General features: G+C 35.0%; 7 protein-coding genes across 17 annotated transcripts; 4 read left to right on the forward strand and 3 right to left on the reverse strand.

Annotated features, from left to right (window-relative positions):
• The first annotated feature begins 4,876 nt into the window (after positions 1 to 4,876).
• On the forward strand, positions 4,877 to 10,806 carry LOC107811473 (abietadienol/abietadienal oxidase). Its single transcript, XM_016636404.2, has 9 exons — positions 4,877 to 5,151; positions 5,524 to 5,848; positions 6,572 to 6,721; positions 7,240 to 7,479; positions 7,882 to 7,983; positions 8,095 to 8,173; positions 8,686 to 8,807; positions 8,940 to 9,067; positions 10,527 to 10,806. The coding sequence occupies exons 1-9, from the start codon at positions 4,943 to 4,945 to the stop codon at positions 10,612 to 10,614; spliced, it is 1,443 nt and encodes a 480-aa protein (XP_016491890.2). The 5' UTR covers positions 4,877 to 4,942; the 3' UTR covers positions 10,615 to 10,806.
• Positions 10,807 to 11,369: 563 nt separating this feature from the next.
• On the forward strand, positions 11,370 to 13,960 carry LOC107811475 (uncharacterized). Of its 5 annotated transcripts, XR_012710895.1 has the most exons (6): positions 11,371 to 11,579; positions 11,661 to 11,731; positions 12,760 to 12,808; positions 12,928 to 13,032; positions 13,275 to 13,351; positions 13,433 to 13,786. XR_012710895.1 is itself a non-coding variant. In XM_075255775.1 (5 exons), exons 1-5 carry the CDS (start codon positions 11,531 to 11,533, stop codon positions 13,286 to 13,288), a joined length of 288 nt encoding a protein of 95 aa, XP_075111876.1. In that variant the 5' UTR covers positions 11,370 to 11,530; the 3' UTR covers positions 13,289 to 13,786. The 5 variants fall into 5 exon arrangements, 2 of the variants coding, with proteins under 2 accessions (XP_075111876.1, XP_075111875.1); XM_075255775.1 differs by having other exon boundaries at positions 11,370 to 11,579; positions 13,275 to 13,786; XR_012710894.1 differs by adding an exon at positions 13,839 to 13,960 and having other exon boundaries at positions 11,374 to 11,579; positions 12,928 to 13,752.
• A 192-nt stretch (positions 13,961 to 14,152) lies between these two features.
• On the reverse strand, positions 14,153 to 21,940 carry LOC107811474 (mitogen-activated protein kinase kinase 3-like). 6 transcript variants are annotated; one of them, XM_016636406.2, is made up of 10 exons: positions 21,719 to 21,938; positions 20,940 to 21,086; positions 20,612 to 20,866; positions 19,824 to 20,042; positions 19,599 to 19,736; positions 19,316 to 19,483; positions 17,839 to 17,952; positions 15,459 to 15,566; positions 15,159 to 15,250; positions 14,153 to 14,738 (listed from the first exon to the last, which is right to left on the reverse strand). In XM_016636406.2, exons 2-10 carry the CDS (start codon positions 21,039 to 21,041, stop codon positions 14,378 to 14,380), a joined length of 1,557 nt encoding a protein of 518 aa, XP_016491892.1. In that variant the 5' UTR covers positions 21,042 to 21,086; positions 21,719 to 21,938; the 3' UTR covers positions 14,153 to 14,377. The 6 variants fall into 6 exon arrangements, with proteins under 6 accessions (XP_016491892.1, XP_016491891.1, XP_075110454.1 ...); XM_016636405.2 differs by having other exon boundaries at positions 21,608 to 21,938; XM_075254353.1 differs by lacking the exon at positions 17,839 to 17,952 and having other exon boundaries at positions 21,608 to 21,940.
• A 3,906-nt stretch (positions 21,941 to 25,846) lies between these two features.
• On the reverse strand, positions 25,847 to 31,552 carry LOC107811478 (uncharacterized). 2 transcript variants are annotated; one of them, XM_075255776.1, is made up of 7 exons: positions 31,358 to 31,552; positions 31,068 to 31,209; positions 29,146 to 29,178; positions 28,288 to 28,762; positions 27,684 to 27,856; positions 26,833 to 26,956; positions 25,847 to 26,716 (listed from the first exon to the last, which is right to left on the reverse strand). In XM_075255776.1, the coding sequence occupies exons 1-6, from the start codon at positions 31,398 to 31,400 to the stop codon at positions 26,845 to 26,847; spliced, it is 978 nt and encodes a 325-aa protein (XP_075111877.1). In that variant the 5' UTR covers positions 31,401 to 31,552; the 3' UTR covers positions 25,847 to 26,716; positions 26,833 to 26,844. The 2 variants fall into 2 exon arrangements, with proteins under 2 accessions (XP_075111877.1, XP_016491899.2); XM_016636413.2 differs by lacking the exon at positions 29,146 to 29,178 and having other exon boundaries at positions 31,358 to 31,549.
• A 3,095-nt stretch (positions 31,553 to 34,647) lies between these two features.
• On the forward strand, positions 34,648 to 38,546 carry LOC107811471 (leucine-rich repeat receptor-like protein kinase PXC1). The gene is made up of 3 exons (XM_016636402.2): positions 34,648 to 35,897; positions 36,638 to 37,027; positions 37,712 to 38,546. Exons 1-3 carry the CDS (start codon positions 35,042 to 35,044, stop codon positions 38,353 to 38,355), a joined length of 1,890 nt encoding a protein of 629 aa, XP_016491888.2. The 5' UTR covers positions 34,648 to 35,041; the 3' UTR covers positions 38,356 to 38,546.
• A 675-nt stretch (positions 38,547 to 39,221) lies between these two features.
• LOC107811477 (putative aquaporin TIP3-2) lies at positions 39,222 to 41,304 on the forward strand. Its single transcript, XM_016636412.2, has 3 exons — positions 39,222 to 39,810; positions 40,363 to 40,613; positions 40,697 to 41,304. The coding sequence occupies exons 1-3, from the start codon at positions 39,672 to 39,674 to the stop codon at positions 41,087 to 41,089; spliced, it is 783 nt and encodes a 260-aa protein (XP_016491898.1). The 5' UTR covers positions 39,222 to 39,671; the 3' UTR covers positions 41,090 to 41,304.
• Positions 41,305 to 41,819: 515 nt separating this feature from the next.
• LOC107811476 (uncharacterized) lies at positions 41,820 to 48,759 on the reverse strand. The gene is made up of 7 exons (XM_016636411.2): positions 48,461 to 48,759; positions 47,506 to 47,958; positions 46,902 to 47,021; positions 46,758 to 46,811; positions 45,725 to 45,888; positions 43,003 to 43,179; positions 41,820 to 42,203 (listed from the first exon to the last, which is right to left on the reverse strand). Exons 2-7 carry the CDS (start codon positions 47,905 to 47,907, stop codon positions 41,993 to 41,995), a joined length of 1,128 nt encoding a protein of 375 aa, XP_016491897.1. The 5' UTR covers positions 47,908 to 47,958; positions 48,461 to 48,759; the 3' UTR covers positions 41,820 to 41,992.
• Positions 48,760 to 56,941: the final 8,182 nt, after the last annotated feature.

The raw sequence follows: 56,941 nt of genomic DNA on the forward strand, positions 1-56,941 counted from the left end.
ACAATCCAAATATATAGTAAGATCAGTAAAATTTAGACTCGGAAGAATCTCATTCTTTACTAATCTTTCTAACCTTTCTTTGGATATATGACCCAAACGTCTATGCCACAAGTAAGCAGAACTTTCATCTAGTGAACTACGTTTAATTTCAACATTATGTTGAATAGTTAGAAGGGATTCAAAAAAACCAATATCGAGTTTCAATTTATATAAATCATCACTAAGAAAACCAGAACCATAAAAAATAGCATTCTTATATAAATTGAAACATCCATTTTCAAACTTTAAATCAAATCTAGAAACATCAAGTCTCGAAAGAGAAATCAAATTCCTAGAAATCGAAGGTACATAAAGAGTCTGTAATAGATCAAGGTGACGTCCAGTCTCCATGATCAAACGATAAGTCCCTATGCCTTCAATTGGAGCCTTCATACGATTTCCCATGAACAAGAAATCCTTATTTGGATTTGTAGTTTGGATCGTAAGGAATCCCTGCAACGTAGTAGATACATGAGCAGTTGCACCAGAATCAAGCCACCAAGTATTATTAGGAACTTCTACTAAATTTGATTCGAAACATACAAAAGCACTAATTGTACCTTTCTTTTCGAACCAAGCTTTACGTTTCAGACAATCTTTCTGATAGTGTCCTTTCTTGTTACAAAAACGACACGTATCTGCCTTATGTTCCTTGTTAGCATCCTGTTAAGCTTTAGCAGATGCTTTCTTCTTCTTGAACTTGTTGGCCTTCACTTTAAGTCCTTTACCAGCTCCTTGACCCATGAGGTTAATTGAATGACTCCCTTGTTTCTTCAGTCTTAACTCCTCCTGAGTAAGCATATCGGACAATTAACTAACATTTCACTTATCTTTAATAGTGTTATAGTTAATTTGAAAAGGTCCATACTCAGGAGGTAACGAATTTAGAATAAATTGAACCAAGAAGGAGTCATCCACTTTCATCCCCGAGGTCTGAAGTCTTGCTGCAATGTTAGTCATCTCGATGATATGGTTTTGCATACTACGCAACCCATCAAACTTCATAGTCATGAGTTCAGCCATTAGTGTACCAGCAAGAGACTTATCTGCAGAACGAAAACGTTCTTCCACAAACTTCAGGTATTCCCTGGCACTTTCTGTTTGTGGAATAGTACTCTTAGCGTTGTTGGCAATATTTATTCGCATAAACATAAGGCTTAGCCTGTTAGAGCGTTCTCATGCTTTATAGAAAGACTTCTCATCCACAATGCTCGAATTAGTAATGTTAGCGGGCTTATCATTCAGCAGAGCCAAGTCAAGATCCATCACACCTAAGTGGAATTGGACTTGTTCACGCCATTCAGAGAAGTTCAATCCATTGAACACAGTAACAGACAAAGCAAGCGAATGAAAAGGAATAGCTGCAAAATAGATAACACACACTCACAATTCAATATGGATTCAATAAAACAGTTAAAACATATCACAATTCTCCTTTGGTTAAATACTACGACACACTATCACAATTTAAATTTCATTTAGTCTTAATAGGTAATTAAGTATTTTTAACCAAATATATATGCCATCTTTGGACAGACAATATATATTTGACTAAGAATATTATTTCCCTCATCATATTCACTATTCATAAAATAATTGATGCACCTTTGGGTAAATCCTTAAGTTCTAGCAATAACAAAAATTAATTTATCCACTATTTCTTAAATTATTTTATTAATTTTATGAATAAACTATAATTTTATGTATGCATATTTCTAAAACATACTAGTTTGACCACTTTGGCGACTAACAAATTATATAAACATAAATGCATACATAAAATAAATATCAGAATATTTTATGCATGTGAATATTTAAAACAATCTAGTTTGATCACTTTGTTGACTAACAAACTATATAAGCATTAATCACATACATAAAATAAATAATAAATGGCTTCACCAACTTAATAGCCAAAACAAATTATTCATGGCCCAAGAAAATTAATTATGTCATACTGGAAGGACCTAAAATCACTCTCCGCAATTATTAATTAGCTCCTTACTAGGATTGGCGAAACTAAATTTATTGGGCAAAAGTTAGTGGGTTTAAACTGAATCGTGACATTAGGGCATCATTAACAATATTCATGTTTCATCAAATTCTTGCACATTAACGCAACTTCTGACACCAAAGTTGTTCTATACTGGAAAAATATTTTCAAGCCACTTTTGAAGAATAATAACACACATCAAGTTTTAACCAATTAAAACAGTGAACAACACTGGATAATATTGGTTTGGACTTTTGTTATTCGGAAAGAGATCATCAACGACAATTACAGTTAAGACTTAGAAGAACTTGCAGTTGTTTGTCTTTTGATTTATTTATTATTTTATCATCTATCAACCAAGATTTAGAATCCAGCAATCATGATTGAAAGTTTAAAATAAAGAAAAAAAATTTCTAATTGCCGAAGATAGCACATGATTTCTGAAGCGGTTCACAAATATGTAAAATTTGTTTACGAAGATTATCCCTTCAAAATCTAGGCTTGCACGTAGGGAGTTGTGGGTGCTTAAGCACCCATTAATTTTGACCATATTAATAAATTTATATAGGCAACCTTATAAATATTTAGATAAATATTAAGCGAGCACCCATAAGTAAATTCATTTTTTCTTTTCTTTTGAAGTTTTTATCGGCGAGCACCCATAACTTTAAAATCATGGATCCGCCACTGCATGTAAGCATAAACTTAATTTATTCCAGGATCTTGAACATGATAATCTTATACAAAATCGTTATAGAAAACATACCTGAAGCGGAATCCATTATCTTGAAGCGGAAGCGTTAATCGGTAATCGGTTTTTCCAAGTCTTATTAAAGTCTATAAAACTATAAAACTACGAAGGGTTTTGAACAATTAAAGTCACATTAACTTTCAACAACATAATAAAACAATAAGTTTGACAATAGTTAAAACGATTAATAACAAATACTACTACATCTGTGTACAAAAGTGCCAGAAATCTAGGCTTCTAGTGTTGCTTTTCTGTCCCTAGGACGTTGACTATTATAGTGGTTCATAAATTTTTTATCTCAAAGTCATCGCCTCATCTTTTGCCAAGAAAGATTCAACAAGTTCCTTTTTCTATTAGCATATGTCGGGCTTGTTCCTAACAAAGTAAAAACAACTCTCATCAAACATTTAATGGCAAAGCCAGTGATCCAAAGCATTGTCATCCATTTTAAATATTTATGGGGCTCGACATAGACTTGACTAGTCCAAACCTCGAGCCTTTAAAAACAACCAAAGGTCACAATACTTGGAAGGGAAGAGATAAAATTAAAGAAAGTTAGTCAAAAGAATGGGTCTTAGCTCTTAAGATTGGCTGAACAAAATTAAACAAATCAGATTAGACAACTCAAATTGGAGCATATTATCTAACTTTTCTCCAACTTAAAAGCTTTCTCACCTGGTCTTTGAAAATCTTCATTTTTATCGACTCATGTTAAAAGAATATTTTGTGTCTATACAATTATATCCAATGTGCGGTGTAACGGTCAATGAAGTGGTAAAAATCGTAGAAAAGACCAAATTTTAGATTACAGCCAAGCAAAAAAACGCTATATGTTTTTATCTCATTCGCCTACGCTTTAGCAGCCAAAGTTACTGAGATCTAATGAAAAGTAGCAAGCACCTAACATAGTAATTGAGGTGCACAAATTGGTTCGTACACCATATTTTTTAAAAGTACTTGCAGAATCAAATTATTTAAAGTTTAAGTGCGTGCTTGCATTAAGTATGTATTGAATAGAAAAATATATAACTTATTGAAACGATTAAATTATACACTATTAAATATTTTTTACATGCAATAGAAAAACATTACAAAAAATCTACTACTCCTTCCGTTTCAATTTATATAAAATTATTTGACTAGGCACGAAGTTTAAAAAAAAAGACTTTTGAAATTTGTGATCCTAAACAAGCCAAAAAGGGGTCAGAGTATTTGTGTGGTTATAAAAGCTTCTCGTTAGGGATAGAATTGTAAATTTAAACTAAATTGTTACCAAATTTAAAAAGAAATCATTCTTTTTGGAACGGACCAAAAAGAAAATACACCATTTTGAATCTTTGTTACAAAGGTACATTTTGGAGCATCAGACTGCCCCGCTGTTCGTGTCCTCATCCTCCTGCCCTAAAAGGAAAAAATCTATTAGATCAGAGAGAGGAAAGACTTTATGCTTAAATTAATTTCTTTTATTACCAATATATGTTAGTATTCCCAATACCAAAAAAATGATATATTAAGCGACAGTTCTGAGATCTGCAGGCTACAAAAATGGAAAATTTTCAGACTAAACTATGATAAATATATAGATACATGACAATAAATCACAGCTAACTTGAGTCCAAATTATTAAACTCTGCTTGAAAAATAACAAGGGGAAAAAACAAAGCAAATCCCAGTTGAAAAGAGATCTAGGCGGATTATCATTTTAATTTAAGAAATAAAATAAAATCCGAAGCTAAGATTATAACTGAAAGAATGGTATCATATCTAACAGCAAAAGAATGTGAAAAATAGATTCTTTAATAACAGAACTAACTATGAGTTGACAAAACATAAGAAAAATAATTTAATTTTGTCATTCTCCAAACAATTATGTAATGTGAAATTCATTACTTAAAGCTGCAAATAATACTTACAGACGTGGGACTACAAATCTTGGGTCAACGAACGCTTATTTGCCCTTCACACCACCCTCTTTTGTTTGTTTCTGGCTTCATTTTCCCATTAATTATTTAATTAATATTATATTAATAATATATTAAAGGAGAGAATTTTCTGTTAGACTTAAGCTAATAATTATGTATGTCAACTTCCATTCAACTCTTCCTTATCATTAGCAGATGGTTCTTTCTCTTACACTGTCTCATTCCTTCTGTTAATCTATGGAAATTTATTCAGACTTTTGGGTGTTAATAATCTGCACTCTGTTTTTTCTTGTCTTCATCAAATACAAGAAGGGAAAATCTAAAAAAGGAAATGCAAAGTTCCCTCCAGGTAGAAGAGGCTGGCCAATTATTGGTGACAGCTTTAACTGGTACAATGCTGTTGCCAGTTCTCATCCCCCTTGTTTTGTTGAAAAACAAGTTCAAAAGTAAGTCATAAAAAAACCCTTCTTTTTCTTGAATTCTTGGATTTCTTCGAACCAAGCCGGCGTTTGAATATAGATTTGGTTGAAAGTTGAACATAAAAGTTTTTGAAGGTCGGTGAAAAAATAGGTTTTGAAAGTCGAAGTTGTGTATGGACATGTATTTGAAGTTTTGCGAGCTGAATAAAAATTTTCACCTAAAAACTAGCACAAACTAGTTTTTGGAACTCGTAATTTATTCTTTAAAATTTTTCAAAAACTTATCAAATTTCATGAACAAATAATATTTTCAAACTTTTTTTTAAAAAAAATAAATAAAATTTATGTCCAAACGGGAGCCAAATCCTCAGTTCTTATATAAATCTTATGTATTCACAGGTATGGGAAAATATTCTCATGTAGTTTACATGGTAAATGGGCTGTAGTATCAGTAGACCCTGCTTTTAACAGATTTGTAATGCAAAATGAAGGGAAGCTATTTAAATCAAGTTATCCAAAATCATTCAGAGATTTAGTTGGGAAAAATGGGGTGATCACAGCACAAGGAGAACAGCAAAGAAAACTTCACTCTATTGCCTCTAATATGATGAGACTGGACAAGCTTAAGTTCCATTTCTTGCAGGATATACAAAGGGTTATTCAACAAACCTTGAATAATTTTCAAGATAATGAGGTTATTCTTCTCCAAGATGTTTGCAGAAAGGTATGTTAATTTTTTTTTGGTTTCGCACCCGGTGTCTGGCACCATATTGGGGTCCTAACTAATTTGGAGTTGCCTTGTAAGCAGAGGCGAACATATGTTGTATCGTGGGGTCACCGGCACCCGAAAAGTTCGGAAAAAATGTCATCTATACATGTATATATCTTTAAAAATAGTACTAATACTCTCTCCGGTCTACTTTAATTGATTTTTTGGATGTTTTCACGTATATTAAGGATCCACCTTTTAGCATTAATTAATAGGAGTAATGAACTTGACTATATTAACCTTAATTTGTTCATTGGAACTATAACAAACTCCAAGGGCGGCTTTCGAAAAAAAGAAGTTAATTCCTTCTTGATGTCTGGAAAAATCAAATATTGTGGATCACAAAAAAAAAAAAAAAAGCTAAAAAGTCAATTAAAGCGGACCGGAGGGAGTATATATATTAGTAGCGGCACACGATACATAAAGGAGATTTTGGTTGAATACAAAAGTGCACCAGCAACCTTCAAATTTAGGTCTGCATCTGCTCGTAAGTCCCATTAAAGGAGGTAGGATTTATTCCGTGCTTAGAGTTCGATTCCAAAACCTTTGGTTAAGGGAGGATTAATCTTATCCATCTCACGATAATCCTTAGTGGTTATTGCTAATTAGAACCTTTTTCATACTAAGTTCATTATGTGTTTTATCTTTTTATTTAATGGAAATTACAAAACATTTCAGCTGGCCATTAATTTGATGGTTAATCAACTGCTGGGAGTGTCAAATGAATCAGAGGTGAATGAGATGGCTCAATTATTCTCTGATTTTGTGGATGGATGCCTTTCCGTTCCAATCAATATGCCTGGTTTTGCTTACCATACTGCTATGCAGGTAAAAATAAGTCAGGTCTTACCATATTAAGTGTGTATTTTAGTGATTGATTATAGAGTGGAAAATATTTTTCAAAAAAATGATAATATTAGGTACCTAGATACTTTTTTGATGTAAGTTATATAAAGATTGATAATAATGTCTAAGTGTTGGTTATAATAGTAGTATGAATTTAAGAAAATTGTGAAAGAAAATGACTTCCACCCAAAAAAATGAGGATAGTTATTTTTCCCTTTTGGTGGAAATTGTTGTTTTCATAAAAAATATTTTCTCGCAACTAATACCAGAAAATGACTTATTTTTTCGCCAAAATACTTTCCGTGACAAACAAACTGCAAGTGTAGACATTTTTTCTCCATAATTTATAGTAGTACATACTAATAATATAAATTGTTGTAAAACTTTTAGTAGTATATATATATTTTGTGGGGGATTGAATTAATGTTACTTTTTAAGATAATATATTAGTTGAAAGGCCACAATAGAATGATGAAGCGTCTGTTATGTTAATTGAATAGGCAAGAGAGAATATTATAATGAAGATAAACAAGATTATTGAGAAACACAGGAGGGAACCATCAGCTGGAAATGGGAATGGTGTGATATATAGACTGCTAGAGGAAGAAAGCTTACCAGATAATGCAGTTGCTGATTTCATTATAAACCTCTTGTTTGCTGGAAATGAGACCACAGCTAAGACAATGGCATTTGCTGTTTACTTCCTTACTCAATGTCCTAAGGCCATGAAACAATTACAGGTACATAATTTACACTCCATTGTACAAAAATAAGCCTAATTTCTTTTTGTTGCATATTTTATCAATGTATTATCACTACGGTGCTCAGTGATATATAGAGCTACACGGATTAATAATATAAATAAACACTTTACTAAAACATGAATTTTTTTCTTTCCAAATCATCTTTATTGCTCTAATATATTAGTGGGTCATTAATTGAGTAAAGAAATTTATTAGATAAAGGGTAATTTAGACAAACTTTAACGGCATGAAATATTTATCTTGAGGGGTACGCAAAAACTTTAAAGAAAAAAAATAATATATATGAACCGTAGGGATGTAAATGAACACTAACATTTACAAAGTCGTAGCTGTCTAAGCCAATTGTTTTTCATTTTTACCTTGTGTCCATAAGGATAGGATGAGCAAGAGAGCATAACAAGAAGTCAGAAGGGTAGCTTTGATACTGAGGAGGAGATGCTCACTTGGCAAGATTACAAATCCATGCCTTTTACTCAATGTGTAAGTACTCTTTTGGATTTCATAAACCCCCCACCCCCCACCCCCACCCCAAAAAGAAAAAAAATACTCCAGCAGCTTAATTTTGATTTCTGAAACAACTTTTATTGGCAGGTAACAGATGAAACACTTCGGGTTGGAGGTATTGCAATATGGTTGATGCGAGAAGCCACCAACGATGTTGTATATGAAGGTATGATGCTTAGTTTATTCTCAATCTATTTATTCATGTTTTCACAAAATCATTATCGGCAAGAAAATTTTGTAAACCCAAATTAGAAAAACAAAATTTATCTTCCTAATAGATTAAACTTTCAGATGAAGCGTTTTATGCAATTTAACATGGTCTCAAAAGTAGTCACCAGTCTTGCATGTGCCCCTCTAATGGTTTAAATTTTTATATAAGGTAATTTACACTATACAACAAGCTGAACATAATAATCCTAGGACATGCCTTCATGGCTTCAACTATTATCATATACTAATAGTTTAAAAAAGGTGCCCGGTGCACAAGACATCATGTGTTCACGCAGGGTTCAGGGAAGGGCATCACAAAAGATGTGACGTAGACAATCTATCCTAATGCAAGCATTAGTGGCTGTCTTTACGGCTTGAACCCGTGACCGAAGACAACTTTACCGTTGCTTAAAGGCTCTCAGATAGTACCATATGTCACTTACTTTTTGTTTTTCTATCTATATGTAGATTATGTTATCCCAAAAGGCTGTTTTGTGGTACCATTTCTCTCAGCAGTGCATCTAAATGAAAACATCTATGATGATCCTAGAATTTTCAACCCTTGGAGATGGATGGATCCTGAAAACCAGGTTAGCCATTTAACCAATAGCTAGAGTTTCAACCAGTTTTTTGGGGGGCTTTGTAAATTGATTTATGTGCTAATGACATATATGTGCTACTGAAATAATTATTCTTTTGTGAAATCATAATTGCAATAAAAGGAAAAGAGAAATTGGAGAAATAGCCCATTTTTCGCCCCATTTGGAGGAGGAGGACGCTTTTGTCCTGGTGCAGAATTGGCCCGCCTTCAAATCGCACTATTTCTTCATTACTTTGTCACTACTTACAGGTAGGCATTTCACTGCTCTTATTATTTTCAGTAAATATATTCACAAATCTCGGACGTTATTTATTGCAAAATCTTCATAATTAACATTTGAATTTAAAAAAATAGTTTTTTTTGTTGTTGTAATTTTGTGGAAAATGATGTGTGTTTGAAGATGAATTTTGATTTTGTGTGTTGAAAGAATTGTGTTTAGAAACAAACCTTTGATTAATTTTTTAACCTTTTTTCGGAAAATAACATATTTATTCTAGAAAACAAAATATTTCTACTTCAGTCAGCAACTTTTACGACATCTTTTCAAATTCTTGTTTAAGACTTCAAACGAAGTATAATACATTAACGTTAGGATAGAGTAATTCTGAAAGAATTGTTGCTTAAATTGATTTAATCTTGTAATACAATTAAAGCTGCATGTTTTGATAACACAATTTCGCAATATGAAACAACAATAATATTGCTAAACTAATAAAAAGAAAGCAAGGAACTGATTTTGTACTCCAACTAGTACATATATATGTTCATATTTGTCCAAATTTCATTTAATTTGTTCTTTTCAGAGACATAAACATCATATAGTTTAATAACTACAGAGAATACATAAATAAGGGTTAAACAAAAACAAAAGAGTGTTTTTTAAACCGTTTAAACTTTTAGATAAATTGGTTACACATTTCAACAATTAAATGTGTCCCTTTGTTCACATAATGTTTTCAAATGGATAAGTAAAATTATCTCTTAAAAGAAGATAAATTGAAAGTTTAAACTAACTATAATGGGGAGATTTTCTTAACAATCATTTTTGAGAAAAAAAAAGAACTTTCAATATAATGAGGAGACTATAGTAGTTTTTATTTCTTATTATGGCAAATATGTACTTTTTTGGTTTGAAAATATAAATCAAATTTTTGGAATAAAAATGACCAATTTATGAAACCTTTATCTAAATGAAGGAAAAGAAGGTTTTAATGAAAAAGCAAAAATGACATATTTGAGTGAAAATAGTACGGGCTAGCCAGTTTTCGGATTGGTAATTGAAAAATAGTCAGCATTTGCAAAGTTATTGAAAAATAGCCACTATTTTGCTGCAACACCAAAAATTTCCAGCATAATATACTGGAGATTGGAGCACATGTGGATGAACTTCCATCATATATTATGGAACTCTAGTATATTATGTTATGCTGGAAGTCCAGTATATTATACTGGAACCCAGTATATTATGCTGGAATATTTTCCGGACTTTGAATAGTGTTTTCGTTTAGATTTAACTTTACATAAAAAGTGGCTAAATTTCGATTACTTTTGAAACGGTGGCTATTTCAATTACCACTTGTAAATCTGACAATCTTTTAATTTCGCCCCATATTAGATGGAATGCAAGACCAATTTAATTCCTTCAAAATTCCGCTATTGATTAAGTATGAATTTGAATTAACAAATTGAAACCTTACTGAATTTATAGGTGGAAGCAACTGAAAGAAGATCGGATGTCTTTCTTTCCATCTGCTCGTTTGGTCAATGGCCTCCAGATACAATTAACCAGAAATTAAGCCCCAGACAATGCATTTATTGGATGTTTGTCAAACTAATCCAATTTCATTAATCTTGTACTCTACTTATTTCTTTGTTCATTTTCATGTTATAATAAAAATCGAATTTAAATGTCGATAGTGTGTGATTTCTTTGTAAAAATGATCAAATTTTTTTTTATGTTTGTTTTATACTGGTTCAACTGTTTCCATGTGAAATACGGAGTGTGTTTGCCCCAATTTCCTCCCTTTGTTTGCCTAACTAACATAATACATTCATGATTTAAATTCTATGGTTCAACCTTTAAGATTTTTAGCGTTGAACTCATTATACTTTTAAAATTATGAGCATATTTACTATTTATTATAATTTTAAAATTCGCGACATCAAAAATTATGAGTTCAATTGAATCTGATATCATTCTATTAAACCCGCCCTGCTAACATTTGTAGCATGAAAGTAAGGAGGAAACAAGCCTCCAACAGTGTCATGTGACTATGCCCAACTTAGACTTAATGATAATCAATGCTAGCAATAAATGTGTGAATTATCGAAGATGCAATGGCAAAACTGTTCAACTCTTCATCATTTTAACCATTGCAGTCAATCAACTTAAACAGTAACAATATTATTATATTATAATAAAAACTAAATCGATAACTAATTCAAGTCAACAGAGAATCAAATATTTAACCGAAAATAATAAATAATTTTTGACATGGGCTAAAAGTGAAAAAAGCCAACTAAATTTTCGGATTTTTCTGAGTTTGGTTGGGCTGGCCAACTGAGCCCGAATCAGGACTGCTGTTCCAAATCCAGATAGAGGATAAACGACCCGATTGCGAAGAAAACATGCCCTAATAATCTCCCATTTCGTCGTTGGTAATAAAATTACTCCGAATCAATAATCGGTGGTTAGTGTCTTCAATTGCAGCCATGGCTGGTAGAGAAGTTCGAGAATATACCAATCTCACAGATCCTAAAGGTACATTTGCCCCATTAACTCATGCAAAAGACTCCCTTTTTTCGTTGATTAGGGTTTCATTAACATGCAATCAAATTGCAGATAAGAAATTTGGTAAAGGAAAGGATAAAATTGATGACGAGGAAATTGCCTTTCATCGCATGGTTTCTAAGGTTAGCCAATCCCGCTTCTCTAATCTTATCACACTTCACCATTTACCTTTTCATTTGTTTTCAATCCACGAATTGACCTTTTATTATACTTTTTTATTTTTCAAATGTTGAGTTGACAATTACTGTAATATTGAAATTTCCACTTTCAATATTATAGAAAAAAAATGGATACGACATAAAAGGCTTTTAGTTGTTTGAAGAACTCGAGAGTATATGGTAAGGAAGGTTCATGATTTGGTATAGTAAATCGCGCTTTACATATGCTGATATTAAATGGTTAATGAATTAATGTAGAGAAGCAAAGCTCTTTTGGCCCATTATATATTTGTAATCATCATGATCTAAGTCTGAAGATTGTTGATATTCTTACTCAGCAGCATTTAATCTTCTTCCATCTGCGTGTTGTTTGTTGTTATAAGCTGGAACGAGAATAAAGGGATTTATTTTCTTGTTCTACAAAGAAAGAAAAAAAGACGTCCTCTTGTCTAAATTTGGAAGATTTACCGAAATAACTTGGATGCTGAGCACCAGTTCGGCTTTACATCCTCTTACTTAAGTAAATCCTTTTTTCTTTCTCCCCACAGTCTCTTTTTTTTTTTCTCCACCAGACATTAAATGAACACGGGACATCTTACAAGACTATAATCAACTAGAGTAACATGTCTTGACTAAATAGTGCTAGATATCTGGATGGAGTTAAGTAGCAGAAACTTATCAAAAAGACAAAGAATTAAAGGAGTATTCTTGATCGCACCAGCAATTAGCATTCAGTTTAGAGGTCTTTGCTAGGATATTCTGCATATAAAGATTCTGCAGAGAAGTTTAGCACTGCTACACCAAATTGGTATGTTTTTGAATCCTTGTAACTTATCCAAAAAGAAGGACCCCCCTGAAAGTCAAAATACAGTAGAGAAGTTTCAGGCCTAGATTATATTACACAATGATCCTCTTAAAATCATGGGAGTGGTCTGATAACATGCCCTGGCAGGGATCTTGGCTTTTCCTACTGGGTGCTTGATGTGTTTCAGATGCGAGATGTTGCTGGGGAACGTGGAGGTTACCTTCATGGAAGAGGCGGTATTGATGCTTGCTCTGCTTGATTCATTTTCTTTTTCTGTTTCTTCTTTTTGCTGCAATTTTCACACATAATAAAGTGTCATAGTTTCTTGAGAATTGTGTAAGTTTTGAAAATGCAGCCCTAGACAGTGATGACCTGCTCTATCTCAAGGAACAGATGGAAGCTGAGGAGGACGCTGAACGCCTTCTGCGCCGCACTGAAAAACGTGCATTCCAAGTATTCAAAATATCCTTTTGTTTGTTTTCTTGGATTTTATCTCATTTTGCATGTGCATGATTTGTTTATTGGCTTATGATACAACTGAATTTCATCAATATATCAAAAATTGTGAAGTTTTTTTGACTGATTTATCACATGGATTTTCTCTTACCTGCATAATACAACTGCTGTGACTTTGGGAAACAAGAGAGCATTTATATCTTTGTAATCGTCTGGTAGTTCGTGATTTCCGTAACAATTTGAAACAAAGCTGTTGCTGATTCTTCACCTGCATTACTTCCTCTGACGCTTCGTGTTGAGCCCAAGCCAAAGAGTGGGATCAGGTTTGAACTTATCTTCTAATCCAAGGCAGATCAATCGCCCAAAGTATCTCTGGGAATCAACTCAACGTGTGAGCTTTGCAGGCAACAAGATGTACTAAAAAGGGTTGTAGAAGTCAAATCTAAGAAGCCGAAAGTCTCTAACCCATCCAATGGGAATGATTTTCTTGTACATCCAAGTACACAGGCTGCACCAAGTGGCAAGTGTGATGCCGATCATGAGAAGCAGATAGAGACTTTGCCAGCTAGACCAAGTGATGCTGGAGCTAGAACAGAGATAGAAAATCCAGTGAAAAAATTGCTTGCAGCATATGAGAGTTCTGATGATGATGACTGATTTTGCTAGGATTTATTTGTCTATGATGCTTAGTAGAGTGTTTGAATCAAGAAAACATCAGTTATAGGTGCTTGAATTAATGAGCGTCATTAGTTGGTGCATGTGCCCATCCTAATCAAGAACCCTGACTTGCTTGTTTTACCATGTTTACAGATGATGGGCAGCCGCAATTCATACTGGAGTTTGCTTTTACCTTCAAAATTGACAGTGTAGCATTCTCCCTCCCCTGCATGCATGGGGAGAGCCTAAATTAGATGAGAGTTCTATTTCTACTACGTACTGTTTCCTTTGTAAAGTGAATTGTAGGTTCACCACTTGATCATGAAATAATAATAATAATAATAATAATAATGAGAGAGAGAGAGCTGACATACAAAGTGCTGTTCACAAGAGGCACCAGTATTAACATCTCGTGTCAATTGGGTTTAACAAAAGGGGGACGCTTAAAGAAGGAAAAAGAAAAAATAATCAAGTGAAAAAGCATATTTTAATTGGCGTTACCTAGAGGCGATTCTCAACTCTTCATTCCATTTATAGGAACAACAACAACAACCCAGTAATAATCCCACTAGTGGCATATGGGGAGGGTAGAGAGGCTGTTTCCGGGGGACCCTCGACTCAAAACGAATCCATTTATAGGAACAGTGAACTACAAATACATCCACGATCTCAAGAGTTTTGCAGGAAGATTTCTATTGAGTAATGAAAAGTTCTTGCTTAGTTATGAAATAACGGCCAATGATGTTCGCCTGCTCTACAATAAATTGCTCGTGAAAAGTCCCCATCCGTTTGCTGGGTATATCGATAGAGAGATCTTTCAAATTTGGCAGACCCTCAACTTGCATACCATCTCCACAAATGAGGAATTGGTTCCCAACTATAAAAGATCCAGAAACACGAATTGCAACTCCATCTTGACCATGAGTACGGCATTGAACTTTCTCCACAACATGCACAAGCTTTTCTGGAGGCCATTCACCAGCTAATGTCTTCCGTATATTGGACATGGTTGAAAAGATATTGCTGGGACCAATGGATTCTTTCCCGCCAAAGCTTAAACGTCATAGAAGCATTGAAGTTAGAAGGTAAAGTCAAGAGGACCACAAAGAGCTTCAAAAAATCATAACCCGTGATTGCCAAGAGCCTTAAATATAGATGCTCTTGTCGTTGTGTTGATAAATGCAAAGAGAGACAGAGACACAGTAAAAACTTTGCTCAAAACTGCAAGCAAGAAGAGTGTGGTCTCATGAAATATGATTCAAGGGTATGCACAAAGAGCCTCAAATTCCTCAGATGCCACAATATTCCCAGAGCAAGACCTAGGCTCTAGGAGCCAGGTCCCACAGTATACATCTGTTTGTACGGATGCTTGTTACGCGTGTCAAAACAAAACAGAAGACATACTAAAATCAAATTTCTCCTTGCAACAAACAAGTCTAGACTTAAAGTCGCAAATGTCACTATGTCAGATACCTGAATGTGGAGCATTCATTATATAATGTCTTGGTATGCTGCCAAAATTCATCGGATCCATCAAACAGCAAATAGTAATGTATTGTCAGCATCTGACACAGCAAACAACAAACATGAATTCAGCATCACCTACTCTTAAAAGTTTTAGCCTATTGTAACTTTGATTGTTAGCGAGTTAACAAAATTAATACAGCCAACGAGCAGGCCCATGCTCTCTACGACATCTTAATTCTAATAGATTTTTCACCAAATGAAGGAATTAGAGCTACTGCAAAGGTAAAAATGAAGTAGAAAACTCACATCTGCCAAATCTTTCATCCTCTGTGTAGGATCAAAAATGCTTCTGACAAAAGCACCCAAATCCACTGCAGAATCAGTATACTTGGTAATAAATGGATGTGAAAGAAGCTGCAATTAAAGAGGACCATGAGCCACCATGCAATCTTAAACCAGTCTACTTTGTACATCATACCTTCACCATTGTTAGCAGTAAAGGTCCTAATGTATCAGCCTACATAGAAAACTCTATGATAGACATAAAAGTAACTGCAGCCACCCGTTTCATACAGGTCAATGATAAACTTCAATGAATATATATGCACATACATAATGTACATTAAGCTCCAAAAGTTGAAAGCTGTATAAAATAATGCCAAATGCCTTCCCCTGTTGTCCCATGTTCAATGAAAAAATATGCTCATTTACGCTTGTACCTTCTTTAAAAAGGAAAAGTAAACTTCTGCCTGTCAGTTAGGTACATACATAAGGTTCAGACAATCAATTCATCAAGCAGCACTGGTTTCATCTAATTAGATGAAATCATACACACAACCAGTGTTTCATGGGGAAAAGGTCTTTTTTCCTACTTGAAGTTTTAACCATCTATACCATTTCTAAAATATCGAATAGGCAATAATATCAAGGAATTCCTTTTTTTTTAAAGTCGATCCTAGGACTTCTCATAATTGTCCCTTTGACGAACAAATTCTGTAGTTTGTTACATGCCTGAGATTGACCTAAACAAGAATCAGAAATTCATTAGACTGCACCCATAGTTCAAATAATCCTGGAAGGCAACTTTTCAGACTGAATGGATGCAGGATTTATTTACCGAATTGAACCTTGCATGGTCTAGCAAGCTTGTTCTCTCTGCATATCTTCTACAGTTGCTTCCTTTTCCACTTCATCTCCTTATCTGTCTTTCAATTTCAAAGTAGTTCTCCGGCAGATTTGACCTTCCAAAGCTCTTTGGGAATTTCATATCTATTTCCTCTTGCCCAGGGAGAAACACACTGTTATGCTTTATCATCCACCATCCAAGACATGGCTGCATCTCAAATACAAGGGAGGGCTTGTAGCATGTCTATTCTTCATCTGTCTACGTGTAAGCGTGAAAACAGGTAAAAGAAGAGTCTCTATTAGACCGTAACCAGTGCTTGTAGCACAATATAATTTCACAATGTCTATATTTACCATATTCACAGCAAAACCAAGAAAACCAGGTGGAGTTTCCTAATTGGGTAATCTTGGCTTCAAAATATTAAGTGTCCTTTGAAGTCCATCGGCAATGAACTCACTGGCATCTGGTCTTAAGTTTTTAAAACAGATAAACAAGAAATCGGCCATCCAAGGGCCTCCAGAAGCTCCAAGTCCATGAAAACCAGATGTTTTGTTTATATACCCTTCCTTACCGTATGACTCCAGTGCTTTAGTAACATTATACGTCTTGCAAACAATTGCTAGCAGAGTCTCAAGTCCCAAATAATCTGAGAGTTTGCAAGCAATTGTTCGCAAGACATATCAAGGTGTTCCTAATTGCCCCGAACTCCAATGAACTTATCAGGAGAATGGTAAACAGTAGACAGATTAATAACTTAAAACTGAATTGTTCCAGCTGACTGGGTAAAATTGACAGTTTGACTCTGCTTCCAGTAGCATCACAGTGCCTTGGCAGTTGCGCAAAGATCGGGTGAAATGTGAACTATCTATTGACTGTCTGATATCGAGCATTTGATCAAATGGAGCACTAATTCTTGCAAAATCCCAGAGCACCTTCCTTTTTTTAATTTCCTTCAGGAATGCACCAGAAGCACCACATGCATGAAGTAGTGTGGATATAAGATTAATTCTCCTAAGCGTAATCCTTTGACATCGGAAATTCTGAGTGTAGTTATCCAATAGCAGTATTATTCCCATTCCCGTACGAAATAAAAAGGGAGAATCACTAAAAGGGAACCATAACTCTTACTACCTCTGAAGGACCTCTCAAATGTTTAACATGGTTCTATGAAAAAATAATATTTTATGGAATTCTTACTTCTTTTGAGAATTTAGATGTATTTAACCAATTCAATTGTAAACAATGGTGATGATTCCCTCATTATACAGATATATTTACTTTTATTTTGTACCTTTTCATACTTTTACTAGTAAAACTTACCTCATAAACTCGGAACATATTCAAATTGTTTCATATAAAATGCAGTGGAGGAATAATATTCCCTAATACTGAGTTCTTTTTAGTTCAAGATGTCAATATGAAGTTTACAAGTGATCATCATGTCTTCATTAGAGGTATATGTTGCTTTTACAGCTGCATTTGCCTATTTAGAATGTGTAAAACTTCCAGTTCCCCTTCTTGTGATCTACTTGCTTATAAGGGAAAAGCCTTTGTACTGACCTGCTCTGCCGTCAGCCTGTCATCAGGATTTTTTTTGAGGCAAGCATCAATGAATGAGCAGAATTCTGGTGAAAATTCGTGTCCTGACAGTGAAGGAGACGGATCATCTAGGATCTGCCATCATAGTTTGGAAAAAACAAGGATGAGATGTGATGATGGACTCAAGTTAGTGTACGTAATTCATCTAGATTATATCTGAAAGAAAAGTGACCCAAACATGTTAACAGGGGCTGAACTGATATCTAAATTTAGAAAATCTGATATGGTAACATATTGGGGCCAAATATGAATCATTTATAATTCCATCCATATTTACATTTCCACAATAACGGGGCAAACTACCAGTAAGCTTTTTACAGTAAAATAATTGATAAAAGAGCGTCCAGAGATGCAACCTGTTCGTATTAACCATCCAATACGACCCTCACAAGCCCAGTCTTTCTTTATCAAACAAAATTTAACTGTCACCTCAAATTCAAAAAATGGAAGGAAAGCAAGGGTTCATTCCAATACAATTTCTTTCCCTGAATTTGATTTCGCTTTATCTCCTTTCTTGGTGTAGTTGATATTACATACTAACTCTTGAAGTTGATTCTCTTGTGCTGCTGCCCTTCTTTTTCTTCACAAGATTTTCCTTATAACGGGGTTCACTACCTTCTTGCCTTCCCTTTTCAAGTTGCATTACCTTCACCTTTCCTCATCTGATCACCATAAAATTTACATGTTAGTCCCTTCTTTCTGAACCAATGTCGGCTTGTCGCTATTGCTTCTTTTGCAGTCTGACTCCTTTTTCATCATAGGTGTCCTCCCTCTGAAGAGCATTATCCACATCACCTGGAGCACCTGGGTCCAAAATAGTAAGCAGCTTCCCAGCTGCATCAGTCTCATATGCTCCTTTAATGCCCTGAAAACGGTAAACTCTTTCTCTCTCTCTCTCTCTCTATCCCTCTCTGCCTCCCTCCCTCCCCCTCTCTCTCTCGAATGGTATATCCTATTCCACCACAGAAATAGGAGGAAACTTCATGTTTCTAGATGTTGGTTTCTACCTAAGGGTCTATTCCACCACAGAAATAGGAGGAAATTTCATGTTTCTGAGCCGAGGGTCTACTGGAAACAACCTCTCTATTCTCACAAGGTAGGGGTAAGGTCTGCGTATACACTACCCTCCCCAAACCCCACGGTGTGGGATAATACTGGGTATGTTGTTGTTGTTGTTTGTTCGGTTTCTACCTGAGATGGTTTGCGACCTAATGACGTACCAGCAAGTTAAAGGCTTATGTAAAGGAAAGAACATATAGTATAACTCTGCAATGCACAAAATCAACAAGTTCCACAGCAAATCATGCAAATTTTATAAGAGTTTGAATCTCAGACTAGCGTATTATAGTCTTTTTTGGATGGAGAGGGGGTTCAGTTGCAAATCCTTAAAATAATCAAGAACAAATTGGTAAGAAATAGGTAGCAATAGAGGATTGACCTGCAACATGAGATTGACAGGTCCTTCATTAGCTGTATATGGAAATTCACCTGTACCACACTCAAACAGTGCAAGCCCAAGGCTCCAAATGTCAGCTGGGTAAGAGTAATTCTCATTTCGTATTCGTTCCGGCGACATGTAAGTTACCGTTCCAACGAAAGTAGCACACTGAAAATACAAAAATTAGAAGGAATGAATCTGAAATAAGATATGCCAGAAGATATTCATAATACATTTCTTGGAGAAAGAGAAGTGAATATTGGTGTAACCTCCTTTAACTAACCATAGCAATAGAGCTTTCTAAGCCAGCACTAATGCCAAAATCTGTTATTTTTGGCTCCCCCTTGAGATTGACAAGCAGATTTGCCGGCTTTATGTCTCTGTGAACTAAATGTCGAACTCCGTGCAAATAACTGAGACCCTTAAAGAACAGAGAAGTTTTATAAGTAAAGCTGAGGGACAATACTAAGACTACCACTAAAGAAGGAAGTTGAAAAAGATTCCTTACATTCAAGAGCTTTTGAACCATTGGAGAAAGGATAGCTTCTGGAATGCTCTTCCTCACTTTTATGATATCTGCAAGAGAACCGCCATCCATATACTCTAGAGCTATGCTTATTTGCCCAGAATCTGGAGTATAAAACGCTCCATAGAACTCAACAAGACCTTGGCAGCATGGTGCCTCACACAATGTCCTTATTTCAGTAAGCAGTTGTTGCCTTTTCTCCTAAAATGCACGAGAAAATATCTCGGTGAACAGAAAAATGGACATTCCTCCTTTTTTAGGGCTAATCTCCTCTTAAATAATGGCATGGTTCCATAAAATTCACTTACCCACATGCACATATATTCTTTTAAGTTCTACCATATGATTACATGGTAAGACTGCACATTTGATCCTTCATGGCTTCTTATGTTATTTCCTCTCTTTTTTTTTCTTTTTTCTTTTTTTGGCTCAGGAATAATAGCTTTATGGCTGATATGTTTGCTACGCCTAGATAGAATCTTTTTGCTCACAGATAAAAGATGTTTCCTTCTAGACATGTTTAAGTTGGTAAAGGGAGCATAAATCAGAGGAAGTACAGTGCTGAAATTTTATTACTGTCTTAGCCAAAAGATAAACATCAATATCACTTCCCGTTGTGAGGCTCTCTCTCTAAATTTATGACAAATTTGCAGCACTTATAATTAAAAAAAAATAAATTTAAAGATAGGTGGACTTAAAAGCTAACTCTTTTGATCAGGTAAAATGAAAGGAATTAAACATCAAGATTGAAAAGACTAAAATGCAGAAACCTTCTCAAAAATATTAATCTTTTTCAAAGCAATAATCCTGTGAGTTGGAATGTGGATAGCTCTCTGAACAACACTACTGGCACCGCTACCTATGGCTCCAAAAACCCTCATCTCATGGGAAGCACATTTATATGTCTTTTCACCATGATCAGCGTCATCAACAGGCCATGAAGTACACTTTTGAAGTCCCAGCTCATTGATGTTGTATACACCGTATGATTGACTCAACAAATTCACAGTGCCACCATCGGAGAGCTTCACAGAAACCAATATCAGCACTCCTAAAAATGTAGTTCGTGGTCCTATTAATCTTTAAAAAAGAACTTACAGAGTAGGAATCAAAAGGATCCGATGTAGAGGCAGGGGAGAAACCCTTCTCAGCATCAAACAAAGGCACAAGCTTCTTCTTCAATTCCTCCAACCCAGCCATCACATGTGAAAAGCTTTAACAAGTAGAATATAACATCCTTCTTCCCTGACCACATAAAGGGAATATGGCTGGTGAGATTTACCATTCTCTACAATTCTTTCTTTCTTTTTAGCTTTTACAAAAACTACTATGACTCAATCCTGAACTAGTTGGAGTCCGTTATATGAATCGCTATACCGATTCAGCTCTATTCGGACCCATTAATCATCTTTTCTACTTACGACATTTCCTTCAGGTTTCATACTTGAATTGACCTTTAAATCAGATTGCATTACAAACATAATTAAGTCGTGGAAACATATATCATACTTTCCATTTATGTAACGGAACTTTCATGTGATTTTGTTAAACTTCCACGAGTTCCTAGAATATTCACAACTAGTGAAGTAACACATAATATTACTAATTTCGCAGAACCAGAATATCAACATCAAACAATTACACATCGTGTGAGCTGAATTTGCAGGACGGCAGCAATATGAACAAAAAAAAGACAGGAAAACTTAAAAGAGATCGGTGTTGTTTGGGAAAATGATTAAAGAAAACGACAAAAGGTTAACACTTACAGATACTTAGAACGAATTCCCAGTTCCCATAGGATGCACACAATTTGCTCCGGTGCTTCTTCTATGGTACAACAAAAGATGCAGAAATTACAAGCAAAGTAAAGCAATCACCTGTTTTGATGATCAGACAGGCAAAAGGTACAAGGACGATGATGATGGATCGGTTGAAGTTGGATTTGCAGTACAAAATGAATGCCTATAAATCGCTTTGGGACTTTTATGGAGTCCTTTTTTTCAATATTGTTCCCATAAATTTGTTTAGTTTTTCTTTTTTCTTTTTTCATTTTTAAGTTTTGTCATAAGAATATTTATAGCACCATTGGCAAATTTCACTTCTTCAAACACAGACATAGAGAAAGATCATCAACTTTAAATTGGACACAAACTCATCCAATACTAATTATGTCTACTATTACGTCTAATATTGTCCCATACAATTTTTTAGGTTGCTTTATTTGAAAAAAAAATGGAAGATTAATATTTGCGGAAAAATTGCAATTTTCCAAAAATATTAATTTACTGCAAAACTTATTTTTCAGCTAAACGGCAAAACTAATAATTTCTCAACTTTTATAAAGACTAATTTTTCTTTCTTTCTTGGCAATTCATTGAAAATGATTTTTTGCAAAGAAAAATACAATTAATTTTAGCCTAACAGGCCAATTTTGTGTTTTGCCCAATTTCTTTTAATGCCAAATAGTGCATAATGGCGGATAATTTTTAATAGTGAATAATACTTAAGATGCCAAATAATTTCTAATGGCAAAAAATTCTTAATAACGAATAATGGTTAAACCTGAATATTGCTTAGCATTTATTTTTTAATTTTTTATTTTGTTTGCAAAAGTTATTTTCCAGCTAAACGGTAAAATAGTAATTTTTCAATTTTTACCAAGACTGATTAAGGATGGTTTTTGCAAAAAAGAAATGGAAAAACTCATATACAGGCTAACCATTTTTAGTGTGCTAGGGTGTTTCTTGCATTAGCATTTTCATTTGTCTAACAATGACAAATTTTGATCTTGCAATTGAGATTTGAGGCAGAATGAATTGTACACGCCCAATACGTCCATTGAACCTTTTATCTGCATATTTTTTGCCCATCTTGGGTTATTTTACACTTTTCAAAATTAAACAATTCAACTTCCCAGCCAATACGTGTTAGGTGTTACCAACTGCCCACAAAAAGGATAGATAACAACTTGGCTTGTTTATAGTTGTTTAACTCAAAAGATATCGGAATCTTTTCGAATAAATCAATCAAAGAAAATGAAGGGGTAAATCTTAGCTAAATATAATAATCTCTAGAACAAAAGATGAACCCTGAAACAATAATGACATCAATCGTTCATGTAAGCAAGTGTAATAAGTGAGGAAAATGCTCTGAGGGCTTACAAGATTGTTTTACGCTCTCTATATATAAGGGACAAATCTCTTCTAAGCCTTCAAAGACAAATCATAGGGAATATTTGAAAGAATATTCCTAATGTCCCCTAATGGGCCTACACTGCTGTAAAAGTCGTACAATCTCTTATTCGCATTTAGGTCGTCCTCTGCAGGATGTCGAGCTACGAGGATCTCGTCGTTTGTCGTACTCATCAACAGTCATGATTGTCCGAATTTGGACCCATACAATAGCCTGCTTGGCCAAGCTTCTAAAATCAATTTATTTTGAAAAGTGTTTTCTCAATTGTTTTTCTCAAAGTACTTTTGGTGAGAAACAATTTGTGTTTGGATAATTAATTTGAAAAGAACTTCTGAGCAGCAATTAGTATTTCACCAAATTTTTAAAAAGTATTTTTAAGAGCCTGTTTGGCCAAGATTCTCAGAGGTCAAAAATACTTTTTTGTCAAAAAAAGTACACTTTGAAAAGTTTAAGGGGTTTGGCCAAAATGAAAAAATGCTTTTGAGCAGCAGCATAAGCAGTTTTTATTGAATTTACGGCAAAGGGCTAAATATACCCCTCTACTTTTAAAAATTGCTTACATGTACCCCTCGTTATACTATTGGGCTATCTATACCCCTACCGTTATGATATTTGATTATCCATACTTCAACCGTCATACTTTGAAACAAAAATACCCCTATTTTGGACGGAGTGTCACGTGGCAACACCAGATTAAAATGACCCATTTTTTTTTACCCGAACCGTTTTTAAAAAAAACCCACAACCCGGCCCCTATTTTCATTTTTTCCAATTTTTTTTTTAAATTTCAGTTTTTAAAAAACGAAAATATTTTGTTAAAAAACAAAAAATATTTTTTTCCTGTTTTTACAAATTTGTTTTTCCAGTTTTTACAAAATAAAATTCTTTTAAAAAACTGAAAAAAAATATTTTTCAAAACAAAAATATTTTGTTGAAAATAATTTTTTCAGTTTTTAAAAAACGAAAATATTTTTTTTCTGTTTTTACCAAAAAAAAATCAGTTTATGCAAATTTGTTTTTCAGTTTTTACAAAAAGAAAATCTTTAAAAAAACTGAAAATAAAAACATTTTTCAAAAACGAAAATATTTTATTGGAAACATTTTTTTTAGTTTTTGAAAAACGAAAATATTTTGTTAAAAACTGATTTTTTTTTTCCAATTTTTCCAATTTTTTTCAGTTTTTACAAAAAAAATATTTTGTTAAAAAAACGATTTTTTCAGTTTTTACAATTTGTTTTGCAAAATCTTTTCGCTATCTACTCAGTTTAGAAAAACGAAAATATTTTACAATTTTTTTTTAAGTTTTACAAAAAGAAAATTCTTTAAAAAACTGAAAATGAAAATATGGTTCGGGTTGTGGTTTTTTTGTAAAACGAGTTAGGCAAAAAAAAAAAGAAATGGATCATTTAAATCTGGTGCTGCCACGTGGCACTCCATCCAAAATAGGGGTATCTTTGTGGAATTTTTACCTCCTATAGCAAAGGTTAACACCTTATTTATTTTAAATAAATACCATTTAAAAAAATTATGTTGTATAGATAACTTTTAAGATTTATAGCAAAATATTTAAATATAGTTACCTCCTAGCCCTAAGCCACTAAATACGTTAATCTGTTACACTTTTTTCTTTCTCTCTCTACTTTGATATATTCCATTCTCTTCCCACATCCCATTAAAATTTTCGATGGCGGAAGGGAAACAATCTTTGTTTGAGTATTGAGCCAAATTTTAGATTCTTTTGAAAGGCGTTCGAATTACGAAGTAGAAGAGGAGGAAGAGGAAATTTGCTAAAACAGCAAAAGCAGCAGCTGGAATAACAGCAGCAATGGCGGCTGTTTCTGCAGTCACAATTGACCTCAAAAATGCCATTTTTTCACAATCCTTTTATATATTCATTCAGACTAGAATTTTTTAACAGTTGAGAGAGAGAGTCGTCGTCAAACTTCGGAACGCAATCTAGATTCTAGAATCATCGACTTCCTGTATTCAGCTAATTGAGTTGTTTCATTGGGCCATATAACTAAAATCATTTTTTTTCTTTGTAATTTAGTGTATCTCGTTGTATTCCATGTATTTCATTAGATTCACTGTCTTTTTTTTATTGTATTTCAATGTATCCCGCTGTATTTTATGTATTTCATTGTATTCACCATCTCGCTATATGCCATGAATGTATTTATAAGTTTTTTTTAATTAATATAATTTATGTATTCAGATGTATTATATAATTTCTATGAAGATTGATATATTTTTTGGGTATTTTTCGGTTGAGAATCTTTTTTATAACTGAAAATAAAAAATTTGTGTGTGATAATTGAGTTTGTTGAGTTATATTAGGAGTCTATTATGTTAATTGATTCATTTTCCATTTTAAAAACAGTGTAATCTTCTATTTCACGCCGTGAATACAGTCGAATACAATAATCTACAATAATCTGTCCAGCTGTAATCCCATGTTTCACTCCATAAATACAGTCAAATACACTCGAATACAACAACTGATTAGCTGGACTTCCCTGATTCATGCCTATTTTTGCTACTATATTCATGAATACAATAGCTTAAATACATAAAATACATCTTATAACCACATAAAAGGTATCTATAATCCGTAATATAGCAAATGGTATCTATAAATGGCTAATTACTACTAAAAGATAGTGCTTTATGAAAATTTCTCTATTTTTGTTCCAAAGTATGACGGTAAGGGTATGGTTAGCCCAATAGTATAACAAAAGGTCAGGTAAACAATATTCAAAAGTAGAGGGATATATTTGGCCATTTGCCGTTGAATTTATATTGAATTTCTTCTCTTTTTTATTTTCATCAAATTTTTATTCTCTCATATTTTAACGGTAGATTTTAAATTTATATTGAATGATGCATAATTATCGTGTAAACAATAAATAATACCAAATAGTCAATGTTATTGCTTAGAAATAACTATATTTTATATTGACTGGAATTTTTAATTTATATTTTACTTTACTTTATATTTTCATTGAATTATCTTATAATAAATGTTTAAATTTATTTTTCTTTTCTAAATAATACTATTCACAAATTGAAACTTTATTGACCTATTTCGTAATTTGATACTTAAAAGTACTTTTTTCAAAGATTAGCCAAACACAATGAGCTTGTAAAAAGCACTACTCAAACGAATTGGCCAAACACAAACTACTATTTTGCAAAAAGTACTTTTGAACAAAAGTTAATAAGCAGTCAGCTTGGCCAAACAAGCTCCTAACTATATTTTTCTCAAAAGTATTTTTCAAAAAAATGCTTCTAAGGAGCAGCTACGTTTTTCTGCTTCTCCAAAACTGCTTCTGCTTCTACTCAAAAGCACTTTCTTTTGGTCTTGAAAAAGCTTGGCCAAACAAGCTATCAGTATTTACATGAGCATGCATCTCCTCATTGAGGATAGTTTTACACCATCACCTATGTAAGTATAACATTTGCGCTCACCTACTACAGCAATTCTGTCCTACCAAGAGGCTCCTACCTTGAAAAGGGAAAACAACTATTTCAAGACTACAACCCATCATCAGATTCTCTCACCATTGATCATTTACTAAAAATTAAATGATTACATCGTATAGATTTGGCTGCATAACATACAGTAAGATTTCTCAAGTCAGACTTAATTTCTGTCCATCTACACCTTGTTCTGGAAGCTAACTCTGCAGAACCACAAACGTCTACATTTAGAGGAAGTGACAAGGGAACTCGTAGCTACAAGAATGGACGATAAAAACAATATGATATCTAAATGGAAGCATTCAAAAGTAGAGATCACCTGGGCACTAATTTACTGTTTCCTCCACATGTTGAGGATTCCAGCTGCAAGAGACTTCAGATTTTTCCACATGGATGATTTGCTTTCAGCTTGTGTCTCAGATTTTTGCTCATTGGATATTTCCCTATATGAAGCAAGTTCATGTCAGATAAGGTCTAAACATAGACTCATCATATATAAAAGATTCTATATGAAAACCAATAAACTAATGCAGGATAGGATACCTCTGATTGTCTGTTGATCAACAATGCAGGTACAAGTATAAACATAATTATGAGCTGATTTAAGATGCCCTAATCTAAGAATGATAAATTCCAAGTTTAACTGCATCAAAAAGTAATCAATTTTACCCCAAAACTTGATGCTTGAAATAATCAACACTTTCATTATTTGCTTGACTAGTTCTGCACCTTGCAAACTAACTGTAATACTGTACAGCCCGGTGCACTAAGCTCCCGCTATGCGTGGGTCCGGGGAAGGCCGGACCACAAGGGTCTATTGTACGCAGCGTTACCTGCATTTCTGCAAGAGGCTGTTTCCACGGCTCAAGTCCATGACCTCCTGGTCACATGGCAGCAATTTTACCAGTTACGCCAAGGCTCCCCTTCACTAAGTGTAATACATTAAAATGATACATACTTCAGAAGGAAAACAAAACAAGTCCAATTTGGTGCAAGTCTCAGTCCAATTATTATTATAATTACCATTGCATGTACAGATTTTTCCCTTTTCTTTCTTTCTTTTTTTTTCTTTTTTTTTGGGGAGGGTGGGGGTGGGGGGGGGGGGGGTGGGGGGATTAGATATAGCATCCTTAAACAAATATTAACACAGATAACCTACAACCACGTTACCTTGTGGGCTTTTCCAATTCAGGTGAATGTTTTTGCTCATCCATCTGCTTCAGGCCATCAAATCTGAAAGTTTCCGTAGTGGAGACCTGTTTTATGTTAGTCTCAAGTTCCTCAGAATGTGAAAAGGTTTCTAACTCTGGTTCAAGAACTTGTGCAGCAGCATCTTTATTATCCTGCATTATAAACTTATTTATTTTACCACATGCAACATACAAGAGGAAACTTGGGGAAATGCAAAAATTCAGATTCATGAACTTAGAAAGGAAGTAGATAGTAAGATAGCTTGGCATGTCTTTTTCCCTCTGAAACCTGATTCTCTGGAGCCCTCAGAAGAAAATTCAAAAGCCTATTTGAAAAATAAGCATGGTGGTGGATAATGATTAAAGTCATTGAACGACTTACAATTACTATAAATTCAAAGTCAAGAACTCTCAACAGGGACAAAAATGTGATCAAACTTCAATATCTCGGACGAACTCAAAGAGCACTGAGTTCTTTGACTAATTACAGTCCTTGATGAATTTTTCTGATCAGTCAAAACATTGATGACTTCTATTTGATTAAAAGCCAGAATCGTACAGGCAATGGGTCTATTCATACTTACACTTCCAGAAGTTCTTGAAGTCTCCACTGCAATTGGAGTTTGTGGCTTTGCCGCTGCCTCATGGTTGCTATTAATATCCCCACCTATCGTTAATGGTTGAGCTTCTTGAGATATGCTTACATCAACTGTTCGTCTATCACTTAGGATTTCTTTGAGTTCAGGTGAGGGCTTCCTATTCTGAGTGAATTCTTTTTCCAATAAAATCCCATTTGTTAACTGACCATCTTCACATTCTCCATGTTTGAGAGCTGTTGCACTGCTTAAAGTCTCTTCAACTTTGGTCAGTAATTTGTCCTTCCTAGTTGCAGCTTCTCCCGCGGAAGCTTCTTTAACCACAGTGACTTTATGTTCAACTGGCATTTTAGAATTGTACAGCAGTTCTTGTACAAGCTTCCTGATAGTGTAATACGAGCCACCAACTTCTTTCATTGCCTCCTTAGTAGGTGGAAACTTTCCACTATTCATGGCTTTATATCTGCAAAATGGATAATAGATGATTAGCTGACCTTAAACTTCAGACTCCACCGTAAAACCTGCAAACCAACTTAAGGACCTGCTTCATTAATGCTTACAAATTACTACATTAGCTATAAGCATTCATTATTTGCACTTGATGATATGTAAAATGGTAAAGGCCTAAAGTCTGATTGACATAAAAAGTATTCCAAAAGAAAAGATAGTCAGGACTACAGGCAACTTTATTCCACTTGAGTACAGAGAAGATACAAAATCTCCACACATCAGCTGTAACATCCTTATAGACAACCAGGATTACTCACAAATAAATTCCAACTCAGTTCAGACACAGGTTCGATGACTTTCAATACGAAGGATCCCGTAATCCAGAGACAACAATACCTTTCAAGAACTCCTAAAGGGCATCCAGGAGCTCTGTCATGATTGACACATCAAAAAAAGGCCATTATTCAGTAACATCGACACAGAAGATAATATATCCAGTAGCCCTTCATCTTTCCGCACTACCACTATAGATTTTCTCCTACTTATGAGTAAATAGAAGAAAATAAAATCAAAGAACACTCCAAGAGATCAACAAACCTAGAAAATATATGCTTCATCTTCCATGAAAATAAGAGTAACATATTCATGTTGATTTAGTAAACCTCCAAAAATCAAAACTCAGTTAGCACACAAATTTTCATTTACACTTCTGTAAATCTGCCCCTAGGATTACCAATTCACTGGGCCATACCCCTATTTTTTTCTTTCAGAGATCAACCAAATAACCAATTTAAGAATGCTATCTTTTTTGCTTATCATCAATTCCATCATTAAGAGAATGAGTTCATTGGTTCACTTATACAGAATGTACTCAAAGTCATGAGCAAGCAGAAGATACAATAAGGATAGTTGTTACTACTAGCTCAAGTTTCAAAAAGAAAATAGAGGTTCCTACTTTGGTTAAGCAAATCCAAAACATTAAAGGAGCCCTTCTGTAGGTAAGTAAAGCAGCATCTTATCAAGTCAGCACAAATATCTAATAGGTCATGCCTTCAGAAAGGTAAGGACACTTGACACTAAAGCCTATCAAACTATTTAGTTGCAACAACTTGAATATAATTTTTCCTTAAGAAAGGTAAGGACAACAACTACTGGGCTTCTTGTTGTTGTTGTTAAAGCATGAAGTTCACATGAAAAGTTAGCAGTAGTTTTTAGGATATGTTAGTCCCAAGAACATGAAAGTGAGAAGGGATCTCACTAGTGTAGACCAATCAAGAGAAAAAGAGCATCATACAACCATTAAAACTCCAGCAGGTCATTCATACAGTACAAAAAGAGGTCATATAACAGGTTTTTGCAGCCAAATTCAGAAATAGGACCCAAAAGGCGCCAAGGGAAAATCCTTCTGATTAGTGGTGGCAAAATGGATAACAATTCAGAAAATGGGTGTGATAATGAACTTTTTAAAAATGGGTCAAATATGGAAAAGAACCATATTATCCACTTAAAAAATTGTTAACCAATGAGTTTAGTTTTTACATTTGTAAAGACTCAAATTGGGGCTTCTTCAAGTTTGGGAGACTAGAAATTCTCCCAATAGTGACCATATCCAAAAGCCATGGATAATATAGATATCCATATTATCCGCCGGTTAACCTGTTTTCTTATTTTTATCCGTATTAAATATGGGTCGGGTTAGATATTTTATCCATTTTTGCATTACTCATTTTCAACCCACCCATACCGCTCGTTTGCCACCCCTACTTCTGATGAAGCATCCAAGGGGAGAGATACAATTGAGGACAATGATTTGCAATAAAACATGTGTTGATTATCTTGGTGCCATATCTTGACACGGATACCTTACACAAGTTATTTATTTGAGGAAGGAAAGGCAAATGTTCCAACAAGAAGTACAATACTCACCACCACATTCAAGAACCCTAACGGAACCTCGCCCTTTTTCAAGCAAATGCATCAATCACCAAATTGAATAGAACAGAGGAAACATTATTTGTAAAAGATGAAGTTGAAGAGCATGTCTTGACTTCCCTTAATGATGAGTAAAAACTAAGACAAAATTATCCAATATCCACTTTTACTTGGCCTCCATATGTAATTTTAACAAATATTAGATTCTGAACCCATAAATGCAAAAGCGTAATGGATTCAGTTGTAAAGAACATAAAGTTTGAACCCATCAAATCAAAATCCTGGATCCACCTCGGGGCCACTAACTGAGACGCACTAAACCCTTGTAAACACAACAAAAAGAAGCAAAGAGTCAACCTAAAAAAGAAGGAAAAAGGATATACTACTTGTTAACAAAAGCTTCCACCATTGCTTTCCTTTCATCCTTTGATACCCTTTTGCGTTGCCTTTTAACTGCCGCTAAATCAGACGGAACAGTGGAAGCAGCAAATGATTTCCCACGAACTGAATTTGAAGCACCATCAACAACTACAACAGATTATGCATGCATTCGTTATTTCCTAGGATTAGTATTTGCTCAAAATGTCGATGATCCCAAAATACTATTTACAGCCAGATTAACCAAAAACAAATACTAGATACTTATGATAGAAATTCAAGAGAAGAAGAAAAATACCTCGTTTGAAGAGATTTATAGAGAGTCGCCGAACAATCTGCATCTCTAAGTATATAAAATCAACCCAACAGTATACACATAATAATATATACTAAAATATTTGAAGTGAAAGCTTTGAAAGTGAAGGAGTTGGCGAAGGAGGGTTTAAGATTCCAAAATTAATCTGTTTCACTTTGGGGACTGAGGTTTAAGACAAGCTCTAGAAAATTATAAGAGGGCGTTTTTTTTAATTTTTTCCCCTTTAAAGGGTTCTTTTTTACTTTACTTTTTTCGGAAAGAGGGCTCTTTTACAGTCAACCACTTGATAACATCTTCATTATAAATATCATTTTTTTCTGGTTAATATCTTTTTATCTATTAACTAGTATCTATAAAAGTGCGCTGCACCTTACTAATGACACATGGTGGTTTAAATCTTTATTTATATGAAAGAAAAAAAATTAATTAATGAGAAAAATATTATTACATTTACATAATACGTGAATTCAAAATGAAAAGATGTCATCAAAACTTACACAATTCATGCCTCTTGATATGACATTTACGAGTAATGACATAGGAATATTATTTCAATTCCGCCAGAGACATCTACAAAGGATAATCCCGCTAGACCATAGTTGACTCTTTATAGTATAGTCTTGAAAGCTTGCTCTTGTTCAGAATTTAGCTTTGATTGTGCTTCATCGGACACTTGTATGACCTGCCTTCTTAATACTATATTAATCTTTATTTACTTTGTGATCTAATTTCTTTTAATCTCTACCGCTCTTTTTATAGAATAAATTTATATAATCATCAATGGTATTGAATCTTACCAACCTTTTTCTTTCTTTTTCTCACACATTTATATTCTTAAAACAATTCTTAATTGTTCTTTAATAATTAAGAAATAATAATTACTTTATAATTTTTCTCATTAAATTTGTTATCTTCTAAAAATTGAATCACAAAAAGAATTCTTTTACATCTTTTTCGTGAAACTAATATTTAGGAGGAAATTACAAAAAATACGATCAAGACAAAAGTAATGTTTATCTAGCACATGAAATTTTTGAAGGATAAATTTAATTCACATAGGGTTATACAGTGATATCTTATTACTTTACTTTATGTAAGTGGCTATTCTTATAAATTTGTGATCTTTGGTTCCAGCGTTGCCGTAGAAATACATATGTGACTACATATAGTTTTGGCTTTAAATTATACAGCAACAAAGAAGAGTTTTGGCTTTAAATTAGTAAAGTATTCCCTTTTTTCTCGCAGTTTTATTAACTTCATAGTTAATTACAATTTTATCTTAAATAAAGTTATTAAATTGCTCAATATTTTAAGGTTATTTTGATAAACTGACATTGTATTCATGCTTTTATAATAATATAGATATAGATATAGATAGATAGATATAGATAGTATGCTCATATAAATTTTCTAAAATTATCAACAATAAGCCTAAAAATTTTGACCAAATATTTTAAAACTTTAATGCACCACATATGATAAAGAATATTATGTTACTTCCAGAATTAAAGATTTGATTCAATTTTATTAAAAGATATCCTTGTATATTTTTATTTCATTGCACAAAAGTTGAAATCTTTGTCATTTAGTTATGACTTTATTAATCATGTATTGGTTTTTTCTAATATTTAATTAATAAAATATGCATATTTTTGAGATTTTAAATTAAAATAATATTTTTATGTTTTATATGTAAAATTAAAAAAGAAAAAAAAGTTCTTGTTGGATAAATTTTTTTATAACAGCCAAATATATCTAAACTTTGAATGTTATTATAGGTGTATAACAACTATTTACTATAAAAGCAAAAAAAATATCAAAACAAATAATGATGTTATAAAGATATTTGAGTGTACTTGGGTTTTATTTTCTCTGTTTTGCTTTATTTTCTAGTACTACAACAATTTTCCAGATTCAGTGGGGTTTTTTTTTTTAACAATTTTTTTTTTCTAATTCCAGGAGGGGACGGAGGGGACGGGTTCGAGCCGTGGAAACAGTCTCTTGCAGGAATGTAAGGTAAAACTGCATACAATAAATTTTCGTGGTCCCCTTTCTCGGATTCCACTCATAACGGGAGCTTAGTGCACCGAATTGCTCTTAATACGTCGGATTGGGATCAAGGAAAGGAAAATAGACAGTGAAAATTGAAATCACATGATCCCCACCCAAATCACTACTCTGTAGGTCTTGGTAGGGATTTTTTTGTTTTGGTTTTTGGGTAGTACCACGATTAACATAAAAAAGAAAAATAATAAAAATAAAATATAAAAAAGACCAATATGGTAAAATAAGCTGGTTAAAATATTGCTTTCAAGATTATGCCCATTATTTCTTTTTCCTTCCAGATTTATTGTATCTTTGAAGTTCAATTAATTTGCACATTCATATATTAAAACAAAATTCAATTATTTTATCCAGCTAGAAAATTTCCAAGATCTATCTTATTATTAATCAAATGTTGGTCATGATATATTAGCACAAATCATGGTCATCATTAAAATTGAGAACATTACAATTTACAACTTACAAGAATGAGAAGCTAAACTCATTCACATAGTTGATCAAGATGTAATGATTCAAAATGTTGTGTTACGTTTTGGGTGCATAGTTCCCAATTAATCATTTGCAAAAGCAGCATATATAGGTAGGCGGATAATTCACTACTTTATTCCATGGTTCAAATTAGAACGTACGTCCCCAGCTCAATCAGCATTGATAATGTTAATTGTGTGACTGTGGAATTAAAATACAAAATGTTATGGAACTGCCACTTTTTGCAAATGAAATTTTTGTCTTTGGTCCCGAAATGAGGTTATTTGTAAAACCTTTAGCCGTCACCTATACCCTACAATACAAACTAAATTCTTAGTCGCCAACCATAAAAGGAAAAAATAAACTTCTTTGACAATGGTATCATTTGACTAAATTCCTTAAATAAAGCCAATGAAAGTAAAGAAATGATTAATTCCATTGACACTGCAAGTCTGAATTCCGCACCGAATGAGTGAGACTCTAGGAACTGTTAGAGAAAAAAATGTCAAAAAAAGTAAGAGGAAAAATTTTCAACAATGTTTTGTTACAACTGCCGCCAACTCTAATCACTCTCATTGAAATCAACTTCATATCCCAATGTATATTATCATATAAGCATAATATTTTAATATAGTATATATTACACTATCAAGAAAAACTTCAATCCTATAAATGTCTATGATTAAGACTTTCCTAGAGTTTTATTATATAGCTGTCAACAACCCCAATAATTGTCATACATAGTTCAACTCCTCGCCCCAAACATACTGCTAATCCTACCAACTAAAAAATTTCAAACATCGTGTTTGTACGTGTCTTGTTTAATACATAATTCTTTGTTGTGTCCGCTTTCACGTCTTCATCTCCGAATCTTTAGCAGCTTTACTTTGCCTTGTCTACTACGTCAAAGCTGTCTAAAATAATATTCATATTATACAAAGAGATAACTCTGTAATGGAGATCAGTATAACACCAATTTTGAACTTTGAACCGTTTTGACACTGGTGTAATTATAGTTATACCCATGTTTTGTATTTCTTCAAGTTGTTCTTCAATTTCACTTCACCTACTACAGGTAAAATTTCAGGCTATTACTTATCTATACTTTTCAAAGTCAAGGGTGCCACGACCAGAATGAGAAAGTTGGCTCCTTTAACGCGTAGGACGATTCTATTTTTCGCGTTGTTTCTGGTGGTGGAATCAGCTGATCAGATCAATGAATTTTATCCAAATGAAAGAGATGCCTTATTGCAGCTTAGAGATAGTGTAAAATCAAGTGTGTTTGATTTGCATTCACATTGGACAGGTCCTCCTTGTTACAAGAACCAGAGTAATTGGGCTGGAATTCTTTGTTCTGATGGGCATGTCATTCACTTAGTTTTAGAAGGAATTCAGCTAATTGGTTCTCTTCCACCAACATTCTTGGAACAAATAACTTTCTTGAAAAAACTCAGCTTTAGAAACAATTTCTTGTATGGTCCTCTATCGAATCTCACAGGTCTAGTTTATCTAGAATTTGTGTTTCTTTCAGATAATCAATTTTCGGGTTCGATTCCAGAAGGGTACATTAAGCTACAAAATTTGACAGAGTTAGAACTCCAGGGGAATAATATTGAAGGTTCAATTCCACCATTTGATCAGCAGAGTTTGATTGTTTTCAATGTGTCTTCTAACAAACTTGAAGGACCTATACCTGAAACTTCTGCTTTACAAAGATTTCCAAGGAGTTGTTATGAAAATAACTCAAATTTGTGTGGTGGGGTTGTAGGAATACCTTGTTCAATACCACAAATTAGTCCACCAAAAGCACCAATTCCTTATATATCTCCACCCCCACCTGGTGGAAAGAAGAAGAAGAATGGTCTTAAAGTTTGGAGTATTGCTTTGATAGCAGCAGCAGCAGCACTTGTCCCTCTTTCCATTATGTTCATTTTACTTGGTTACTTTAGAAGATCTAAAAGAAAAGAAACACAAGGAGAACACAAGGAAGGTAAGACTTACATTTTATTTATTTGAAAGGGGAACCTTGGCGTAACTGGTAAAGTTGGTGCCATGTGACCAGGAGGTCGCGAGTTCGAGCCGCGGAAACAGCCTCTTGGCAAAATGCAGGGTAAGGCTGCGTACAGCCGTACAATTGACTTTGGTGGTCCGGCCCTTGCACATAGCGGAAGCTAAGTGCAGCGGACTGCCCTTTAATCCTGTCTAGTACCATTTTTCCGATGGAAAGGTTATTGCTTAGATCGAATTAGTTGAGCAAGTTATCTGGTGTAGGGCTGTTTTTTCGAATGGAAAAGAGACAAGGGAGCGGGAGTTAGCTGTAATTGAGACACATTTTTCGGATGTAGGATATGGATTTTTTCGAAATAGTGATCATTTTTTTAAACTACGAGAGGGAGGTCATTCAGAACTCGTTGGCTCCAAAGGCGCTAAAGATGATTATTTTGCGACAGGAAGATAACCGATTCATTCCCATTATGACGTCAAAGTCAACCATTTCTAGCTCAATAAGAATGGCTCTAGTCACTCGGCTCTGAACGATGACATATACAACATAGAACTAGATTAGCTATTGAATTGGACTTAAAGATCCACAACTATTTTGGGGGTTTTTTGAGTTTTCTTCTATTCAATTTGGACATATTTCAAAAGGAGAAGGATGGCATGTGATGATAGAGTAGTGTTTATTATTATTATTTCCTCTTTTAACATTTCCAATTTTAATGTTGACAGGAAATATTTCAGCTGAGAATGTGAAAAAGAGAAGGTATTGGTCAGAGAGCACAGAAGATCCAGAAAGAACATTGGAATTGGAATTCTTTGATAAGGACACATCAGTCTTTGATATGGATGATTTACTGAGGGCATCAGCTGAAGTGTTAGGAAAAGGAAAGCTAAGCACAACATATAAAGCAATCCTGGAATCTGGTATTGTTGTTGCTGTTAAGAGACTCAAAGAAATGAATTCATTGAGCAAGAAGGAATTTATCCAGCAGATGCAGTTGCTTGGTAAACTGAGACATGAAAACCTTGTGGAGATGATTTCTTTCTACTACTCAAAGGAGGAGAAGCTCATTGTTTATGAATATGTTCCTTGTGGTGACTTGTTCGAGCTTTTACATGGTTGGTTCATTTACTTTCCTTTTCTTCTTTTTTTGGACAAACATCCAAACTTAATCTTTCCGTACGAAATATCTTAATTTTATCCCCTATTATAGTTTAAGGCTATTTACACTCTTTCCTTTAGCAAATTATCTCGTATTTGTCGACCTCTAGCATGAATTAGACTGGATGAACTCAACGCGTCACATTCGGGAAAATAGAACAACAGCCGGAACAACAGTTAAGTTGTCTTTATGTGGCCTATAGGTCATGCCTTAGAGCCGTAAAATCAGCCAGCCATTGATGTTTGCATCAGGATAGGCTGCTTACACCACATTCCTTGGGTGCGGCCCTTCTCCCGTCTACGTAAATACTAGATGCTTTGTGCACAGGACCACCTTTTACGAGTGGGAAAAGATCCAAATTGATACTCTTTTTTTAATTATGGTTTAAAATTACCTCATTTTATACACCTATAAGATCCAAATTGATACTCTTTTTAATTATGGTTTAAATACCTCATTTTATACACCTATACTTCAAGTTGGACTCTATTAGGCTATAGAGCAAATATAAGACAGATTTACCCACAGCAAGGACATGACAGATAAAATTAAGTTATTTCGTAAAGTAAAGGATGTTTTTATCTTTTCCCTTTTTTCCCCTTAAAATTACCTTTTAAAAAGTTATGATTCTTGGTTTCAGAAAACAGAGGAATGGGGAGACAACCTCTAAATTGGACAGCAAGAATATCAATCATAAAGGATGTTGCAAAAGCTCTGAATTTCTTGCACCAGTCTTTACCATCACATAAGGTGCCACATGGAAACATAAGATCAAAAAATGTTCTAATCCAACAAGACCCCCACAACAAGAATTACCATTCCAAGCTAACAGATTATGGATTCTTGCCTTTGCTACAATCTAAAGAATCCTCAAAGAAATTAGCAGTGGGAAAATCTCCAGAGTTCTGTCAAGGGAAAAAGCTAACAAGAAAAGCTGATATCTATTGCTTTGGTATTTTACTCTTAGAAGTGATAACTGGAAAAATACCAGGTGAATTATTCTCACCAGAAAATGTGGTAACAAGTATTGTTGATGATGATCTTTCTGAGTGGGTAAGAACAGTGGTAAATAATGATTGGTCAACTGATATTTTGGATATGGAAATACTTGCACAAAAAGAAGGGTATAATGAAATGTTGAAACTTACTGAATTGGCTCTGCAGTGTACAGATGAAATACCAGAAAAGAGGCCTAAAATGAGTGAAGTATTTAGAAGAATAGAAGAGATTGAGGTTGAACAAAAGAGATCAGTCACTGATGTTGAAGATGATTCAGTTTCTTAGTTTAAGTTTCCTTCCTAAACTGTAATCAAGAAAGTTAGAAATTTAGGAGGAGGTTTTAGCTTAATAGCAGAGCTAATTAGTTGTATGATATCATTTTCATTCTACAAGCTAATTCTTTGTAGATCTTTGATAATTATTTCCAATGTTCATCTTTTTATTACTTGATGAAAAACCCATTTGAATTAACACATAGTACAATGTTTCTTTTTCATCTTTTTTGGATAATTGTATTATTATTTGAATAAATTCAATAAAAGAATTTTGCCTATGCGACTAATACCAAGTTTGGGTAAAAAGAAGGGTCGCAATTGGTTGATACAAGTTGCATAAGGCCGTATTCACATAACCACGTGTTCCATTGGCACCTATGTATGATGAAACATAAGCAAGTTTTATGACATCGTCACCTAAAAGTAAGAGAGTATTTTTATATAATATTGAATTAAGATGAGCTAAGCGATAAAATTCGTACAACCGACTTCTTGATTGGTATTAGGATGTAGTAATTGCATTCCAAAAAAAAAAAAAAAATGGTTCAGAATTCGGATTCTAATAGGAATACATCCAGAAAATGATAAATATAATCTCCTGACTTGGAAAAAGAGTGATCAACTTGAAGAGTAACCTAAGGATCAGTTATCAAATGAAGAAGTTGGGAGTGTTCCATTTTGTACATAATGCATGTAGTAGCCTGAGGTGGGGCCAATTAATTTTGGCAGCAAGCAAAAGGATGACGATAAAGTTTGAATAAAGCCCATATTTTCTTGAATTTGTTGCAGTTGTGGATGAACATGGGATGAGTTCAGCTGATATAGGAAATAAAAGAGAAGCAACTCGAACATAGGTTTCATTTAATTCAAGTATGTGGATGGAGTTTGGAAGTAAGTCTTTGGGTTTGAGCTTAGGTGGAAGAAGATCAGTAAGAAGAAAACGGTGTTAATTGGATTGAAACAGACACCTATGTAGTACGTGTCAAAACTCATGCACACTTTCACCCAAGTGTCCACTTCATTCCAAACTCCATTTTTGTCTAACTTAACCAGCCATCTACTTCTATTATAACCCCATATATCTCCTTCTTGGTTACCCTCATCTTTCTTTGAGCTCTTCATCTTTATCTTCTCTTCTTTCTTGATTTCTTCTGTGACTTCATATATTCTGTGTGACTTCATTCAGCTTTGATCGCTAATATCTCAAGAAAGTTTCAGAGCAATAATCTTACAGCTTTGATCAGTGATACTAAAGCTGCTAGCTAATTGATTGTGAAAACTGTTGGACCAAAGAGAAAGAGTAAGGAACGTAACAGACAATAATCTATGGCTATGCCAGCACGGAGATATGCATTTGGGAGGGCGGATGAAGCCACCCACCCTGATTCCATGCGCGCCACCTTATCTGAGCTTCTCTCCACCTTCATCTTCGTCTTTGCCGGTGAAGGCACCGTTCTTGCTCTTGGTAAGTGATACCCCATCCGTTTCATTTTAATTTATAGGATGGTGTGTTTAGGTACGTACAGTGTTTAACAAAGGAGGACTTTTAGGCACATGCTACAAGGTAAAGTACATTCTGAACTTGCAGTTATATTGCTATAGAGTAAATAAAAAAACGTACAGATTGAAAAAAGAAACAGAGTATATACAAAGGAACAGCAGGACTATCAATGTATCATCTTAGTTCAGCTATGTTATGCTTTCAATCAGGGGTGAAACTAGAAGAAGCCCGAATACCCGTATTCCGTCGAACTCATTAACTTTTACTCAAATAGTGTATTTGTGTTAAGAAATTTATTAAATATCTACGAATATTGAATTTAGAACTCAGTAGTTAGCATCTAAATTCATCGTTTTAAACTCCAGAACTTATAAAGTTAAAATTCTGGCTTCGCCCCTGCTATCAATCATGATTCCTTACCAAAGTTGACGAGTAGTTCTAACACTATCATTAAAAGCGACAATTATCATGCATGCATGCACAGAGGTTGTTTCACTATGAATACTTGTTGTGCAGATAAGTTGTACCCGGAGACGGCATTAGGAGCATCAAGACTGACAGCGATAGCGCTGGCGCATGCGTTATCGTTCTTTGCAGCCGTAGCCTCCAGTCTGAATGTTTCTGGAGGACACATCAACCCAGCTGTTACCTTTGGTGCGCTTGTTGGGGGCAGGATATCCGTCGTTCGTGCTGTCTACTATTGGTTAGCTCAGCTTGTAGGTGCTGTTATAGCCTCTCTCTTGTTGAGGCTCGCTACTGATGGCTTGGTACATTCTTCTCTTTGTTGTTTTAACATCTTTACTCATGTGCTCTATTATTTGAGATTGAGGCGTAATTGTTGTTGATGCAGCGGCCACTGGGATTCTCGGTGGCAGCAGGAGTTGGCAACTTGAATGCACTTGTGATGGAGATAGTGATGACGTTCGGACTAGTCTACACAGTGTATGCAACTGCCATTGATCCAAGGAGGGGAAGCTTACACACCATTGCCCCTCTTGCCATTGCTTTCATTGTGGGGGCAAATGTCCTAGTGGGAGGGCCTTTTGAGGGAGGATCCATGAACCCTGCAAGGGCATTTGGGCCTGCTCTCGTCGGCTGGAGGTGGAGGAACCACTGGATTTACTGGTTGGGCCCTTTTGTGGGTGCAGCCCTGGCTGGACTTATCTACGAGTATGGGATCATACAGCATGAGGCCGTTCCGCGCCCGACCACCCATCAGCCATTGGCACCAGAAGATTACTAAATGCACTTCGATAGCAGTCTTCCATTTGTGAATAAGAGAGGATTGTGCTTAAAAAACTGAAACTTTTATGTGAAGTTTGTACTCCAGTCTATGGTTGTCTTTTAATTCCCTTCTCTAATGTTTTCAGCATTTGGATACTTCTTTATGTAGTTGCATTTTGTAAGTTTCCCAAAATAAAGACAATGGTCCCAGTAATAGCATTGTACCTTTATCCATGTGTCTATTTTCGGCTTCCTATTTTTAAAGGGGGTCATGTTTGTGTCGGTTCAATTTTTGGGTTTGTTCATAATATGCAGCGTCCAAAGTCCAGTCCTACAAACAGAACCATTATCACTCCCCAAACCTGCCCCAAAGTTATGTGACAATTGGGAAGCGAGAAGATCCTATTCTCGAATGTCCATGCTTGTTATGATTTCTATGAAAGAAGCTTTCCATAGTTGCATACCTAAACTAAGAGAACTCAACATGGTACAATGCAAGACATTTAGCATTTTTTTCCATTCAAAAACATGACCTCATGCTAGGACGCGAAGATCCAAATTAAAAGGGTATATTAGTGAGTAGTGGCCTCTCTACTTCCCAGATTCTATTTGTGCGATCTCTCTCGATTGTTGTTATATGCTAGTGAGTAGTGACTAGTAGTATAATATTAAATGTTCTCTAGTGAACCAGAGGTCTGATCTAGTTACTTGTATATATCAAGGACATCCCATCAAGAAACTCATGGATGTATGATAAGTTAAACTGTTAGGTAATTTCCTTGCCAGTTGAGGTAAGAGTTTGAACTGAATATTTGACGACAGATGGTGGTAGAACAGGATGAATGCCTCGGCTAGGCAGATGGAAACAAATTACAACATGAAATACTGTCGTACATCAAATAGCATTCTTACTTGGAGAATGCTAAAGTTTGCCATAGAATCTGGCAACCCATGGAGCAAGTTCAGTTATATCAGGGGTTCTAGGATTGGAGGCATAATAATCAGACCAATAACAAGGAGACATATTCTCTGTAAGTTTACTATTAGAGTAGATGCAAAATGGCAGCCAGTCTTCTCCTCCATTCATTCTTCTTTTCCGCTCTCTTGGATATGCTAATGGCGCCTGCACATACCTGCGTAGGAGTTCAAAGTGATTCTAAATAATTGGGGAAGCCATTTGTATACTAAAGGCAATGACATATTTAAAAAACTAAAATTCTTGCAAGATTAGTACTATTCAGGTTTCATCAGATACATTACACAATTTTTTAAAGGAGTATCTTCTTCGTTTCATAGAGTATATTTCCAGCCAGATGCATGATTTTCATGGCAAGATCTAATAAAACTAAGTTTGGCCGTGTTTTCAAAAATTGTACTATAATATTAAGTCACATTTCCGTCTTCTCCATCAACATATTCTAAGCCCAGAACTCAGAGGAAAATAATCCAACACTCATGCACACTACATTTTGCTTCAATTAAAAATTCCTTACAACTAGCAGGCATTTAATCTTAGTAAGCTGGAACTCAGGGGCTTACCACGGACAAAGACAGAAGGAAAATTGTCCCAACAACTATTTGGCGGACAGTTTGGAAGTAAAGGAACTCGAGATGTTTTGAAGATATAAGCAACCTTCTCCAGATAATTAAGATGAAGTGTATTCTGCCTTTTTTTGTTTTTGGTGTAAATCAGAATACATAGATGATTCTGTTTCAATTCTAGATGTTTTAAGCTCCTTGAAAGAAGAACAAGGATTGTATCTTTGGTTCTTTTGATGTAACAACTCCTATTTTAGTTTCCAGCACATAGTCTGTGCTGATGATTTTTATGGATATTACTCAATACGTTACCTTCAAAACAACGACCAAAAAAAAAACAAGCAGACATTTAATGTCTTTGAGCAGTCTAATGCATCCAAGAACAGAACACACCTGATACCGTCAAGCTGGACATCCCAGCAGAAGTGGGTGTGACCAAAAATATGACAAGATTTTGTGCTCCCTCTAGCTCCATGTATGTATCTTATTCGGGCCTCAAGAAAGTCAGAACCAATCATCTTTGGAAGGTTGGGATAGAAAAGCATTCTCTTCTCTGGACAGAGCTCTAATCTGCAAAAAGATGACAATTAACAGTCCAATCAGACAACATAATCATCAGCATAAGATGTTTAAGGACTGCAATCTATCAAAAGGATATTTAAAAGCTGGAGTATATACTAGACTGTTCTGAGAAGGGGACTACATCTAATTTCACTTTAGTTCAAAGAAATTTTGTATCAAGCTAGTCATGCACTCCCCCTGGAGAAATCCCAAATTAATAGGAAAAACAACAAACAGAAGATAAATGATGCGTGAGAGTTACTGAAACAACATGTAACCCACCAACCAAAAACAAAAGGGACGAGTTTCCACATGGTTTTCTTCTTATATTTTATAGCTAGCTACTCACATATACCTCCCCTGCATAAAGCGAGAAAAAAATCCTAGAAAAATCACCATATAAAGTAATCCATGCCTCGTGACCACAATCACTTTGGAAGGGGGAGAGACAGCAAGAGAAACGGATGAAGAGAAGTGGCAGAGAGGAAGCACTATAATACAGATCAAATGTTTTTTGATAAAATATCAATCAGATATAGTTCTGTCCTGTAATAATATTGGACAGTAAAGGCTGTATGCTCCCCCATACAACATTAGAGGAGGAGTAAAAAGGAGGATGAAGGATCTCTTTCAATGTATTCTTTTAAAGTTGTTTAATATGACACCGAAGGATAAATTTTCAGCATTTTGTTTCATATTCTTGATCTCTCGACTCTCAGTAGACACAAAGGTGACAAAAGCTACTACTATCACTTAACTTAGCACAATGTAATCTGAGACCATTGAAGAGAGAGTAATAATTATTAGCGCTTGACCGAAAATTGATCCATTACACAGGCTTGGGATACGATACCAATGACAGTAAACTGTACATGCTAGTAAAGTATGTTGTTATCAAAGTACATTAAGTTGGGAAATATGAAGCTATGTTTTCACTAGAGTGATAGCTCCTGTAAGATGCAATATTGCTTCCCTAAAGATAAGATTTTACACATAATCTTCCTGAACCGTGATTCTTTGGAGTAAGCTAGTAGTGCCAGCGAGGTGGAATGTCCACTACTGTGAAGAATGGTAAGTTTTTAAGTACCCATTGCGCCCTCTTCCCCTCCCAATCCCCCCAACCTCCCCCCCCCCCCCCCCCACAAAAAAAAACAGCCAAAGAAAAGGAAAGATAAGTCCCTCTATCTTGATGCATGTATCGATGAAAGGAGCACTAGAGACGCTTAGCTTTTTAACACATTCCAAATCAAAGATTTTTCAGAAGAACTGAGCGATCCAAATAATACCATCATGCCAAAAATGGTAGAGAGAAAATGCATTAGAATCAATACATTCCTGTCAGAATGTATCAATATTCTCATAGTGGCTACCTAATGAAAAGGAGCTTGTCAATATATTCTTTCAACGCACTGAATTATCTATTTTCCATATTTCTTTATTTTTCAGTTCTCTAGTTTATTCAACATTAATAATTTATCAGATACAAAGATAATCAATACAAGAAGCCATGGAGGACAAAGAACTACATCCTGTAACAATAATCGTCAGACCAAAGAAGGCAGCACAAGTGAGTAAGATCTGTTCCAGCATAATTAAACTCTAAAGCATTCATCTCCAGTCAATGAAAAGGTCAATTAGCCCCACATTATGAATATTACTTAAACAGAAGTATTCCAACATATCTTGTTATAGTTTATGAAATGTATGCTCGCTTATGGTAGCTAGTATGGTCAATAAGAAGCAACTGCAGTGAAATCATGTTTTTAGCTGATAAAAAGTACTCCCTCCATCCGATAAAGTTGACCCACTGCATTTCTGGTCCACCCTTCAAAAACTTGACCCACTGCATTTTTTTAGTTTTTCTTTTTTTTTTTTCTTTTTATAAGTAAAACTTGACCTATTTCCAGAATAGCAAACTTCTCCTCCAAGAATTCAACCTAAATATTAACTAATAAAGCCTTGTACTATTTCAAATAATCACATTAATATTGCATTGATAGTTATCTTCAGTCTCGAATATGTATAGATACTCCCATTATCAGTGGTAGTGAGTTACGATGGTAGTTACATTTATAGGGCCATTTGTGGTGGTGAAAGTCGAAATAGTAGTGAAAATGAGGGTTTCAGCCCTTTTAACTCAGTGGCGGAGTAACGGCATGGTAAGGCGTTAGTCATCGGTTCAAATCCGCAAAGTGTCAGGCTATTCATATTACAAAACTTGATGTGATATCTTTTCAACTAATTCATCCTTTCTTGTATTTCAAACAATTTTTCTAAATAGTGTATCTCAAATTATTATTTACACCTTCTCTATCAAATTCAAGATAGTAATCTATTCAAACATTTTACTGTTGAACTCTGAACATTTCAAACTACGTAATCTTTAATGGAGGGAAGGGAGAAATTTTCAGGAGTATCTAACCAATACCAACATTGTTAAATCCTACAAGAAGCCTCTACTGTAGCGCAAGACTGAAGCTTTTCAACCATAATCGACCAAATATTAGACTAGCAACTCAAAGAGATTTTGAAATAGTCTGAGCTACTCACTAACCTTGGAACGAAGTGTGAGAATGAAATTACTTGGTTGCAATTTGCCAGCATTTCCTGGACTGTATCCTGATTCTTGTCATTCATGGCATCAAAATGTGTAGCAAGGGAGTTATCTCCATTTGTGAGTCCGTCAGGCCACTTGCATGCACGGAAGTCCTTACATGCCTGTGCAAAATTTGGTGAGGGTGACTTACATAGTACTAGCATAGAAGACAGAATCAGTAAACTACTACCACATAAGTAAATATGTCTATTAACTGTTTAATAGATAGGAAATTTTTTTGAAAGAACAAAAACTAACTGTCCGAGCATTCCAAACTCAGAAAAAAATAGAGAAATGTTATAAACTAGTAGTAAATGAACAGGCTCAGAACAGTGAAAGTGCATCCAAAGCAACCACAAAAAGAAGAGACACTAAGATAGTTAAATAAAAAAAATGCAAAAGAAGATTCTTCTGGTGTTCGAGTAGTACTCTAGATTGGATGGATCAATACTTGGATTTTCTGTACTTGTTAGGGGGCAACACGTAGTGTGACTGGGGGAGTAATGTAGCTTTGCTTTGTACTTGTTTCTGTACCATCTTGGTACCAGATTAATACAAGACTTTACTTACCAAAAAAATGCAAAAGAAAGATGAGCAAGTGGCTTGCAAATGTCAACTATTATCCCCATATACAAACCTACCCCATCACACGGTGTACTTGAAGTCACCCCAAGGTAATGGGCATATTTTCCTTGGACCAATCAGGAATCTTTTATTCATAAAAACGAATTGCAAAGGAATGCACATCACTTCAGAGCACTGTGTGAGATGGAAGAGCTAATAAATTGACTTATTTTCAGGCTAATTTCAGTGATAACAAGGAGAGCTGTTCATTTCAGTAATCAGCAAGCTAGAGACTGGCACACTCAACTTGCTCATCTTTTGTCTATTTCGAAAGAAGGGACGAGGCCCAAGGTAGAGGAGGGAGAGACTAACATATCATCGAACTAAAAGATTGAAAGTCCTTACAAGGAGAAAGAAAGTGAATCACCAGCTCCAAAGATGGAATGCGGATGCCAGTTATGTCCTTTTCCCTATCAAAGCTCTGGGATAAAGCAGAAATGACATCAAGATGTGCACAAAATGACCCAGCTGCAAAAAGGAAATCGTTTTGCTATTGTACAGTAACATTTACCTCGTGGTACCATGAGAATAGAGGAATAATTGCCAAACCATCGATGACACTAGGATTAGTTTCCACTCCAAGCATCTGACATGCATCAAGCATTTTATCCAGCTTCTGAAGAGAATCAATCTGGGTACGGAGGATGCATCACATTAATCACGTGGTGTTGCTTTTGGATTTACAAAACTACCATTATAGCAGGAAAAGCAGTACTCTAATTCAGTGGCAACAGAAGAAGGGCAAAAAGAAAAGAGGGGAGGAAACACCACCAATGTTCATTCTTAAGTGTTACTTTTTTCTACATGGATGAAGCTTTTGAGACCTAAAGTTAATAAGACTGTCTAAAGGGCAACGTCATTGACTGAGAAAGGGACATGCATCAAACACCGCAACCATAAACGCTTCAAAAGGCGAATTTCTGCTCAGTTAAAAATCTTCATTAGCGACGCGATTCCATGATGTCACAAAAACATTTAAACAAGATACAATTACACATGAATGCTAAATAGCAACAACAACTAGTGACACCTATGATGCAATTCTACACAGTAAATTTGAACTAAATTCTGTAAATCACATCTTCATGGAACGATATGAAGAAAAGCATGCTTACATAATTCTCTTTCTCCCAACGGAGCCAAAGGTCGTGGTTTCCGGGCACAAAGAACACATGCTCAAAACTATCCTTCAAGAGGGACATTGTTAAAACAAACTTCTCATAAGTCTCTGCAACATCTCCTGCAACGAGCAGAACGTCCTTTTTCTTCCCCTTGCTAGGTAAACCATTTACCCATTCCATGTTCTCCAAGTATTCTGTATGCAAGTCTGAAACTACAAAAACCTCCAAACCAACTGTATCCAACCTAGCAGAAGGGATAATCTTATGCCTCGTAACATCCCCCTCTTTCATGAGATATCTCCCGTTATTCTGGACTCCCATACATTTGGGAAGACATCTAGAACGTCCAGGCTGCAGAGTGAAAATCGAACTGGACGAAATTAAGCATAGAACCATTTTTTTCTATCCTCTCCTTTCCTATCTCCTCTACTCTTGCATCAGCTAATCCTACATCAGAAAATCAACGAATTTATTCTTGACCGTGAATAACAAGCTCCTATAAAGATGGTCACCTTTAAGTATGATGCACAAAACATTTTTAATCTCTTAGAATTCAACCAGTGTCAGCCCTAGAAGAAGCCCTTCATCTCAAAAATGCAAATATATAGCCGCAGCCGACACATTATAAATGAATAAAATAGCGATAACTGAAAAAGAATAATTGTCAATTCATGAAGCCAAAACTGTGAATAGAAACAATAAACTGATTACGAATTCGCAGAAACAAGTATAGTAGATAAGGTAACATTTAGAGTAATATTTATTGTAGCTAATTCTGTAAAACCAATGACCATGGCTCTTTTCACAGAAATGATGATAAAGGAGCAGAACAATTGACAATCCTACATATACCTATCAACATCCATTAACCTAAAATTATTCAATTATAAATCACCAAGGGGAATATCATATCATCATTAGGGGAAGTTGAAATAGAAGATAAAAGTACCATGGTATCACTGCTAAATGATCCTCTTCTCTGTAGGTCGTCCGGAGACGAACAAGAAAATACACAATTGTTGGAAACGGAACCCAATTATCCGTAGCCCTATATCTGTTGGACTGGGCGAAATGCGCATTCAACCAATAAATCGTCTTACATGACTGCGTTTTATAAATCGCATTACCTAATGAGCTGAATGCGCTTTATAAATCGCACTAGTGAATGCATTTATAAGTTGCATTTGGAATAATAAGTTGAATGCGAGTTATTAAACATCTTTCGGCGGAAGATGTGTATGAATTGCAGTGGCTAAATGCGACTTGTATAGCTAAATGTAATTGTAAGTTCTCGATTCCAGTTTTCTCTTATATACTATAGATAAATTTTCTTTTTAAAAAGAATAATTTTCATTTAAATTTCTTCAATAGAAAATAACTTATTAAATTAAAGAAAACAAGTTTATCCTCTTATAGTTACCGTTAATCAATTATTATTATTTTCTTTAATAAATACAGAAATCCACTGATGCATATACGTACTTAATATTTATTTATAGTTGAATTTTTTAGTAATAGCTTGTTTGGATGGTTGTTACCCATGGTATTGTATCGTATTGTTACTTTAAATGTGATGTTTGTTTTGATTGTTACATAATTTTATTGTATCGTATTGTTACTTTAAATGTGATGTTTGTTTTGATTGTTACTTAAATTTTATTGTATCGTATCGTTAAATCCGTTGCTATATAACGACGAAATGTGTCACTTTATAAATGACAAGTGGGGGGACTATCTGTATTGGGAAAAATTGAGTTTACATATTAAAGTGGTGTAAAGATGACGTGTCATGACACATAGACTGGTCAAAGAGATACAACTAGCAAAGAGGCACGAGTTGCAACAGATGCGAGCAGAGTCAAAGGAAGAGGCATGAGCGGTTATGTAAAAGACTCAGCGCTCGTGCTTATTTAAGTCCAAGAATTAAGGGGAATGAATCTGACATTACATGGGAGTATAGATACAGTATTTATTGAGCCTTAAATACTAAAAACGTTAGAGAATTTGTATTAAAAGCAATGATTATGTAACGTAGCATTTAATGTCTTTAATTGTCTATAATGACCTTATTAAGACAAAGGCAAAACGCATATCCCCAAAATAGCTATAAAAAGGGAGAGTGGGTCAATTGTAAGACACACGAAAAAACAATCTGAATATACTGGTTTACTTGCTTTCTTCTGAGTATATCATTGCTAGTAAAATTACTCTCTTTCATATATATTTTTGATTATCAGTAACCCGAGTTCTTCTAAAATTAAAGCTTTAACCGAAGTCTCATTTTTTGGTTAAACAAATTGGTTCCGTTACTGGGAATCTGATAATCTACCCTCTTTTAGCTTAACTTTCCTTGTTGCATCAACCATGTCGAACAACAATGACAGCATTCAAGGAAACCAAGAAAACCAACAACTTCAGGGAAATCCACAGGGTAATCAAACCCCGGTCCCTCCTCCACGAGGCTCTCCTCAGCGGTCTCGTGAAGGCTCTCCTGATGGATCTCATACAAATGGAAACGTTCAATTTGAAAATGTTAGAATCTATCGATGAAGCTTTGCAGAAACTAATTGCTGCACAGGTCAGTAAAGCTCTTGAGGCTTTTGCTAGCTAGTTACCTACTGCACCACCCACACCCACTCCAAACAACAACACTTTGGAGAACCCTCGTTCCGGGCTTGTCAACTCAGGTAGCGATGGAACCCCCAATGAATCACAGGAGGGAGAACCAGGTAACTTAGTCAATTCTGATTTACAAAATTTAGTACTAACATTGCAGAAACAGCTCAAGGAGCAAAGTGATCGCATAGAGAAAATATCGGGGGTGTCGCCCGTAATCAAAGGGATAGATACGGATAAATACTCGCAACAACCCTGGAAGCCAAGTGCTGCTCCCCTCCCGATTCCAAAGAAATTCAAAATGCCTGATATTCCAAAATACGATGGAACAACAGACCCACGAGACCACGTGACTGCATTCACAACATGCGTAAAAGGCAACGACTTGACCAAGCAGGTGATTGAATCAGTATTAGTCAAAAAATTCGGTGAAACACTCACCAAGGATGCATTAACATGGTATTCCCTTTTACACGAAAATTCTATAAATTCTTTTGTTGAGCTTGCAGATTCTTTCATTAAAGCACACTCGGGAGCTCAAAAAGTCGAAAAAAGAATGGAATATATTTTCAAGATCAAGCAAGGGGACTCAGAATTGCTTAGGGAGTTCGTGAACAGATTCCAACGTGAAAGAATGACATTACCACGTGTAGCTGATAATTGGGAAGCTATAGCTTTCACAAGTAATCTGAATGTAAAGAGTTCAGAAGCTACGAGGCGACTCAAGGAAAGTCTTCGTGAATTCCCAGCTACAACGGGGAATGACGTTTACAACAGGTTTAGCACGAAACCAAGGATAGAAGAAGATACTGTTCCACGATTCCAAAAAGAAGAAAAAGTAAGTTTGAGACGGGCAAAAACCGAAAAAGGTTCGGTAAAAACAGGTACGAGCCATACATGGGACCTGCGGGAAAAGATTCACGGTCAAAACAGGACAATCAAAGGTATGATCACAGATCAAGGAATAGAGAGTCAGGCTCTTCATCAAGATTTAGGAATGACTGAAACACCCATGAGTCATGAGATCATGATAGAAATTTAAATGCGAGATTTGGCGGTTACAATTTCAATGTGAGCACTTCCGAGCTCGTAGCTATTTTGAGAAGCATAGGTGACAAGGTACGGTGGCCAAAAGAGATGAGATCGAATCCAAATAGGCACAACCCTAATCATTGGTGTGAGTTTCATAATGATCACGGGTATAAAACAGCAGATTATAGATTTTTACAAAATGAAATTGATCATTTATTAAAACAAGAGTATCTCACTGAGTTATTCAGTGAGAAAGGTAAGCAAGCTTACATGAAGAATAGACAAGAATCCCCTAAACCACCTTTTCCAAAAAGGATTGTCAACGTTATAAGCGGGGGTGAAGACATCAATGGCGTAACGTACACTGCAGCTAATAAAATTTCCAAAGTCACAATTACCCAAGGAAAATGGGTGCGACATGTATTAGAAGAAGACAGCATTACATTTGATGATACTGATGCAGATGGCGTATTATCTCCTTATAACGATGCCCTGGTAATATCTTTAATTGTACATGATACTAATGTGAAACGAGTTTTGATTGATCTAGGTAGTTCCATGAACATTATTTTGCTAAGAGTATTACGTGAGATGCAAGCTGAGGATAAATTAATACCAAAGCCGCATACTTTATCTGGATTTGACAATTCTAGTGTTGTGACGAAAGGAGAGGTAACACTCACCACATTCGCAGAAGGAGTTGTCAAATATACAAAGTTTCAAGTAATAGATATAGAGATGGCTTACAATATGATCCTTGGGAGACAATGGATCCATGAAATGGATGTTGTTCCTTCAACCTTGCATCAAGTTATCAAATTTCCATCACCATGGGGAATATGTCAAATCCGCGGGGATCAACTTACATCCAGGAGCATCAATTCTGTAGTAGATTCAAGTACGAAAAAAGAAGAAAAATAGCAATCACAGAAGACAGTTGAGGGCACCACAACACAAACCTCAACTAAACAAAGGCGGACAAATGTGGATTCGAGGCCTGATACCATTCAAGAACCAGAAGAAAACGAAAATATCAAAACAACAATTGAAGAACTGGAGGCTGTGACGTTATTTGAACAATGGCTAGATAAGAAAGTCTACGTAGGGGCTAATCTAAGTCAAGACATGAGAGGTAAGTTAATTGAATTTTTTAAAATTAACGTGGACTGTTTTGCTTGGTCCTACTCTGACATGACAGGAATACCACCGGAGGTAATGACTCACAAATTGAATGAAGACCCAACGTACCCTCCTGTCAAACAAAAGAAAAGAAAGCAAGGAACTTTCAAGAATCAGGTGATTCAAGAAGAGGTTCAAAAATTGCTAAAGATTGGATCCATCCGCGAGGTAAAGTATCCTAATTGGTTAGCCAATAATGTCGTAGTTCCAAAGAAGAATGGTAAGTGGCGAGTTTGTGTGGATTACACATACCTTAATAAAGCTTGTCCTAAAGATTCTTTCCTACTACCACATATAGATCAACTAATTGATGATAATGCAGGGCATGGACTATTAAGTTTTTTAGATGCATATTCAGGGTACAATCAGATCAAAATGGATCCGGTAGATGAAGAAAAAACTTCATTCATAACAAATATGGGGACTTACTATTATAAAGTAATGCCTTTTGGTCTCAAAAATGCTGGTGCAACATATCAAAGGCTGGTTACTAAAATGTTTCAAGAACATCTAGGAAAAACCATGGAGGTTTATAGACGATATGCTCGTTAAAACTCAGCATTCGAAAGATCATATATCATACTTGTCTGATACATTTCAGATTTTACACAAATTTAATATGAAATTAAATCCGGAGAAATGTGCATTTGGTGTGTCAGGTAAGTTTTTGGGTTTTCTTATTTTTAACCGTGGTATTGAAGTGAATCCCGCATAGATTAAGGCCATTGAAGAAATTCCTAATATGCTTTCAAGCAAAAAAGAAGTGCAGAGGTTGACAGAAAGAATTGTAGCCTTGGGAAGATTCATTTCTAAATCATCAGAAAAGTGCTTTAAATTTTTTTCAGCTCTTAAAAAGCAAGATCACTTTGAATGGAACGAGGAATGTCAGCAGACACTCAAAAATTTGAAGACATATTTATCAAATCCACTATTGCTCGCAAAATCAAACGCTGGGGAAAGACTGCTCATCTACCTTGCTGTTTCAGAAGTAGCGGTAAGTGCTGTTTTAGTCTATGAGGATCAAGGTAAACAATCTCCAATTTATTATGTTAGCAAATCTTTGTTAGATGCGGAGACGCGGTACCCTCAGTTGGAAAAACTTGCACTTGCATTAATCATGGCATCTAGAAAATTAAGGCCTTATTTTCAATGTCATCCTATTGTTGTAGTAACTGCTTATCCATTACGCAATATATTACATAAGCATGAATTGTCAGGAAGGTTAGCTAAGTGGGCTATAGAATTAAGTGAATATGATATCACCTACCAACCTAGAACTGCTATAAAATCTCAAGTGTTAGCTGATTTCGTCGCTGATTTTAGCCAAGGGATGTAATTAGAAGCAGAAAAAGAGTTGCATGTGTTCAACGGAGCTAACTCAGGAACTTGGACCTTGTTGATGGTTCATATAACGTAAAGAGTGCGGGTTTAGGGATTGTTTTGGTACCACCTATGGGTGAAACCATTCGACAAGCCATAAAATGTCACTCTATAACTAACAACGAGGCAGAGTATGAAGCTGTGATTGCAGGTTTAGAACTGGCGCGAGAACTCGGCATAAATCCGATTATAATCAAAAGCGATTCACAGCTCGTAGTTAATCAAATGCTGGGGACTTATACAGCCAGGGAAGCAAGGATGCAATAATACTTAGCGAATGTACGGGATTTGATAAAGCAATTTCAAACCTGGAAAGTAACACTAATACCAAGGGATGAAAATGTTGAAGCCGACACTTTGGCTTATCTTGCATCTACGGCAGACGTGTCAAGCAATGAAAATGCTTCAGTTGTTCATTTGTTTCATTCAGTTCTCGACCTCGATAAGAATGAGGTAAATTTTAATAACTTAACTTAGGATTGGAAGAACGAGATTGTTGCTTTTTTGCAGTATGGTACCGTTTCTGAAGATAAGAAAAAAGCTCATGCGCTTCGATAAAAGGCTGCTCGGTATTGCTTAAAGCAAGGCAATCTTTACCGAAAAATGTTCGGTGGTTCCTTAGCAAGATGCCTCAGACCTTCTCAGACGGAATATGTAATGAGAGAAATACACGAGAGGCATTGTGGGAATCACGCAGAAGGAAGGTCATTGGTAAGAACCTTAATTAGGGCAGGTTATTATTGGCCCAAAATGGAAGAAGAAGCGGAAAGTTTCGTGGCTAAATGTGATAAATGCCAAAGGTACGGTAATAATATGCATAGGCCTGCAGAGTTACTATATCCGGTCATTGCACTGTGGCCATTTATGAAGTGGGGGATGGATATCGTGGGTCCACTACCACAAGCAAAAGGTCAGGTAAAAATTTTGCTCGTACTCACTGATTATTTTACTAAATGGGTGGAGGCAAGACCATTCAAACATGTGCGAGAAAAGGAAGTTAGAGATTTCATTTGGCAGAATATCATATGCCGATTTGGTGTGCCAAAGGAAATCGTGTGTGATAATGACCCTCAGTTTATAGGCGCCCAAATCACAGAGTTCTTTCAAAGTTGGCAAATCAAAAGGATTACATCCATACCTTATCATCCGGTGGGTAATGGGCAAGCTGAGTTAACAAACAAAGTCATTATCAACAATTTAAAGAAACGTTTAGAGGAATCCAAAGGTAATTGGCCAGAAGTGTTACCTGGTGTTTTATGGGCATATCGCACAACAACAAAAACAAGTACAGGAGAAACACCATTTTCATTGGTTTATGGAGTTAAAGCTTTAATTTCAGTTGAGATAGGAGAACCGAGTACACGATTCACATAGGCAACAGAAGAATCTAATGACGAGGAAATGCGTGTAAATCTTGATTTACTTGAAGGAAGAAGAGAAGCTGCACTAATAAGAATGACAGCACAGAAGCAGGTCATAGAACGATACTACAATCGAAAAGCACGCCTCAGATTCTTCAAAATTGGGGACTTCGTGCTCAAAAAGGTTTTTCAATCTACGAAGGCAGCTAACTTGGGGAAATTAAGTCCAACATGGGAAGGACCCTATAGAATTCATGATATTGCAGGTAAAGGAGCATACGAGCTGGAAACAATGGATGGCAAGATACTTCCGTCACATTGGAATGTTGTTCATCTAAAAAGATATTATTTTTGAAGAATACCCATGGTCAGGTATCCATATTTTAAAATTTAGTTTTTGAATTATTAAAATTTTACTAACGATTTTAGATGATAGGCAAAATGCTAACCCGTACTAAATGATGAGTCACGACCTGTAAGGCACGTGGAATAAATTAAACTTCCTGGCATAGGGTTACAATTATTCTAATAGAAATTCAAACGGGTTAAGCAGTCTTCATCTATAATCGCACCTCCGAGTCCCGTATGTTTTTCCTTTATAGGGAAAAGACCAAATGAGAGGAATAATCAAGTGCTCGAGGATTCATACTTCAACGCTCAAACACTTAGGGGACTACATAATATACACGGGCATGTGTATATGGAAGGCAAAGAAGACCAAGCCCTGAAAAGTTCACTCATTGAATGAAGTACAGAGCAAAGTCACGAGCTAAGGCCAAAGAAAAATCTTACATAGTTAGGGTAAAGGCTATGTACTGAAACGGGTTATAGATAAAAACCTAGTGTTTATTACCTTACCATAATTAGGGTAAAGGCTATGTACTGAAACGGGTTATAGATAAAAACCTCGTGTTTTTTTTAAATCTGTTACAAGAAAAACAGTTACGAGAAAGTTATAGATGTAATTTAAATACGTGTAAAGTGTTATTCAAAACTAGACAAAGTTCAAATAAAAACTTGTCAAAGTTATTTCAAAGAAACATGTGTATTCCTATTTCTTTTATCGTATGATAACACCATTATGAAGTTGAGACGTCTTCTTCATTAAGTGTCGAATATAAAAGGGCCCTCTTTTATAAATTCATGATTAATGCAAATATTAATGAAGTTAATAGAAGCATTTTTAAAGAATAAAAATGCAAATTATTCTATAAGTCCTTAGAAATAAAGGCAAGAATAAACTAAATGGAAGTTCAAGATAATAACGAAAAAACTTCTTAATATTAAAAAGCTTAAGACTAAGTACGAACTTAGTCATAAACTGCGAATTGTTTATACAAATTGCCCCATGAAAGGTCCGGGGACTTGAATTTCCAAAACAAACCCTTAAATGAGACCAAGGGTTTTACTACAATGTTTCAAAAAAAAAAACACAAAGAAATTTCTAATGACTTAAACTTATCACTAAGAAGATGTAGGAACTGAAATAGGTGCATCAACGGCATCGGGCTCAACTGGGCTTGAAGGAGTTGGGATACCCGTATTAACTTCAACATTCACAGAAGCTTCGGCCACGGGAGAAGAAAAATCTTGAGTTTTCTGAGCCTTTTCAATAGTTTCATTAATTTTAGCTAACTCAGATTCCAAGTTAAAAGTCTCTTGGCTAGCTTTAACTAAAGTATCACGGCGAGAGTTCAAAAACGCCCAACTCATTTTAATGGCAGATTTATCCTTAAAGATTTCATAATCTCTTTCCCAGTCAGCAATTTCATTCTTTAATTTCTCATTTTCAGCCAAGGCAGAAGTGTAAGAAGCTTGAAGAGAGGCATGAGAACTTTCCAAGGCACAAACCTTATCAGAAG

This window comes from Nicotiana tabacum, chromosome 6 (assembly GCF_000715075.1).
Source record: "Nicotiana tabacum cultivar K326 chromosome 6, ASM71507v2, whole genome shotgun sequence".
Lineage (NCBI taxonomy): Eukaryota > Viridiplantae > Streptophyta > Magnoliopsida > Solanales > Solanaceae > Nicotiana > Nicotiana tabacum.

What these genes read in the sequence shown, in the direction of transcription:
- LOC107811473 (XM_016636404.2), top strand. Translation starts at nt 4,943, where the DNA reads ATGGAAATTTATTCAGACTTTTGGGTGTTAATAATCTGCACTCTGTTT. An exon ending in GGATGGATCCTGAAAACCAG is followed by an intron (nt 8,808 to 8,939) that starts GTTAGCCATTTA and finishes TTGCAATAAAAG; the next exon opens with GAAAAGAGAAATTGGAGAAA. An exon ending in TACTTTGTCACTACTTACAG is followed by an intron (nt 9,068 to 10,526) that starts GTAGGCATTTCA and finishes CTGAATTTATAG; the next exon opens with GTGGAAGCAACTGAAAGAAG.
- LOC107811475 (XM_075255774.1), top strand. Translation starts at nt 11,531, where the DNA reads ATGGCTGGTAGAGAAGTTCGAGAATATACCAATCTCACAGATCCTAAA. An exon ending in CAATCTCACAGATCCTAAAG is followed by an intron (nt 11,580 to 11,660) that starts GTACATTTGCCC and finishes ATCAAATTGCAG; the next exon opens with ATAAGAAATTTGGTAAAGGA. An exon ending in TTACCTTCATGGAAGAGGCG is followed by an intron (nt 12,809 to 12,927) that starts GTATTGATGCTT and finishes TTGAAAATGCAG; the next exon opens with CCCTAGACAGTGATGACCTG.
- LOC107811474 (XM_016636406.2), bottom strand. Translation starts at nt 21,041, where the DNA reads ATGGCTGGGTTGGAGGAATTGAAGAAGAAGCTTGTGCCTTTGTTTGAT. An exon ending in TGGTTCAAAAGCTCTTGAAT is followed by an intron (nt 19,737 to 19,823) that starts GTAAGGAATCTT and finishes CTGTTCTTTAAG; the next exon opens with GGTCTCAGTTATTTGCACGG. An exon ending in AATGAATGCTCCACATTCAG is followed by an intron (nt 14,739 to 15,158) that starts GTATCTGACATA and finishes ATGACGTTTAAG; the next exon opens with CTTTGGCGGGAAAGAATCCA.
- LOC107811478 (XM_075255776.1), bottom strand. Translation starts at nt 31,400, where the DNA reads ATGCAGATTGTTCGGCGACTCTCTATAAATCTCTTCAAACGAG. An exon ending in GTGGAAGCTTTTGTTAACAA is followed by an intron (nt 29,179 to 31,067) that starts GTAGTATATCCT and finishes CAATCATGACAG; the next exon opens with AGCTCCTGGATGCCCTTTAG. An exon ending in GAATTGGAAAAGCCCACAAG is followed by an intron (nt 26,957 to 27,683) that starts GTAACGTGGTTG and finishes TGCTTCATATAG; the next exon opens with GGAAATATCCAATGAGCAAA.
- LOC107811471 (XM_016636402.2), top strand. Translation starts at nt 35,042, where the DNA reads ATGAGAAAGTTGGCTCCTTTAACGCGTAGGACGATTCTATTTTTCGCG. An exon ending in ACAAGGAGAACACAAGGAAG is followed by an intron (nt 35,898 to 36,637) that starts GTAAGACTTACA and finishes TAATGTTGACAG; the next exon opens with GAAATATTTCAGCTGAGAAT. An exon ending in CTTGTTCGAGCTTTTACATG is followed by an intron (nt 37,028 to 37,711) that starts GTTGGTTCATTT and finishes TCTTGGTTTCAG; the next exon opens with AAAACAGAGGAATGGGGAGA.
- LOC107811477 (XM_016636412.2), top strand. Translation starts at nt 39,672, where the DNA reads ATGGCTATGCCAGCACGGAGATATGCATTTGGGAGGGCGGATGAAGCC. An exon ending in AGGCACCGTTCTTGCTCTTG is followed by an intron (nt 39,811 to 40,362) that starts GTAAGTGATACC and finishes CTTGTTGTGCAG; the next exon opens with ATAAGTTGTACCCGGAGACG. An exon ending in GGCTCGCTACTGATGGCTTG is followed by an intron (nt 40,614 to 40,696) that starts GTACATTCTTCT and finishes TTGTTGATGCAG; the next exon opens with CGGCCACTGGGATTCTCGGT.
- LOC107811476 (XM_016636411.2), bottom strand. Translation starts at nt 47,907, where the DNA reads ATGGTTCTATGCTTAATTTCGTCCAGTTCGATTTTCACTCTGCAGCCT. An exon ending in TATTCTCATGGTACCACGAG is followed by an intron (nt 46,812 to 46,901) that starts GTAAATGTTACT and finishes GCTTTATCCCAG; the next exon opens with AGCTTTGATAGGGAAAAGGA. An exon ending in GCATTCCATCTTTGGAGCTG is followed by an intron (nt 45,889 to 46,757) that starts GTGATTCACTTT and finishes AATTTTGCACAG; the next exon opens with GCATGTAAGGACTTCCGTGC.